General features: G+C 38.0%; 3 protein-coding genes and 1 pseudogene across 3 annotated transcripts; 3 read left to right on the forward strand and 1 right to left on the reverse strand.

Annotated features, from left to right (window-relative positions):
* The first annotated feature begins 33,623 nt into the window (after positions 1-33,623).
* Positions 33,624-42,251, forward strand: LOC143544606 (coatomer subunit beta'-1-like). The gene is made up of 25 exons (XM_077036671.1): positions 33,624-33,664; positions 33,790-33,810; positions 33,910-33,971; positions 34,065-34,119; positions 34,801-34,837; positions 34,953-35,278; positions 35,369-35,500; positions 35,585-35,733; positions 36,016-36,084; positions 36,372-36,522; positions 37,095-37,160; positions 37,370-37,558; positions 37,652-37,792; positions 37,879-37,953; positions 38,724-38,900; positions 38,994-39,085; positions 39,160-39,276; positions 39,811-39,925; positions 40,026-40,097; positions 40,325-40,521; positions 40,587-40,680; positions 40,797-40,903; positions 41,216-41,345; positions 41,434-41,637; positions 42,045-42,251. Exons 1-24 carry the CDS (start codon positions 33,662-33,664, stop codon positions 41,590-41,592), a joined length of 2,736 nt encoding a protein of 911 aa, XP_076892786.1. The 5' UTR covers positions 33,624-33,661; the 3' UTR covers positions 41,593-41,637; positions 42,045-42,251.
* Positions 42,252-43,622: 1,371 nt separating this feature from the next.
* Positions 43,623-46,552, forward strand: LOC143544558 (uncharacterized). Its single transcript, XM_077036640.1, has 4 exons — positions 43,623-44,526; positions 45,106-45,743; positions 46,044-46,100; positions 46,196-46,552. The coding sequence occupies exons 1-4, from the start codon at positions 43,623-43,625 to the stop codon at positions 46,439-46,441; spliced, it is 1,845 nt and encodes a 614-aa protein (XP_076892755.1). The 3' UTR covers positions 46,442-46,552.
* Positions 46,553-47,015: 463 nt separating this feature from the next.
* LOC143544559 (uncharacterized) lies at positions 47,016-51,228 on the forward strand. Its single transcript, XM_077036641.1, has 9 exons — positions 47,016-47,056; positions 47,289-47,462; positions 47,557-47,956; positions 48,462-48,751; positions 48,822-48,890; positions 49,356-49,412; positions 49,493-49,545; positions 49,623-49,698; positions 50,218-51,228. The coding sequence occupies exons 1-9, from the start codon at positions 47,016-47,018 to the stop codon at positions 51,140-51,142; spliced, it is 2,085 nt and encodes a 694-aa protein (XP_076892756.1). The 3' UTR covers positions 51,143-51,228.
* A 7,342-nt stretch (positions 51,229-58,570) lies between these two features.
* On the reverse strand, positions 58,571-59,635 carry LOC143544580 (F-box/kelch-repeat protein At1g80440 pseudogene; annotated as a pseudogene).
* Positions 59,636-65,413: the final 5,778 nt, after the last annotated feature.

Genomic DNA, 65,413 nt, shown 5'->3' on the forward strand with positions numbered 1-65,413 from the left:
TATTCCCTACTTAAGTATCCTACTAGTGTTTTCAGGAAAAAAAAAACATAATCGTTAAAACTCTCAAAAACTCTAAAACTTCCAAAAACTCAACACCACGCGTACCATAAGTCCCAATGTTAATGTGTATGGTAATAAGGTGGATGTTGATAATTATAGTCTCATAGCCAATTAGAAAATCAGATCCCATACTAATTCGGCATTCGTTAACCATTATCTTATGTTTTGTGGTATATTCATGGGTCTTATGTGCTTAAATTTTACTCGGTGGAAGTTTATTGCTCAAAACCTCTTAAACTCATAAAAAAGCGAATTTCTATCGAATTCTAGTTTTTTTTTATTGTCATCCTAGTAGGGATGGCAACACGAAGTTTGGGACAAATATTGATAAACTTAGTCTCAAATAATATAAAAAAACTAGTGAATTAGTAGATTACTCAATTACTCAAAGACAAAGAAAAGTTAATAGGTGCATGTTACAGGTAGTCAGGTTGGATATCTTCTAATACAATAATTACACCCAAATACCGGTCAATTAAGGTAGCGTTTGGTAAGTAGGAATGACAGGTGGAATGGAATGATTTATTGCGTGGGTTTGAATAAGGTGGTGTTTAGTTGCTCAAGGGAATTGAATCATCCATTACATATGGAATCTCATTCCATCAAAAGCATTCCTTCCTACCCCATTCTTTTTTTCATTCCATTCCTCCTTCACCCTACTTTCTTAACAACATCACCACCTAACAACAACCACCACAACACCATCAGCACCACCACTACCTTCGCCGCCGCCATCGCCACCACCAGCGATACCACTGTCACTGCCGCTGCCTGACCATCACCGCCACCATCGATGTCGTTGCATGACCACCACCACCACCATATCATACTACCATTGTCATCACTACCAATTCTACCACCGCCACCTAACCACCACCACCATCATTTTCGTTGCCGGAGCTATCACTATCGCCATTGTAGGTTTTTTTTTTTTTTTTTTTTTTTTTTTTGTAAAAAGTATTTTAAGATATAAGTGTTTTTATTATTTCTATTTCATTCTTACACGTTTTTTTTATACCAAACAACATAAAGTAATAATTTATTTTATTCTCATATGTTAACCAAACAAGACAAAGGAATGGAATGATCCATTTCATTCCATTCCTTTGTCTTTTTTGGTTAACATATGGGAATAAAATAAATTATTATGTTTGGTTGGAGGTAATTGAATGAAGGGGGAATGGAATGGAAGAAGGAATGGAATGTTAACCAAAAAAGACAAAGAAATGGAATGAAATGGATCATTCCATTCCTTTGTCTTGTTTGGTTAACATATGGGAATAAAATAAATTATTACTTTATGATGTTTGGTATAAAAAAACGTGTAAGAATGAAATAGAAATAATAAAAACACTCCTATCTTAAAATAATTTTTTTTACAAAAAAAAAATCACAATGGCGATGGTGGTGGTGTTAGCTCCGGTGACGAAAATGGTGGTGGCAATGGCGACGGTGGTGGGGGTGGCGGTGTTTGGTTGGAGGTAATTGAATAAAGGGGGAATGGAATGGAATGGAAGAAGGAATGGAATAGATTATGGAATGAAATGGATCATTCCATTCATTTGTCTTGTTTGGTAATAAAATAAATTATTACTTTATGATGTTTGGTATAAAAAAACGTGTAAGAATGAAATAGAAATAATAAAAACACTCATATCTTAAAATAATTTTTTTTACAAAAAAAAAATCGCAATGGCGCTGGTGGTGTTAGCTCCGGTGACGAAAATGGTGGTGGCAATGACGACGGTGGTGGGGGTGGCGGTGTTTGGTTGGAGGTAATTGAATGAAGGGGGAATGGAATGGAAGAAGGAATGAAATAGATTATGGAATGAAATGGATCATTCCATTCCTTTGTCTTGTTTGGTTAACATATGGGAATAAAATAAATTATTACTTTATGTTGTTTGGTATAAAAAAAACGTGTAAGAATGAAATAGAAATAATAAAAACACTCCTATCTTAAAATAATTTTTTTTACAAAAAAAAAATCGCAATGGCGATGGTGGTGGTGTTAGTTCCGGTGACGAAAATGGTGGTGGTAATGGCGACGGTGGTGGGGGTGGCGGTGGTAGCATTGGTAGTGATGGCGATGGTTGGGTGGCGGTGATGGTCAGGTGGTGGCAATGGTGACGGTGGTAGCATTGGTAGTGATGGCGATGGTAGGGTGGCGGTGATGGTCCGGCGGCGGCGGTTACAGTGTTTTCGGTGGTTACAGCGACAATGGTGGCGACGGCAGTGGCGGTGGTTGCGCTGGTGGTAAGGTGGTGGTGGTGGTGGAGGCGGTGGTGGTGGTGGCGATGGTGGCGGTAAGGTGTCGGTGATGGCGATGGTAGTGGTAGTTGTTGTTAGGTGGTGATGGTATTGTTGAGAAAGTAGGGTGAATGAGGAATAGAATGAAAAAAAAAGAAGGGGGGTAGGAAGGAATGATTTTGATGGAATGAGATTTCATGTGTAATGGATGATTCCATTCCATTGAGTAACCAAACACCACTTTTTTCATTCTTACGTAATGAATCATTCCATTCCCCCTATCATCATGCATACCAAACGCTACCTAAGGGTTTTGTTACCATCCTTAATCACTAATATATTTTATTTTGTAATTTAGTTTGAAGATTTTGTTATTCACCACAAGTTCACAAACAAAAAGAAATATTTTCATGGTAGGTATTATATGAAGACCACCCCACCCACAAAAGCAAAAGTAATTGAATGGTCATAGTATTTTTAAAGAAGTTCAAAAAATGGATATTGCTTTATTCCCCATATAATATGATACAGATTTTGATGTCTCGTGTTCAAAAATCACGGGCTATATTCAGTCCGACATTCTACGCCATCAACACAGCTACTAACTTGGTCAAATGAACTCACGAATAAAGTTTTGCTTTGAAAATTGCATAAATCTTACTTTTTGTATAACTTGACGGTAATTGGATTCCAGTTAATACAAACAACGTGAATGATGATTTGTTGAACCAAGGATTGGAATGAAAAGGTTAGGAGTCTTGATTCTGATTGATTATAAATCAGTTAGTCATAGACTGCAATGGAAAGTCAAAAGTAACAGTCAAACGGTTTTCAATTTTATGTTGTAAAGTATAAAATTTATATAACTTAAGCATTCACATGTTAATACATAGGTATAATTACTCCGCATATCACCACCACTAATAATGTTGCTTTGTATTTTAAATAGTTAAGGTTACACTTAGCTAAGCGGATGAGCATGTGTGAAGAGGTATGTACCCGCCTCAACACCGAGCAAGGCGGGTCAACCCACAAGATATAGACAAGAGGCTTGAAATCAAGACATTACGAAGGCACAAAGCCAAAACCTATGCGCATGGCGCATATCACATATGCTCACGCATATCTCATATGCTCATGCATCACATGCTCATGCATCATATGCCCAGGCACCACACATGCTCAGGCATCATATGCCCAGGCACCACAGATGCCCAGGCATCACATATGCTCACGCATCACATATGCTCACACACATCACATATGCTCACGCATATCACATATGCGCGTGGCGCATCAGCGCGCGGCGCATATCACATGCTCGTGCATATCACATCTGCGCATGAAACATCTGCGCGTGAGAATAAAGAGAAGACCTCGCGCATCCTCAGGATAGGCGCGTATCACACATGCACATAATCAACCTCGCCCTTATCCAAATCAGGATTAGGGCAACCTTGATTGTGCACGTCAGACAACCTTCCAGAAGGTATCTTTTTAAGGAATAAGAATATGCTGATGTTGACAGCTGCCAATGAAAGGTGGACAACTCAGCAAAACTTATGTGCTACCACGTGATTACAACCAATGAAAAAGCACCAGGTGTCCCAGAGGACACGTGGCGCAAAGCAATTGGAGGAGGCCAACAAGGCCCTAATTAGGTCTGGGCCCAATCATGGGAAACCCTAGCACTATAAATATCACATCAACTCCACAAGGAGAGGATCATAAAATATCACACTGAAACAGACAATAACAGAGTATTCAGCTATTAAGCAATACACTCCAAATTCCTTACTCTCACATATTATTATCTTCTCCCACAAATACTTATTCTCACACCGGAGGGTTACCCCAAAGAGGACCCCTCTGTCCCTTTCTGAGAGGTAAGTTTACGGTGCTGTTCATTTTGTAGGTGGAAGAACCCAGATCCAAGAGAAACCATCGGTGAAATAGCATAATCACACCCGAGGAAAGTAGATCGTCTACCAGTGAGTCGATCCACGTTTCTTCATTGGCTCCATCCACTGTTACAACGGCAACAAGATCTCATCAGATCTCATCAGAACTATAAAAAAAAACAATTCACCATGGTTTCTGGCGTTCGTAACGTTGATCAAGTTCTGGAGGATATTGAACGTGAGGATGTTAATGAGGGACAGCAGTTTCTAAGGGTGCCGCGTGATTCTACGCGAACCACCAGTAACCGCCCCTTCATCACAACTCCTCATGGCCAGACTGAAACTCCTCCAGACGATCTTACGTTACAAAATCTTGCCGGCGCGAAACAAAAAGGACCAATGGGTCCAGAAGATGAAACAAATGACCCTAAAGAATGGCTCATAAACGAGCAACGGCGCCTAATGGACAAGTACAATGAGCTGGTCAAACACAAAGCACAAAAGCAAGCGTTTGATAAGCAAACTGTTCATGGAACAAAAAGGGCGCGCGCGCCGGAAGAAGGACATTCTGTTCACACTGCACACACTGAGTTCAGTGATGAAGAAGTGCACAGCATGAGGAAGACGCGAGATACTCATGCAGGAGGCTCACAGCTCCGCGCGCCCGTGAACATGGCGCCTGGAGCCAGAGCCGATCTGGATCTGCAAATACCGTACAGCCCACCAGTTAGAGGGCAAGTGGACGTAACCACACCGTACAGACCATCCATCTTGGTAAAACATTCAAAGTTCACCGAGCGCATCGCGAAGGCCCCTATCCAGCACAAAACCAAGATGCCAAGTGGTTTGGGCAAAATATGACGGCACAACAGATCCAGATGATTTCTTGCAAGGTTTTTACAACACGGGAAACCTAGAGAGCTGGACGATGCCAACATGGTGTCACATGTTTGCTCGCTGCCTCACGGGCGCGGCGCGTGTCTGGTTCGAGAGCTTGCCGACTGGGCAAATCGATGGGTTCGAGGAACTATTGGAAAAGTTCCAAGCCCACTTCGTACAGCAGCGCAGACACACGCGCGACCCTGATGACATCATGCACTGCGTGCGCAGGAATGATGAAACGATTGAAGACTACATAACACGTTTCAATCAGGAGTCTCTGGCAATCGGAGGTATAACTGAGCAACTCCTGCGTGTGGCCTTTATACAAAGCGCGCGCAGTGATCAACTCCGCCGAGCTCTCGTAAGCAGAGATGGCATGCCCACCACTTGGGCCAAACTAATGGAAGCATCGCGAGTCTTCGCGAGAAATGAAAAACAAATTGCCCAAGATAGGGCAAGAGAAAGAGCGCATCAAGCTGAGTCACCGCGCAGCAACGAAAAAAGGGGCAAACAGAACTCTGTATGGTCCAGGTTGCAACCAACCAGTTTTTCTTCCGCAGAAAAGCAGGCGCAACCAAGCTCACCCCAGCCCCAAAAAGACGTTCGTAATCGCGGGGAGGGTGACAAGAGGGAAGGCGGCAGAGATCCTAACAGACCTCTGCCAAGAATATGGACTCCCCTCACTAAAACGCCTTCACAGGTGTTAAGCACTGAGAATGTCCAATTCAAAAGCCCCAAGCCACTACACTACAAGGGACCATCAGACAGTGGCAAGTACTGTGAGTTTCACAAGTCCACAGGACACAACACTGATGCATGCCACCACTTGAAGGATGCAATTGAAAAGGATGTGAAATCAGGCAAGCTGGCTCACCTGGTGAAAAACTCAAGACCAGAAAATGAACAACCAGGAGCCTCAGCCAGCAAAAAGTACAAAAGAATCTGTGTAGCCGACGGAGGAAGGCAAGGGCAAATATCAAAAAAGAGAGGCGCGCAAATCCAAGGAGATTGGCGCGAGCAACAAGTCATCTTCCCAAGAATCAGGGGAGGCCCTTCCATCAGCAGTCCTCTGGTCATCACTACACACATTGCTCATTATGAAGTGTCAAAAGTCCTGGTGGACACTGGCAGCGAATCAGACATCATGTATGAGCAATGTTTCAGGAAACTGGATCCGGCAGACCAGGCAAGGCTTGAAATTGTGAATGCCCCGATCTCGGGTGTTTCAAATGAAATCATTCATCCCCTAGGTCAAATACAATTTGAACTAACCATGGGGGATGAGAAACACAAGCGAGCCGAAGTTGTTAACTTCTTGGTCTTGCCCACCACTTCTTGCCACAATATGATCTTGGGTAGGGAAACGATTGCCCAATTCAACGCCATACCGTCGCCAGCGCACGGCGCGTTGGGGTTCCCAACACCAACAGGTGTAACTTTTGTATACCGGGATCATTTGTGTGCAGTGACAAGTACTCCGCGGGAGGGGAGAATGAAGCTTCCAATGGCAGACAACGCGCTAGAGGAATGGATTCTCAACCCAAAATTCCCGGAGCAGAAAATCACAATTGGCGCAACGATATCAGACGACACGAGGTTGAGAATGAAAAGGTTGCTCACAGCATATATGTCGGTCTTCGCGTGGCAACACTCTGATATGACTGGGGTTCCGCGAGACCTGGCACAACATTCTCTCAACACGTTCAAGTCTGTAGAGCCAATTGCTCAAATGAAGAGAGTCACGGGGGATGAGAAAGCGAGGGCCATGAATGAGCAGGTTGAGGATTTACTGCGCGCAAACATCATCCGCCCGATACGATACCAGACGTGGGTAGCCAATCCTGTGATGGTAAAGAAAAGTAACGGGTCGTGGAGGATGTGCATTGACTTCAAGGACCTCAACAAAGCGTGCCCAAAAGATTGTTACCCCCTCCCAAACATCGACGCAAAGGTGGACTCCGTGGCGCCATTCAAGCTCAAATGTTTCCTGGATGCCTACAAGGGCTATCACCAGATTCAAATGGCACCACAAGATGAGGACAAGACCGCCTTCAGAACCGACAAGGGTGTTTTTTGTTACACAAAAATGCCCTTTGGTTTGAAGAATGCGGGCGCCACCTACCTAAGACTTATGGATGCCGTTTTCAACGAGCAAATTGGAAGAAACCTAGAAGTCTATGTGGATGATTTGGTGATCAAAAGCAGGGAGGAAAAACAGATGCTCAAAGACATCGAGGAAACCCTGGGGCGCCTAAAGGAAGTTAACGTGAAGCTCAATCCGAGCAAATGCACTTTCGGCGTACAAGAGGGAAAATTTCTAGGTGTAATGGTCACCAAGGATGGTTTCAAGGTGAACCCAGAAAAGGTGGAGGCCATCCTTGACATGCCCTCGCCATCCACCATGAAAGAAGTTCAGAAGCTGAATGGTAGATTGGTATCAATCAACAGGTTCCTAGCGAACCATGCAAGCAAATCTACCCCATTTGTCAATACATTGAGAAACTGCTTAAAGAAAAGCCAGTTCAAATGGACTCCTGAGGCCGAGCAAGCTTTCAGTGAGATAAAAGAATGTTTGATAAATTTGCCCGCGCTCACAGCTCCACTTCCTGGTGAAATTTTGACATTGTACCTATCAGCAGGAGAGCGCGCCATCGGCGCAGTATTGTTGGTGGATCGCAAGGGAATCCAAACGCCAATATACTATGTGAGTCGGGTGCTGACAGATCCTGAGACGCGCTACTCCATCATGGAAAAGTTAGTTTTGTCACTAACACACGCGTCGCGCAAGCTTCATAGATATTTCAATGGTCATCTCATTGAAGTTCTGACTGGTTACAACATCCAGCAAGTCTTGCGCCGTCCCGCGCTCTCAGGAAGGCTGACAAAGTGGGCGCTGGAGTTAGGAGAGCACACGATCGCCTATAAGCCCCGTCCAGCAATAAAGGGACAAGTCTTGGCTGATTTCATTGCAGAAGTCCCAGAAGGAAAAATTGAAGAGGCCCAACGCGAGGCAGACCCTCCGCGAGCCAATGATGAAGAAAATGTTTGGAGACTGTTCACTGACGGAGCTTCAAACAACGAAGGGTCCGGCGCAGGCCTAAAACTGGTGGATCCAGAGAATCATGAATATACTTACGCCATCAGGTTGGACTTCAAAAGCACCAACAATGAGGCTGAGTATGAAGCCCTGCTGGCTGGCCTGCGCATCGCGCAAAAATTCGGAGTTAAAAATCTAGAGTCCCATGTTGATTCATACTTGGTAGCAGCACAGGTCAATGGCCTTTATGATGCCAAGGAGAACACCATGCCTCTATATCTAGAGCAGGCGAAAAAGCTCATCGAGCAATTTGACTGCTTCAGAATCATTCATATTCCGCGCAGTGAAAACAAATCTGCCGACGCGCTGAGTAAGATGGCATCAACCAGTTTCGATCACTTTGGCAAAGATGTCAGGGTAGAAGTAATGAGCAACCCTTCGGTGGGAGCGAAGTCTGTCCTTGTAACTCATACAACCCCTTCATCATGGATAACTCCAATAATGGAATTCTTGAAGGAGAGAAAAGTGCCGGACAATCGCGCACAGGCGAGGAAGATAAGACACAAGTCGCAGAACTATGAACTGCTTGATGGTACATTATATCGACGCTCTTATCTGGGACCGCTCATGAAATGCCTAGATGCTGAGGAAGCAAGCTATGTGATCAGAGAGATACACGAAGGAATCTGTGGAATTCATGCTGGCCCGCGCATGGTGGTTGCCAAGGCAATGAGCGCAGGCTACTATTGGCCAGGCATGTACTTGGACGCTTTAAAAGAGATCCAAAAATGCAAAGCATGTCAGAGCTATGCGCCAAACACCATGCGGCCAAAGAACAACTTGATTCCGGTGACCTCCGCATGGCCTTTCCACAAATGGGCAATCGATATTGTGGGTCCCCTACCGCAAGCGCCTGGGCGAGTAAAATTTTTGGTAGTGGCAGTAGACTATTTTACAAAATGGGTTGAAGCCAAGCCATTAGCAAAAATCACAGCCGAAGCGATGAAGCAGTTTATCTGGAGCCACATCATATGCCGTTTTGGCTTGCCCATGGAAATTGTGAGCGATAATGGCAAACAATTCACTGACAAGAAGATATCCAGCTGGCTCAAGAAATTGCGCATCAGCCAAATTTTCACTTCAGTATATCACCCTCAGGGGAATGGCCAAGTGGAGCGCGCGAACCAAAGCTTGCTGAATGGGCTGAAGAAAAGGTTAGAGGGAGAATCCCATTCTTGGGTCGAAGAGCTACCTAATGTCCTGTGGGCGCACAGGACATTAAGCAAAACCAGCAATGGCGAGTCCCCGTTCAGCCTAACCTATGGAACGGAGGCAATGATTCCAGCAGAAATTGGATGCCCATCCCATAGAGTGCTCATGATGAGCAAGATTGATAACGAGCGAGAAAGAAGGTTGGATCTCAACTTACTTGAAGGGCGCAGAGAGGCGGCTATCATCAGTGAAGCAAAATACAAGAAAAAACTGGAAAAATATTACAACCAGCGTGTGAAAGAATGCCACTTTAAGAAAAATGATTTTGTCCTTCGAAACAATGAAGCTAGCCGCGCGATACCCCCGGGAAAAATGTCCCCCGATTGGGAGGGACCTTATCAAGTCTCGGAAGAATTGGGAAAAGGCGCATACGCTTTAAAAGATTTGAATGGAAAGAAGATCCCGCGCGCATGGAACGCGGCACAGCTTAGAAAATGTTTCATGTAAAAATGTCAAGTTTGTAATCAAGGCTTTCTAAGCCATTATGAATAATGATACGCGCTATCTTCTCTTAATGTGGATTCTATTACCTTTTGCATACATGTTTCACACTTCCCTTTATTAATTTTGAGCAATATGACAACATTGTATTGACATCAAAACGAAATAAAAACGAAGTAAAACATACATGCGCGAGCTTCAAGTTCAAACGCGTTAACGAGTCTTAACTCTAAAACGTCAGGGCCTTAGCCCAATTCTATTACCTTTTGCATACATGTTTCACACTTCCCTTTATTAATTTTGAGCAATATGACAACATTGTATTGACATCAAAACGAAATAAAAACGAAGTAAAACATACATGCGGGAGCTTCAAGCTCAAACGCGTTAACGAGTCTTAACTCTAAAACGTCAGGGCCTTAGCCCAATTCTATTACCTTTTGCATACATGTTTCACACTTCCCTTTATTAATTTTGAGCAATATGACAACATTGTATTGACATCAAAACGAAATAAAACGAAGTAAAACATACATGCGCGAGCTTCAAGCTCAAACGCGTTAACGAGTCTTAACTCTAAAACGTCAGGGCCTTAGCCCAATAATGTGAGCCTTAGCTCAAATCACTCACAACATCCATCCTACATACTGCGCAGCCTGACCATAAAAATACCTAAACACAACTAAGGCAAAGCGAATGCCAAAACATAGTTGTTAAGGTCTCAGGTCGAGGTCGCGCATGAAATTGTAATGGATATCTGAGGAACACATATTGACACGTAAAGGCTAAAAAACTCATAATTCCATGCGCGATAACGTCGCGCAAAAGAGGAATAATGAAAACGCCAAGGCACGTGTCAACATAATCAAGATATGGCAAAATCACTTACAATATGACAAGGGTTAAGTATAATAATTTCCTTACAACCTTGTTCTTATTTCAACGTGCAAGCATATCTTATTCTCAACAAACAAACATGCGATATAAAGAGATGAATAGGGAATGCGCAAGATGCGAAGAAGGGAAAAACAAAATTTCATTCCAAAGCATTGAAATTTACAAGTTTACAAGGTGATGAAATACAAACTACAAATAAAAAAAAAACATGAAGGGCTTCTCAGGTCTCCACGTCGACTTCAGCCTCTTCATCATCCTCATCACCGCCCTCAGCATCTGGCGCAGCTCGCTCCTCGTCATCTCCAAACTGACCATAGTCAAGTTGTTCATCTTGAATGGAGTCTTCTATCACAGTAGTGTCAGGAGCGGATCCTTTGGCCACGCCAGAGCCGCTTGCAGGAGCAGTATTCCCCGCGCCATCATCGCCGCCACCAGCCCCTTCGCACTCGTCAAGTAATTTCTTTAGCGCGCCGAGGTCGGGCTGGTCAGCAAGCGCGGATATCTGCAAATCATAAGCAAAAATATGAGTACAAAAATACTTGGAAAATAAATCAAAGTAATCTCATTAAAGTTAAAGTACCTGCCCAAGGATGGGAATGGGAGTATTCAAATACTTCTCCCCCATCGCGGCCATGTCCGCGCAGGCAACGTCGCTCTGATAAGGGTATTCGGATGGGTTCTTCTTCAGCATCCCATATTCATAGCCATCCTTAAACCCTTCAGCTCGACCCACCAAGCGCGCGGCAGCGTTGCAATCCATCACAAGGGCCTGGAACTCGTCTGAGTATTTCATCGCATAAGCGCAACGAGTCATGCCCTGTGAGACTAGCCATTGGCGATCCTGCGCGAGAGAAGAAACAGTCGTCTCGAGGGCAGGAATCTGAGAGTTTAACAACTCAACAGTTTCCTTAGTCTGTTTTAGCTCCTCTTTGTCGGACGCTGCCGCCGCCAAGGCTTCTTCCTTTTCCGCCCGCGCAGAATCAAGTGCTTCCTGGCTAGACGCTGCCATCGCCAAGGCTTCATCCTTCTCGGCCTGCGCGGCCGCCAGCTCCTTCTTCAGGCGCGCAACCTCACTCTCCAGTGATGATTTTTCAGTTATAGACTGGACAAGAGCTTGGTCACGCGCCTCCGCCTCCAGCTCCAAGTCGCGCGCACTGCGCGCGTACTTGGCCGCCTCCGCCTCCGCCGCTTGTAGCTTCTCCCGCGCTGCCTGAAGCTCATGCCCGCGCTTCACGAAGGCGCTGTTGGCACTTGCTCTGTTCTCACTGAGCTCTGCTTGGAGCTTCTCAGCTCTCTCTCGAGCATCAGAAAGATGCCAAGCAGACACCTTAGCCTCTTGCTTGGCTTCCGCAAGAGCATCACGTACTTTTACGTAATCATAGCGAAGCTCTTGGGAGGCAGCAAAGAAGGCTGACCCAGCAAACATATGATCGTTGAGCAAGTCGTCGCGAGCGCGGTCCTCCTGGAACCTCCTTTCAGATGGAGGCACAGCATGAGCCCAGAATTCCGCACACACACCCATGGACTGAAATGTGCTGTCTTCAGTAATATTCCATCTCGGGCGGTAAATGTGATCGGCTTCCTGCAGAAACAAAGTAATTATCTAAGTCATCAAAACAATAAGATGGAAGTCCGCGCAGCGGAGCAAAAAAAAGAACCTATACCTGCGGGGATGAAGCAGAAAAGTCAGCGCCAGCCCCACGAGAAGGCTCCGCCGCGAAGCCTCGTGGCGCTGCAGGACTGGCGCGACCGCGGTCGGAGTCTTCAACTTCAAACTCCTCATCCTCCTCGGAAACAGGCCTTTTCTCCTGCGACCTAGAGCCAAAATCGGTCTCGCGAGGAGGGCTGTGCGCAGGAGGAGGTGAGGGAGGTCTCGACGCCGCCAGGTCGGCGCGCAAAACGGCCTCCTACTCCTTAGTAATCCCAATGAGGGGAGATTCAGCACTAGCAGGAGCAGGAGCAGAACCAGCGGCGCTGGCACCGGCGCCAGGAGTGCCGCCAGCAGCTTGTACGCCAGCAACGACCTCTATGAAAAATTCAACAAAAAGAAATGGTTCATGAATTGATCTAAAAGAAATAAGTCAGAAAATAAAAGCGCAATACATACCTTGGCGCAACTCCGTTCGCGAGGCAAACATCGCCATGAAGTCCATTCTACCCTTTTTTGAGGGTAAAACGGGGGACTTCGAAGGGACCTCCGGCGCAGCCTCGGCATCTTGTGGCGCTTGAGGTTGATCCACCAAGGTCGCCGGCTCTACACACATTTGAGTGAGCAAAGATTCGTTAGTAATTCTATCAGAATCGCGCTCATAGAACCATAAAAGATAGGCAAAGGATAAGCAAAATATACCTGTCGAAGGCGCAACACCGATTCCCTTTTCCGCCGCGCGAAGGGAGGAGGTAGCGCCACCATACCTCAGGTGGACAGGAGGTCTGCCCACTTTTTGAGGCAGGGAATACAAGGAAAACTTGGTGGTAAACACCTGGGTTTTCTCAAGTCCCTTCGCCTGAGTAGGAGGATCCTGAGCAACAGGGGCAACATCTTTTTTCTGTTTCTTACTGGCCCCTGCGCCAGTTTTCCCCTTAGCTTTACGCTTTAGTTGGGGCGCCTCCTCCTCCTCTTCCGCGAGATCTAGCTCGTAGTTTTCAAGCGCATCTACAATACATGCAACAGAAATGTTAGCCAAATTTGGTATTATAAAGGAAAATGCATAAGTACAAACGCTTACCAGGCGCATCGCTGTCAAAGACAAATCCCAGATCAACAGGGATGAACATGTCATCAAAGCGATCGGGGAAGCCAACCTCCCCAGCGCCCAGCGCGACGGAGCCACCCTCCATATGCTCATCATAGGCGGCGTGGACATACTCCTTGCTGACTGCACAAAACAAATCAAATGATATCAGCAAAAAGATAAGTATTCGCGCAGAAGTAGTGCAATGAGATCAACTTACACAAGCCGTCAACTTGGATCACGGGCTCAGTCGCGCTGTCAGCCCACCTCCTGCTCATACCCACCCACACCAGCGCCTCCTCACAAATTTTCTTGGCGGGGGATGGTTCGGCGGTCAACTTTTTAACCCAAGTGCCAGTTGGGTTCTTGAAGACACCCACATCCGCAGGCGCAGAAGAGATCGCTCGCATGGTCATGCGGATGGGGATCACACCAGCCCTGATGTAAAAAAACCTCTCAGACCAGTCATGAAGGCTCTTGAACGAAACAGTGGAGCACTTCACCTTCTGACTGCGAGGAATAAAAGAGAACCAAGAGTCTTGGATCTTGGGCTTGTAAAAAAACTGAAAGCGTCGAGGGGTGGGCTCCTCGCGCTGAGATTTGCACATGAACTCAAAATGAGTCATGCGCACAAGTCCAAACGGATGGACTTGGGATATATGAATCCCATAGAACCTAAGCAGCGCACCCACAAACCTTGTCATCGGGAGACGAAGGTTGCAGTGGGTGAAAAAATGGCAATACAAGGATATATAGCCGGTAGGCGGGTCCGCCGCCGTTTTCCCGGCCCCAGGCAACATGCAGCCAAACACAGGGAGAAAACCCTGAGAGGCGATAAGGTTGTCAAGATCAGCCTGCCTCAGTTTGCAGGGGATTTCATTCCACCTCTTCACGGCCTTGGTCCTCCCTACCTCCTCCGATGAGGCCTCAGCAGCCTTCTTCCCCTTGCCGGTCTTATTCAATGTAGACATTACTAACGATTTTCTACGGCAATGGATGGGGGAGGTTGTGTTGTCTGAGCTATCAGACATACAACTGTAAAATCGAACAGGGGAGGCTTCTAAAGAACAGAAATCTGGAAGCAGAAGACACGGAATCGGAATAGAATGAAGGAAAGAAAAGAGCTATGAATATTAAACAAGAAGATGAAGGATAAAAAAACTCTAAGGGCTGGCTTTTATAGGCCCAGGAGAGAGAAATTTTGGTGCTGAACGGACTTCACGCGCCCCCACTCGCAGGTTTAAGCCAATGCGAGCGCGACACGTGTCCCTGACACTGTGTGAGGGGACACGAAAGGAAACTATACGGCTGCTGCCAGAGTTCACGCGCCACCACTCGCAGGAACGGACCAACGCGAGCGCGACACGTGTCCCTGACAGCATGTGAGGGGACACGAAAGGCAACTGTAGCACCTCGAGCACACGAAAGGCCTGACACGTCTCCATCACTGGCCCACGTCAGCAACAACCAACCACGTACAGGGACGATTCGTTTGCAACCAAAAGGATAGAATTTCGCGCAACGATGAATAATAAGAAGAAAAAGACAAACCCCTACTAAAAGAACAAACTGTTAAGTCTAATATCTATCTTGCCTCGCTCGCGCGAGACAAGACACACATTAGACTGGGGGGGCTTGAAGAGGTATGTACCCGCCTCAACACCGAGCAAGGCGGGTCAACCCACAAGATATAGACAAGAGGCTTGAAATCAAGACATTACGAAGGCACAAAGCCAAAACCTATGCGCATGGCGCATATCACATATGCTCATGCATCACATGCTCAGGCATCATATGCCCAGGCACCACACATGCTCAGGCATCATATGCCCAGGCACCACAGATGCCCAGGCATCACATATGCTCACGCATCACATATGCTCACACATCACATATGCTCACGCATATCACATATGCGCATGGCGCATCAGCGCGCGGCGCATATCACATGCTCGTGCATATCACATTTGCGCATGAAACATCTGCGCGTGAGAATAAAGAGAAGACCTCGCGCATCCTCAGGATAGGCGCGTATCACACATGCACATAATCAACCTCGCCCTTATCCAAATCAGGATTAGGGCAACCTTGATTGTGCACGTCAGACAACCTTCCAGAATGTATCTTTTTAAGGAATAAGAATATGCTGATGTTGACAGCTGCCAATGAAAGGTGGACAACTCAGCAAAACTTATGTGCTACCACGTGATTACAACCAATGAAAAAGCACCAGGTGTCCCAGAGGACACGTGGCGCAAAGCAATTGGAGGAGGCCAACAAGGCCCTAATTAGGTCTGGGCCCAATCATGGGAAACCCTAGCACTATAAATATCACATCAACTCCACAAGGAGAGGATCATAAAATATCACACTGAAACAGACAATAACAGAGTATTCAGCTATTAAGCAATACACTCCAAATTCCTTACTCTCACATATTATTATCTTCTCCCACAAATACTTATTCTCACACCGGAGGGTTACCCCAAAGAGGACCCCTCTGTCCCTTTCTGAGGGGTAAGTTTACGGTGTTGTTCAATTTGTAGGTGGAAGAACCCAGATCCAAGAGAAACCATCGATGAAATAGCATAATCACACCCGAGGAAAGTAGATCGTCTACCAGTGAGTCGATCCACGTTTCTTCAATGTGCTTTGTACTTACATGCACTACCTGATATGAGCATGTTTTAGAGAGAGAATTAAGAGAAAGATTCACAAGAATTATCTTAGCTGATCAAGCGTTCATTATCTTCTTGTTCTTCTATATAATGAACTGTATTACAGTTGTCAAATTCCTGATCTTTCCTTTCCGATCAAAGTCAAGTCCATCTAACAATAAGCCATTCTCCTTCCACTTTAACATCTTAATTTGTAGCTATTGCAGGTCCACATAATAAGTAAAAGCCAATATTTTAACAATTTAGAGCATGTTTGGAATTGAGTTTGAAAAATACTTATTGGCTTATTGGTGTTTTCAAAAGGCCAATAGGTTAAAATGTGTTTGGCAATCACAAAATATTTTTTTATTTTAGTTTTTTAAAAGGGTTAAAAACTAGTTTTGCAAAAGACTCAAATTCTAGCTTTTCAAAATGGATTTTTGAAAAAACTAATAAGCCAATAAGCATTTTTCAAACTCAATCCCAAACATGCTCTTAGAGCATTCTCATCCAACCCTTTATATTATGTGAGGAGTGTTTTTATAATTTAGAGAGTGATTTAGGGTGTTGTGAGTGAAGAGTTTTTATATTTTAGAAAAAGTACTGATTTTTCTGTATATTTGAAAAGTTACTGTTCATCCTCTATAATTTTTTAATATATTTTGAAAGTGGTTGTGAGTGAAGGAAAGAGAAAATGTAATGATAAAATGTATAAAAAGTATTATTTAATTGAAACGGAGAGAGAAAATAAAATGAGTTTTAGTGAAATTTTTGGTTTGAAAATAGGAGATGGGATCAGAATACTCTTAACCTTGTTTTATATATGTTCATAAATTTCCTTATATAAATACTTATTATTGCGTGAAAATCATAATTATATCTAACAAGTTTTAGTTCCTATTTATATATTAACATTTTCATCTAACTTTGTGCATAAGAGGTTGTACCTTGAGCTTTAAATGCGTGTACGTTGCTGACCTCATCTCACTTATACGTTCTGTTGACATCTGTCCATGAATGCTACCTGTCAATTTGTTGTTTTGGTTTTGCAAATCACTATAATCACTCTCTCTCTCAAAGGCTCTGATGAAAACCTATTTGCGCCACCGTCTCAGAAGCTTTATCGACATCATCGTCTCCTACTGCTGTCGGGTTCGATTTCGAAACCCTAGATGGCAGTGGCGGTGGCGATGGTCTGGTAGGCTGATGGGTTGCAACGAAGGTGGGCGCCGGAACGGAATGCGACTCCACCGTCTTTGGTCAGATTTGGTGTTGATGTGTTCCATTTGGGAACCCTAGGTGCCGTTGCCGTTCTGGTGGCGGAGAGGCCAATCGTAGGTCGGCCATCGTCTATCGTTGCCGGGTTCCGATTCCGAACCCCTGGTGGCGGTGGATTGGTGGTGTGTTGCTGTCAGTCATGGTTTTGCTTCTTAAATGTTTTCCGATCTACTGTGGCCGGCGGCTATACAGCTTTCTATGGCAGTAGTAGACAATAATTGTGACTCGGTAGGGTTGGTAAATGCTTTGACGATCATGTATCTGAGCCTATTTGTGATTATGTTTCTTAATAACCTTTGATTGTTGATTGGGTTTTCTTCCATTTAGTTTAAGCACTACTGTTGGAACAGCTCAGTTACAATTTAATCTCATCTGATAAAACCAACCAAACGATTTACAATGAAGTGACAGGTAAGCGGGCAACAAGCTGCTCCGCAGCTCCCTTTTGGATAGCAAACCCAATCCTACTAAAAACAAAATCTATTTCAGTATTTGAATGTTTCAAGAACTTGCTTTAGGTGGAGACTACATATATATATAGTTAAAGTTCATCAAAAGTATCGGATGAATTAGAGTCTGGAAAATGTGATCAACTGTATGATGTGATTGTTCGGAGAGCATTTTGCCACCACGGGAAATGGGAAATGCCCTCACGGTCAAAACATAGCAGGTACTATTCACATTTGTGATTATGGTTTTTAAAATCATATTACTAATTTGATAATCACTTTTTTAGATGCTTCAGTTTATCGACGATACTGAATTGCTTTGTAGTTTTTTGAGTTTGTGACAAAATGAAATTGTTGACTATGTGATTACCTGCTGTTATTGGATTAATCATGCTGCATATGGGTAATTGTTTTGTTGAATTAAGTATAGGTCCTGCTATTTTTTATATTTATAATGTTGGTAAAATGTGGCAGAAATGTTATTATGCAAGTTTGGGCAATTTCTACTTTTAAGGTACTATTTTGTTCCACCACATTTATTTAGTATTGATATGGTTTAATGCTTATGGGTAATTGTTTTGTTTTAATCAGGTTATCAATTCAAGTAGGGTATGATCATGCAATCCTTCAAAGGTACTATTTCTATTCTACAATTTATGACTTCCTTGAGCATGGTTATAGTCTTCTGTATATTTTAATAATAATAATATAAATAGCACTTCACATATAATCTTAAGTGTATAATTTGGTTTATATATGCAAAACAGGAGTGTGTTTTGCTATTCTCAAATATTAATTAAATGATCATCTACAAGAAATATTGGTACTCAACTTTTGGAGCATTTAAGAGCCATGCTAGGTTTGTTTTCATTTAGGTATATCAAAAATAAGCAGAATTTTATTATTTTCAATTGCAATTAACTCTTTGGTTATATTATGCTCAGATGCATAGAAAGATGATAGCGTGTGGTTGGCGGCTAAGATGTTTATCGTGTCGATTCAAAACCAAGTAAGTAGCTTTTCTATGGTCTCCACTTCAGAGTGTGAACCAAATTGGCTAACTTTGATTAAATGCTTCTTTTTATCCTTTTTCTGTTTGTTGGCTAACAGCTTGGGTTACAAGGTTTGAACCAAATTTTATGCTCCTGCAAGTTGAGTGTTGTGGGTAATGAAGAACACCATCTCATGTTGCTTCATCGTTGTACATTTAAAAGTTTTGCGGGTTGACAGTTCACACTTGGAAAGCTTGACGCCCGGAGAGGTATTGAAGGTGTTAATCAAGTGGGCATATATTAACTAAAGTCTATGATCATGATCTGCACCAAAGCTCAAAGCAATTGCATTTTCTTTTTTAAGGTTTTTTTGCACCAAAGCTCAAAGCAATTGCATTTTCTTTTTTAAGGTTTTTTTGTGTCAAACTGTGTTGGTTAATTACTTTTTACTATTATGGTTTTCGTCGGTAAACACAAATCCAAAAGTTTGTCACAACATCCCCCCCCCCCTCGCAACGCGGGGGCTGAAAATACTAGTTATTTTTAAATTTATGTGATACCAGTAACATTTTAATGATTTACTTATAAGAAAAAAAAAGGAAAAATAAATGAAAGGTTTGTAACTTGAATGATAATGACGATCTTGTTTGAGTTATGGACTTATGTTGAAAACAAGGAGGCATTTTAATTTCATTTCTGTGGAGGTAGGGTCCTAAATACCCGGTACGATCTTTTACTTAATGTGCTTTATATTATATTTGTTATATTATTATTGTTTATTAACCAATGCCCAATGGGCTGGGGGGTTGTGGAGGTAACCCCTAACCGGGCCTGGCCTAATACGGTTAGGGTTTCATGATGGTTGCCATGGAGTTCCTATATAAGGGGTCGTCATCCTTCATTTACGGGATCCTCTTCTTGGACACTTGGCCTCCACATACATTTTTGTGTCTGTAAATAAGGGGAAACTCTTAACAGTCACCTCCACACCCCCCATATTTCCATGGCAGATCTTGAGCTACTGGAGACGAAGATGAAGTCGTGGTTAGTTCATCTCGAACACCGAGGAACATCGTCTTGGATCAGGTCAGATTCATTTGATGTTTCTTCATTGGCGTCATCCATGGGACCGGCAACGAGTTACTCTTCGATTTTCGTCTCGGTTCTCAGATCTTTTCATCAAAACTTCTAGATATATGATTTTTTCCTCTAAGAAAAATCCAGATCTGGAAGTTTGCAAAAAAAATGCTTCAAGATTTGCTCTATTAAAGCTCAAAAAGATCCATAGATCTAAAAGATGCTTCCAGATTTGGGTCAAAACGATCCATAGATCTAAAAGATGCTTCCAGATCTGTGCCAAAATGAAGTCGAAAATGATTTGTAAATCCAGAAATCCTTCAGATTTCTAAGAAGTTATTCCAGATCTGTTGCAATCAGCTCGTCATAAGGAGCAAAAAGCGAAGATGGTTTGTATTTTTGGGGCCATCATCCAGAAATCAGTCTCTTACAGCTTGAATACCAAAAAAAGGGGGGGCGGTACAACTTGAACAACGTATAGTACAACCCAGTTATGCTTGGTACCCATTGAGGAGACATTTTCTGAATATGGCAGGTTCTCTCTCGTCCAAAAGAAATGTCACCCAATGTTATATTTTTGTCATTTAGTATGGAAAAGGAGCCGGCTACACCGGCATCATAACATAAACCGTCGCGTGGGATCGACTTCATGAATACCGCGGGTCACTTATCGCGGGTCTCTTACGAACGCCGTGGAACTCATGAATACCGCGGGTCACCCATGAAAGCCGCGCCTCACTCACATACGCATGCTCTGGTTCCAACACCAGTAAACCGTGGGTCTTCACGGTGGGTCATCACCCGTTGGTTCAGCTTCCGCATGCTACATCCATGCTCTGACTGGTAAACACTAGTAACCGCGGTTCATCACTGCGCGTTGGCGGATCAACACCGTTCTCCGCAACCGGCGTTATAAGCTACGGATAAGCCTCAGTTACCGCGGACTGCGTGACAAGCATGCTCCTGCATGCGCTTCGACACGCCAACTCCGGTCACTGTAGGTTCTTTATAAACACCGCGGGTCACCTGGGAACATCCGCGGGTCAATCATGCAAGTCAGTGGATAAAAACGAAGCGAGCCGCATGAAAGCTCCGACATATGTGGCCACGTGAAACATCTGGCGTGCCAAAAATCGATAATGGCGGATTCAAGTCGGCCACCGCCTACGTAAAACATCGCCATGATGGGTGGCAGAAGGTCGCGGGTATGCAAAGGTGGGTCAACGCCGGCACGGGGCAGCGTGTATGCAACACTACGCCGCCATGCATTCGTGCCCGCGGATCACAACTCCGCCACCATGCATGTGCGCGCCGCGGATCATCAACCCGCCACGGATCATCAACCCGCCGCCATGCTTGTGTGCATCCAAAGATTAACAACCGACCATGCATGCGCACCGCGGATCAACACCCCATGCGGGTCAAAAATAGTACGGTATGAGTTCGGAAGACGGCTCCATACCCTTGGTTCCACGCGGAAACCCCATGCGGGTCAAAATTAGTACGGTATGAGTTCGGAAGACGACTCCATACCCTTGGTTCAATGCGAAAACCACCATGCGGGTCGGAAGACGACTCCATGCCTTTGGTTTTGCGCAGAAGACTCCGCCGCCATGCATGCGCGACCGCGGGTCACCATTCCGCCGCCATGTATGCGCGCCGCGCATCATCACTCCGCCGCCGCATGCGCGCTGCCAAGGATCAAGACTCCATCGCCACGCATGCGGGCCACCAGAAATTAAGTCTATTTTGGAGGGTAACACACATACTCTCGCACGAGTGTTCCTGCGTGCTAACCAAGCTGCCTCGCCCACATGTTCGTTCCGACATACCAATAGGGGGCACCGCGGGCCTCATACACGTTTTTGGAGGGATGGTCACTAAAGACCACATATGCCCTCCGTGGTTTCAAGCAAAGTTATCTCGGCCACCGCAAGTTACAAACGCATTCCAGCGGGGAGTGTGAATAAAGTGTTCAAATCCGCGAAAAGAAATCTCCGGCGTCCACTGGTAATGCTCCGTAACCCGTGAGCAAACTCCGCGTTCCCCGGTAATGCTATGCAACCCGCAAACAAACTTCGCGCTCGTCTATAGTGCTCCGCCACCCGCAAACAAACTTCGTGTTTTCCGGGAAGCTTCCTGTCCGCCGTAAAACATTGGCTGACAAGCCTCGCGGACCAAGCCGCGGCCTTCCCTCCGCTTCGCGTCGACAAACAACCTTAGCGGATAATCTTCATGTCCGCGTGTGACTATATTTGCTCCGCCAGTATCAGTAAAGAGCCATACACCTTCTCTGGCATGTGCCGATCCGCGGGCCATGAGCGAATCCCTGCGAAAACAGATCACTCCGCGATATTACATAGTCCGACGGAGGCCTCTGTCAACTACAAAACAGTCATCTGAATATACGCATATATATGCATCTTAACATATACATATATATGGATGTTAAAGGGACAGTGAAAGGAAAGCATGGAGATAAAGTGGAATTGATTTCCAAATTTCAACCCCCCCCTCATGTTTTGTATAATGTTAGTTGATTAACAAATAACAAAGTGAAGGTTTGAATTGTTGACATTTCACCCCTCTCGGGTTACTACAAGTATGACAAGGAAACCTTCCTCGATTTGAAAGAAGTCTCGCATCAGAGGCGCGGAACACTCGCGTCAGAGGCGTGCAATTCTCATGGCAAAGCGAAAAGAATTCTCGCGTCAGAGGCACGGAACACTCGTGTCGGAGGCGTGAAATCCTCGCGGCCAAATCCCGGAACACTAACAGTAGCACAAGTTTTGTTACAAGTTCCTCAAGTAAGTGAATTACTTCACAAGTTTTTACAAAAACCTCAAACTTTTCGCCTATATTGATTTTGGTTTGCATAGCAAACAAAAATAAAACAAAACGAAAAGTATGAGTATATAAGATTTGCATGAAATAGCACAAGTTTTGTTACAAGTTCCTCAAGTAAGTGAAGTACTTCACAAGTTTTTACAAAAACCTCAACTTTTCGCCTACGGCTATACGCCGAATACATAGGTTTGAGAATCCTTATAAACCCATACGGCTACGCGCCAAATACATAGGTTTGGGAATCCTTATAAACCCATATGGCTATGCGCCAAATAGTAGGTTGGGTACACCTCATAATTCGCCTAAGGATGGAAGACATCCGAATATATAGGTTGGGAATCCTTATAAACCCGCACGGCTACACGCCAAATATAAAGGTTGGGAATCCTTATAAACCCATACGGCTTCGCGCCGAATACAAGACCGGACGCGCTCCGTTCCGCTCAATACGCCATCATGATTAAAACCTCTTACAACCCGAAGCAAAGTAGACATACAAAAAAGTACATTCGGGAAGCACCGGGTCACAAAAACCGTACAAGCACTCCTAATAAGTCCAGAACTCCACCTAACCACTTGCACGCCCAGGAGCAGCACTGGACTGGGGGGACTTGTGGAGGTAGGGTCTTAAATACCCGGTACGACCTTTTACTTATTGTGCTTTATATTATATTTGTTATATTAGTATTGTTTACTAACCAATGCCTAATGGGCTGGGGGGTTGTGGAGGTAACCCCTAACCGGGCCTGGTCAATACGGTTTGGGTTTCATGATGGTTGCCATGGAGTTCCTATATAAGGGGTCTTCATCCTTCATTTAGGGGATCCTCTTATTGGACACTTGGCCTCCACATACATTTTTGTGTCTATAAACAAGGGAAAACTCTTAGCAGTCACCTCCACACCTCCCATATTTTCATGGCGGATCTTGAGCTACAGGAGACGAAGACGAAGTCGTGGTTCGTTCATCTCGAACACCGAGGAACATCGTCTTGGATCAGGTCAGATTCATTTCATGTTTCTTCAATTTCCTTTCGGGTAACGATCAATTTGAGCTAACATTAGCTAGCCAATTGTAATCGTGATGGTTGAGAGATGTTTTTCGGCATTAAAGATCGTAAATACAAATTTGCATTGAACAAAGAAACAAATTTTCCTTATACGTTTTACCAATTTTTTGTACCACCATTGAAAAGTGGTAATGAACATTTACGATTACAAATCTCAACTTTTTAGCAATTGACCATAACCTCCTATACTATTTATCACATAACACTACCGGACACATATTGTTAAGTAGTCATATACATCATTTGCTAATAATAACATTAATTAACCGGATCACTTGACTTTCTATTCATACACTACCTTTTGTGTTGATGTACTATGTTAGACCTGTTGTTATTTTTTAAATTATGAATGTCAGTCATAACTTTACTATATAAAAAAGGGTAATTATGAAAGACAGGTAAATATTAAGTTATATCAACGGGCATTCCCATCAAATGAGAGATTGAGAAAAAAATTAAAAAAATCATAAAGGTCTCGAGAGCATAAATAATAGACATTTCCTATGGATTCAACGATTGATTCAATCATGCTCCGTCTTATTTCAATACTCATATTAAACACTTACCAAATTTTATTTCTATCAAGATTAAAATCTTCCAATGTGACTGAGCTATTTGATTCATCAAATGCCATATATCAAATATTTGAGGTTGATGAAACGTGAGAATGAGATGGCACACGTTGTCAGCATTTTGCAATGTACCTCAACACATGTAACACTTAGTGCTATTTATGTGGTACCTTTGCTCATGATTTGGTGATTCCATGTTTCCTTTATACTTCTTCATATGCATATTCTAATGTCGATTAGGTTGTCTCTCCTTGCTATAATAGATATATCGCCTTGGTAGTTGGTAGTAATCTCATTATTTGGAGCTATAGGAAGTAGCATATATAGTGTTGTTCGTTCAAACATATATGCAAAGTGTTTTATTTTGACACGCATTCAGTAACTTACCTTGATAATGGTTGATATCTATTATTCATGAATTTCTTTTACCTATTGAGTGCTCACCTACTTTATGGTGCAACAATTTAGAGTTACTTATCGTGCCACTAACTCTTGATTTCATTAATGAACATAACACAAATTAAGATACATTTTACATGTGACATGATCATGGTTCATACACTATCTACTGGCTATATTTTGAACGCTCACCAACCTCGTGATATATCTTATTAAAGGACATCTAGCCATCCATTTTCAACAATTTTGCCATGTTTTATGCCCCTCTTTAGAGGAATTGAGACTATACATTCATCAAATCTAAATCTATATGATCTTTAATGTGTTACTTGCTTATTATGAATTAGTTTTTTCATAAATTAGTTAATCATTTAAAACGTTTTTGTTAGAACTAGCAAAACTTATGTTGTACGATCGTTCAACCTTGAGCACGGCATATTTAACAGACGACTACATGATACACCACATTTAACACACTCAAATGAACCAATTCAGTAACACAAATAACACGACACATTCAACACAACAAACTATATGCATTTAAATATCACGATTACTAGTGCTACACTTTTATCAGGGTTGATAAATATTAATATAAAAAGTTAAAATCTATAAAATTCATAGAATCTATGTTGTGTTGATAAATGAGTCTTGAATGTGTTGTAAATGTGAAAAGTTCTTTTTAAAAAAAATGAGAAATAAATTTAGAAAATAGTATTATTATTTTTTTGTTAAATTAAATGAAGAATTAAGTAATTTTTTATCCATGTGGTCAATTGTCACACCCCGACAAAAAGCGACTGAACATGTCGGGACGAGATGTTTGATTGGACATGAACACAATTACACTATTATGCGACAATAACTAATTAATTCATTTCAATCAATATCTCAAATACAATTTGTGAAAACAACAAAGTACAATCATGATTGTACTTTGTTGTTTACACAAGCCTCATCACTTAGCTTGTACTTTGTACAATCAAAAGTTCGGTTTCAATTTGGTCCATGATTTATTATGAGACCGAGGTTGGTTGCCACATATCCAAAACATAATAACTAATAATAAACAAAATTAAAACAGAAACTTAAAGGAAATATGAGAATCGGTGGCTTGAGACACAACTAGTGTGTTTAAGCGAGTGAATTCGGTTTAGTGCAGTTTGTTTGTTTTGGTTGGCCCAAGACTTGGTTTGCGACCAAGTTGGTTCCAAAAGTTTCATGTTATAAAAGTTTCATGTTATAATAATAAGTGCAAAATATTAAAAATTCAGATTTGAAACCGAACCAGAAATTTAAAAACAAGTAAAATCCCAAAATGGACCAAAACAGCCTTAATATGCAAAGGTTTGCCTTAGGATGACATAAACACCTTAATTAACCAAGGCTGAAGAAGGGAAACAAGAGAACAAAGTAACATATCATAAATAAACAGAAAAACATAAGTTTTAAATCACCTAAATCGGATTAAAAGCAAGTTAAGCTTCTATTTGACTTTAAAAGTCAAGTTATCAAGAACAACAGGAAGAAGTCTTGGAAATCCGAAATTAGAGAGAGTAGAAGAGATAAGCAGCTGGAAAAGGGTGAAGGAGGGCTGTATTTATAGGCCAAACATGTAGAGATAAGTCTTAGAGAGTCACAAGACTTGACCAATAGAATCTCATACACAAAGGCTTATTGGTTGTTTTTGAATTTAATTTAAGTTTTATAATTAAAATTAATATATTTTGAGATAAAAAAATAGTTTAGAGGCATGATAATATAATTATGGGTTAGGTTTTGATTGATTTGGATAGAGAAAACACGAGTTCGGGTGGTTAAACGATTAAAAGCGAACAAAAAACAAAAATCTGCTAACCTACAGTTTGGTAGAGCATCACGCTCAACATGGGGGAATGCCTATTGCGCTACACTGTGGGTGTGCTCCATCAAACTTTTGTTTTTTTTTTTGACGGTTTCAGCCTCTAGACTTTCCAAAATGCGATTTCGAGCAAGATTTAAACGAGATAAAGCACGGTTTGGATATTATAACATCAAAGCAGGATAATAAGTTAAAACAAAATATGATTCCATTATTTTTTTAATAACATGGACGCGATTACAAAACAAAAGTTTAAAACGGGTCGAGTTTGAAAAATGATGGATATCACACAAACAACCAAATGCACTTTGCAACCCTCATTTCAAATTTAAGCCACATGCACCCCCAACGTCTGCAAACTGATACACTTTGAGTTCCTCGATTAAATTTAAACGCTAATTGCAAGGGTATTTCAGTGAATTTACCACCATTTTATTGTTTGTTAGTAATTTAACAAACGGAGAAGTGAAGTGATAATTTAACAAACTGAGGGACTCAAAGTGTATCAGTTTGCAGGCGTCGAAAGTGCTGGTGACTTGAATTTGAAATGGTTATTTCAAAGTTAATTTTGTTATTGGTCGTAAGGATGCAAAATGTATTAACTATTAATTGAATAAAGTTGATGGATGAAGCGCTAACCAACCAATGTTTTTTGAATCTTACTAAGAGCATTCTTAGTACGCGTCTTATAATTATTTGAGTGGGTTTTGTAAATTATATGGTATGATTATGAGTATTATTTAATTTAACATAAGAAAGGGAAAATAAAGAATAATTAAGACAAAAGAATATTATAGAAAATGTAGCAATTTTGGAGTAATTATATGATACCGTCAACTATAAACAAAACACAGTTAGTTAAGAATGCATTTCTCATTTAAAAGTTTGAGAATACAAATAGATTTATCGTCAAATTTGTTACTGTTTCAAAGTGTTGACTTGAAAATGTCAAACAGAATTTTAAACATGATTCGGGCTTCAAATTTATTTTCAAGTGAACACTTCCGACGTGTCACCCTCAAGCCTATCAATGCTTCTAACTTTTATCAAGTTTAAAACATTTGTGTCATCATTAACTTTTACTTAAATGATGATCAGAATGTTATACGGGAAGCAGTCATACAAAACTATGCTCAAATAAAGCAAAATATTTACAAAATTGAACGGGTTATCATGTTATTTTTATGTTGTCATTATGACAAAGTCGAGAAGCCCCCTCAAATTTATCAAAATATTTTTCATGGTGTAGCTCAAAAAAACATAATTCTTGAAGAGCATCCGTCGTTACATCCGTCGTTATAATTTAATGTTCTCATTTCCTTCTATGGGTTGTAAATTGATAAACACATCAGTAAATGAGTTGAGTGTTCAGAACTACTATTGTTGAGAAGTCTTCTTCCCGAAATTGATTCATAACCAAAATTATTTCAATTAAACATATATGATATTGAGAATGAAGTTTACAATAAAAGGAGCATTCTCATATATGTTTTGCAAACGGATTTTATTGTTTTTGTTTTTTTATTAAGTTCATTTAAAAAAATCATTTTGTGATATAAATAAAATCAAGAGTTAATGGCCATTTTTGTCCCTGTGGTTTGCTACTTTCGCCACTTCAGTCCAATGTTTGAAATTTTGTTAATTTAGTCCTTATATTTTTAATTTTTAGCCTATTATATCCTCCCGTCTAACGGCATCCAGTATTCCGTTAGTTCTTTATCAGGTCAGGTCAAACATGTCTTTTTAGATATTACTTGAGGAACATATTCATTATTTACCATTCTTAAACCCTAACCCCAATTTCATTCAAAACCAACATATTCAAGATCAAACGAAATCAAGAACAAGATATTGAAGAACAACAGGCGAATTAGTGAAGAACAACATGGAGATGTGGGATATAAGAACTCGTGATGCTGATTTTGACCCAAATGTTCGCTACGGTATGTTAATCCCTATACCCTTACCCTAATTATTATGCATTAATCAAAGATATGAATTTAAGTTATTTCTGTACAATTTGGTTTCAGCGGATTACCCTGACCACTTTACAATTGAGTTCCACCATGGGGGAGCGTTTAGGAAATCACCAGAAACTACATACGATGGGGGTATGATTAATTTTGTTGATAGAGTAAATTCAGACCTATTTTCAGTTATTATTATCAATGATATGGTACAAGAATTAGGTTATGCTAAAGAGGAAGTTGTTAAAGACCATAAATTTTATTTTAGGATTCCGGGAGAGGACTTGGATTCTGGTTTAAGACCCTTGTTCAATGACACTGATATTCTTAACCTCATAGGATATATTAGTGTGCACAAGGTAATTGAGGTGTATGTTGAACATTTACACCTTTTATCAAAAGTTGAAGAGGTAAAAGAGGCTGCAATGGTAAGTTGTTTTAATGTGGAAGGAGATAGTGAATTAGAAAGTGGGGCTACACCTTCTTTTAACAGTTTAGAATCTGATGAACCTAAAGAGGATGATGTAGTTGAATTAGATGACATAGATTTACATAATGTTAGGGTGTCTGCATCTGATGAAGAGGTAGAGGGATTTGATGGCGAGGCAAAGGGTTCTAAAGATGATTCAGACTTCCTAGTGGATGAAGACAGTATTGAGGAGCCAAATGTTGATATTGAGTTATTAGAGCAGCTGTGGATGATATATCTGATGAAGGTGAAGATGTTGAAGATGAAGGAGATGAGTTAGATGATTTAGACCTACATGATATTGATAGTTTTAGTGATTATGATAATGAAACTGTATTGCAAAGAGCTATTAGGATAAATAAGAAAAAAAAAGAAGAGAAAATCACGGTCAAAGGAAACTGATGAAGATTATTGTCCTTTTTACTGCAGATTTTTAGTAGTAAAGATGAAATAAAGCAAATGGTGAAGACTCATGCAATTCATTCAAGGAGACAACTTCATGTTGTGAAGAATGACAAGATTAGATATCGTGTAGTGTGTTTGGAGAGAAACTTAAATATGGGTGGTTGTGAAAGTAATGAGAATAAGACAAATGAGGTGGATGAGATTCTCATTCCAAGGAGGAAAAGAAAATGTAAAAAAGATTGTGGGACCCAAGAGGGTAGTTCCAACCATAAATCCAAACCTAAAAGTAATAAGATTCTTCCTCCTACTTGCCCATGGGTCCTGCATGTGTCTTTTGATGGGGTTGAAAAAACATGGTGTGTGACAACATTAGATACTGAGCATCAGTGTTTACAAACTAGAACTATTGGGTTATGCACAATTGGGTGGTTGGCAAAGGAGCTAGAGGAAGAACTTGAAGACAACCCAAATGAAAGTATGAGGAAATTGCAAAAAAAATATTCAAAGGAAGTTGCAAGTTCAAGTCACCCCGAACCAGATCTACAAGGCTAAAAAAGTTGCTAAAAAGAATGTTGTGCATGATTTTAGTGGTCAGTATACTATTCTTAGAGAATATTGTGAAGAGGTGGTAGAGAATATTGTGAAGAGGTGGTTAGATGCAATCCAGGTATGTATGCTGTTTTGCTAAAACTGTTGACTTATTGTTAAAACTTTTGACTTTTATATGTTTAAGAAAATAGTAAGTTTAAGATAGATGTTTAAATTCATGCAGGTACAACTATCAAGATAGATGTTGAAATGGAATGTAATCCTAGCAGCCCAACTAGACAGTTTAAGAGGATTTATGTATGTTTAGCTCCATTGAGGCAAGGTTTTAAATTATGTGGGAGAGAATTATTGGGGCTAGATGGTTGTTTTATGAAGGGGATATACCCAGGCCAGATCTTGACTGCTGTTGGAGTTGATTGCAACAATGGGATATACCCTGTAGCATATGCAATAGTTGAATCAGAAAATAGCAGTTCATGGACATGGTTTTTGGAGATTTTAGGAGATGATCTGGATTTGACATCTAACTCTACTTTCACTTTTCTAAGTGACAAGCATAAGGTAATTATTTAATACTTGATTATGTATGTTTTTTATCAGATTAGTTACAAATATTGTTGTTTTAAAATTAGGGCTTGATACCTGCAATACAACAAGTTTTCCCAAATGTTGAACATAGATATTGTGTGAGACATATTCAAGAGAATATGAAACAAAAGTGGAAGGGTCAATCTGCAAAGAATCTGTTATGGAAGTGTGCATATGCAACTACTCCTCAGAAATTTAATAAAGCAATGAAGGAGGTGTTTACAGAAAATAAATAAGGAGCTATATGATTGGTTGAAGGAAATTCCACCAAGGCATTGGTCACTATCACATTTTACTAGTAATGTTTTGTTGTTAATTACATTCTTGTTCTTGTTAATTACATCCTTGTTATTGTTAATTACTTATGTGAGGTGTTCAATAATAAATATTCTAGGTAGGGCACGTTGTGATTTACAAGTAAACAACATGTGTGAGGTGTTCAATAGACAGTTGAGAGAGGGAAGGGACCTGCCTATCATTAGTTGCCTAGATTACATTAGGGAATACCAAATGAAAAGAATTGTGAAGGTGTACAAGAAAATTGCAAAATGTAAAGGGCCATTAACACCCAATGTTACAGTTTCATTTAAAAAAATCAAGAAGGATGCCTCTAAGTGTAATGTAATTTGGAATAGGGCTACAAAGTATCAAGTTAGTGGTCCAAATCAAGAGCAATATGTTGTGACAGTTGACCAAAGGTCTTGCTCATGCAGAATGTGGGACTTGACTCGGATTCCTTGCAAGCATGCAGTGGCATGCATTTTTGATATCGGTGAACATAGATTGGATGATGGTGTGCCAGAGAAATGGGTTGACCAAGTTTACTGGTTAGAGACATGGAAGAATGGGAACCATCCCCATGGCCCGCTACATTGACTGCTCCTAAGCATCATGTGCAGATTGGTAGACCAAAAAAGAATAGAAAGAAATATGTTGTGGAAATTGAGGAACTGAGTCAAAGGGTTGGTAAAGCCAATAAATTGCCAAGGAAGGGTGGCATAGTTACATGTGATATTTGCAAGCAGCAAGGACACAACAAGAGATCTTGCAAGAAAAGGAAAACAGGAGAAGCAGGAGGTTCACAAGCTGATGCAGCAGGAAGCTCAGGAACACAAGCTGATGCAGCAGTTTAGAGGGTGTTAAATTGTTGGATTATGTAATATTGTAGTTTGTCTGTTGGTACTATGTTCCTTTAAGTTAGGGTATTTTTATTTTGGATGTTAAACTTGTAATCTTTTGGTGTTTGATATGCAATATTCTAGTTATGGTTAATTGACAAGGGCATTTTGGTCTATTGTCAGATTGTGCAAATTACCTAATTAAATTTTAATCATTTTATTATATTTTTACTTTGATGTATATTGTATGCACACTTATTTTTTTACCATATTGTCAGTTGTGCAAATTAACTTGGATGCACACTTAATTTTGTGCAAATAAAGGGCATTTTGGTAATCTGCATATTTGCATATTTATAAAGGGCATTTTGGTAATATGCAAATTACCTTGGATGCACACTCACCTTGGATCTGAACATGCAGGCTGATAAAGGGCAATTTGGTAATCTTCACAAAAGTCAACTGCAGTTTGTAATCTGCACATTTGCTATTTTGACTTTATAAAAGTCAACTGCAGCATGTATAATCTGCACATTTGGCCATCTTGATTTCACAAAATTAAATTGCAGTTTGGTTTATATGAAAGTGGCATTTTGGTCTATTTTGGTTTATATGAACAAGGTTATTTTGGTATATTTTGGTTTATATGTTGCTATTTTGATTTAGTTTATATGAAAGTGTCATTTTGGTCTATATTGGTATGTATGAAAAGGCCATTTGGTCTATTTTGGTATGTATGTAACAACCATTTTGATATGTTTATTTGGGCAATTTTGACTTTATGAAAGTCAAGTGCAGTGACTAGGCTAGTACTAATTTGAGTTAACCTTGTCAAACACTTGTCAAGCAGTTTACACGACACTTAACTAAACACTAATAGGTTAATCAAGAGTATTTTATCAAGTGATATCTTCAAACAAAGATCATACGTTTTTATTTCGTAGAAATAGTATTACAAAGGATCATACATTTTCATTTCTTAAAATTAGTACTACAAAAGACAATACAATGGTACCATGACCATACAACAAACAGATCTTAGCTAGCATTTAGTGGAAACATACACAAAGGGAAAAACAACTAAAACAAAAACCAATGCAAACTTCATTCTTTTGGTCTTCAATTCCAATTTAGCACATGTTTGACATCTTGGAGGATCCACCTAAACAACAAAGCCACAACTCCTTGGCTGCAATTAACATAAATTAGGGTAAAAAAAACCCAATTTCAAAATAAAATGAATAGTATAAATCACCTGTTTGCTGTAGCAATAGAACCTTCTCCCTGGGTTATTCTCCGTATATGAAGTGCGAATCACTGTAGGCCAACCACATGAGCAGAAAACCATGGTCGATGATATAAGGGTTTGAACAATGTTGAAGGTTTGAACAAACTAGGGCTTGGTGTTCTGCTTTAAGGGTTATAGACAAAAATACTGAATAAAATTAAATATGATCTAAAACTAAAAAAGAGAAAGAATTAACAGAATACTTGGATGTCGTTATAATAGGCTAAAAATTAAAACTATAAAGACTAAATTAACAAAATTTCAAACCTTGGACTGAAGTGGCAAAAGTAAACCACATGAACAAAAATGGACATTAGCTCTAAAATCAATTTATGTACGTTATAGGCAGAACAACAATTTTTAGTGTAATTTTAATGAAGTAAACACAATTAGTTAATAAGTCATTTCTCATTTGTCAACCGCACCTCTTTTGGAGTGTTACGCGATTCGATCTCCATATCACTCTCTCTCTCGATAACTCTAACACTTCGCTCAATTCGGACGGAGATTCAGTGCACCTTGCTCTCTGTTCGGATTCTCTGATCGGATCCAATCCAATCCAATCCAATCCAATCTTAGGGTTTAGTCTCTAACAATAACAATGGTGAGCTCACAATACTACTTGATTCTAGGTTTTCCGTTTAATTCAATCACATTGTTATCCAACTATTGGATCTGTTGTGCTAATTATACTTCATTTCTGTTGCTTTGTGTTTCAATTGGAGCCAGCCTCTCAGACTCGAGATCAAGGTACTGTTATTCAAATTGAATTCACTCATTGTTGTTAAGGTTATTAGGTGTAGATGTTAATTCACTAGTGATGCTGCTAACTATGAGTATTTTTAACAGAGGAAACTCTCTCAAAGATCAGAAAGAGTAAAATCTGTGGATCTGCACCCCACAGAGCCATGGTACATATCCTCTTACTGTAACTAAATTCATATTGGTTATTGGTGTGTTTTTGATATATGCATTAATTGCAATTGTTCTTTTGTTCTCTACAGGATCCTAGCGAGTTTGTATTCAGGGACGGTCTGCGTCTGGGATTACCAGACCCAGGTATGGCAATAGTTTAGCCAATTCGATTTGACAGATAATTCATTTATGGGACACAGTTGACATATTAAAAGTAAACATATATGCTTGTCTTCTTGGTGCATAATTCTTCTTAATGGAGCATCAATGATGTCAGGGGCTTAAAATTAGGTTATTTTTCCTTGTAGAATGCTAGTTTAATCATGTGACGGAGTTGTTTCCGTTGTGCTGCATAGGGAATGAGGTTACCGCTAGTTGCTTTTATAGGCATTGCAGTCAAATTGTTGGCGATAAAAAAGTAACTGCACAAAACATATTAATTTTGACGTGTTTATACTTTGTCGTGTGTTTTTAGACTGACGCATTGGTAATATGTGGGAGGAAGTAGCTAATTTGATCAGCTATATATGAAGTATAAGATAATTTAGTTTTAAGTTGAGTAGTTTTTTAAGAAGGAAATAAACATTATATAAAGGGTAAGACGTTGTGCTTTTTACCTCCTCATTGGTTGATAAATTCAGCTTCTTTGTTACTATCAAAATCTTGGTTTTAAAAAACACACCTCAGACGTGTCTAGGCTCGTGGCTCACTAAGCACACCTACATAAATTAAAATTCTCTTTTTAACGTTTTCAGGTAACCTGCATGTTATTATGATAGAATTTCAAACAATAATTAACATATGCCTTGTAATTTTTTATTGCAGGTTATGGTAAAATCCTTTGAGGTTACTGAGCTACCAGGTATGTTATCAGAGTTTAAATTTTTCTTACGTATTTTTAAATTTATCATGCATGGTTTTATAGCCTGATGAGAAAAAAACATTTTGTTTCTGATGCTTACACAATTTCTTTGCAGTCAGATCTGCAAAGTTCATAGCACGCAAGCAGTGGGTTGTTACTGGAGCAGATGATATGTTTATCCGAGTATACAACTATAATACAATGGACAAAGTCAAAGTATACGAGGCACATACTGATTACATCCGGTGTGTTGCGGTCCATCCTACACTGCCATATATATTGTCATCATCTGATGACATGCTTATAAAGCTTTGGGACTGGGAGAAAAGCTGGTATTGCACTCAGGTTTTTGAGGGCCATTCTCATTATGTCATGCAAGTGACATTTAATCCTAAAGACACCAACACTTTTGCAAGTGCATCACTTGATCGCACTGTAAAGGTAATATTACAATTCTGAATCACTTACCGTGCGTTTGATTCACTGAAATTCTACAAGATTGGTTTATGCATCACTATCTTTCATATATAGATATGGAATCTTGGTTCACCTGATCCTAACTTCACACTGGATGCCCATCTCAAAGGAGTGAATTGCGTAGAATACTTTACAGGAGGCGATAAACCTTATCTTATTACTGGATCTGATGATCACACTGCTAAGGTTTGTGGCCTTTCACTTTTTCCACCTGTTATATTTGTAGATTTCTTTTAACATGTATTTTATGTTATAAACAAATTAAAACAGGTATGGGATTATCAAACTAAAGCTTGTGTCCAGACTTTAGAAGGTCATACACATAATGTTTCTGCTGCATGCTTCCATCCCGATCTTCCAATAATACTTACAGGGTCTGAGGACGGTACTGTACGTATATGGCATTCAACCACTTACAGGTACATCATGTGTATGACATTGAATTAAAAAAACTGAAGTTTTATTTATATTGCTTCATAAAGTATTGTGATTATTTTCATTCAGTTTGAGGATGATGGTTTAGTTCTAGTTTGTATTGCATCCAAAAGGTAGAACATATTATTAACTCTGTAATTCGTGATTGCTTATTACTCAAAGCCATTAAAAAGCCATAGTTTCAAAAGAATTGCGAGCTTTTAATCTTTTTCTAGTTTATGCACTTTTCCTTTTCAAGTTTCCTCAGTCTGTTCCATTTTTTGCAGACTTGAGAACACCTTGAACTATGGGCTTGAAAGAGTTTGGTCTGTTGCGTATATGAAAGGTTCACGTCGGTAAGTTTGTTTTGTGGTTATACAACTCAAGTTTTAGCACACTTTTTTTTTTGCATTTGGTACAGCTAGACTTGTCATCGTATGTTTCAAGATTGTTCTAGGTTCCTTCAATGTTCATATGATATTATTGACTTCTGTTAAATGAAATGCTTGGAGCAAGAGGTTTCTTGGAGATCTAAGTATATTACAACATTGCTGATGTTGCTTTACGTTATCCTCAGAATATTCTTGATGCCTTTTCATTTATCAGGTTCAATACTTATGCAGTTCATTATTTCTTCTTACAGGATTGCTGTTGGATATGATGAGGGGCTGATAATGGTAAAAATTGGACGAGAAGAGCCTGTAGCTAGCATGGACAATAGTGGGAAAATTATATGGGCTAAACATAATGAAATTCAGACCGTGAACATTAAGAGTGTGGGAGCTGATTATGAGGTTTGGGCTCATATGCCTTTTGTCCTGTTGAAGATGAAGTAAAATAAAGGAATAATGCATATATACTCCCAATACTCGTACATTTTCACTAAGGTCAACTGGCCACCCATATACTAAAACCATTTAGAGGCCACCCAAGTATTATCTTGGTTTCAAATGTGCTGATCCGGCAAAAAACTTGCCATAAGGTTGTAAAATGAGGAAATGCCCCTAAATTTGAAATTGTCACTTCTAGAGTTGTAAAATGACAAAAAACCGTTCACTCTACACAAATATGTTCTAAAAATCATATGGGGTTGACTTTTGAATAGATTCAGAGGCATTTTTGTCATTTATACTTCTCTAGATTTTGGATGTGATAGATACTTAAAAATGAAGGGTGTTTTGTCATTTTACAGTTATTCGACAAGTTTTTTGCGGGGTGACCTAAATAGCTGATGGCTTTGATAAAAACTTTTGAATACTTGGGTGGCCTGTGAATACATTATTCCTAAAACATACAGTTCTTTTTATTCTTTCCCCTGTTTCTGCCTGGTGGACATTGTACATTTTTCTAATTTTCTTTTTTTAAGGTTTCTGATGGAGAGAGACTACCTTTAGCAGTTAAAGAGCTGGGAACATGTGATCTTTACCCTCAAGTGAGTTGTGCTTGTTTCGTTTTCTACTTTAAAAAGCTGAAAATATAATGGACTCTAAAAGGCCACATATGAGGGTGATTAATTTTCAAATTTTTGGAAACCTTAAAACCACTAAAAGTTGGCACTTACATTTGGACATGTGAACTGGGTTTGACTAGTTTTTAACCGTTCGTCTTTCTTATTTGTGTGTGTGTGTGTGTGTTTTGCAGAGCTTGAGGCACAACCCAAATGGGAGGTTTGTGGTTGTGTGTGGTGATGGTGAATACATCATATATACAGCTTTGGCATGGAGAAATAGATCCTTTGGCTCTGCATTGGAGATTGTTTGGTCATTTGATGGTGAATATGCTGCTAGGGAAAGTACGTCCAAGATTAAGATTTTCAACAAATCTTTTCAGGTTTGTACATTTTCCGTATTTCATGGTTAGATCATTAATTGTGTTTTGCTAATCTGGATTAAGATTTATGTCTTGAATTCATTTGTTAATCAGGAAAAGAAGAGTATCCGGCCAACATTCTCAGCAGAACGGATATTTGGAGGAACTTTACTGGCTATGTGCTCAAATGATTTTATATGTTTCTATGACTGGGCTGAGTGTAGATTGATTCAACGGATTGATGTTGATGTTAAAGTAAGCAATACCTATCTGTCTTCATTTTTCATGTTATGTCAGCTTCAGTTAATGATCCACGCCTTGATTTTCATCCATTTGTTCAGAATCTTTACTGGGCTGATAGTGGTGATCTGGTGGCAATTGCTAGTGATTCATCATTCTACATACTAAAGTACAATGTAAGATTCTTATCTACATTCATTCTTCTAACTTTTGCCACATCAGCATATTTTGTATTGGGGGTATTATAGTGGTGTAAAAATTGGTCCCAAACCCTAAACCAGTTCTGGTTTGAACCGGTTCGGTTTGATAAAAAGGTTACCGTCGGTTTGAGTAAACCGGTTTTGAGTAGTTTTGGTCGGTTTTTGCCCACTTTTCGCCTGGTTCGGCTGAGTTTAACCAGTTTAGAACCAGCTTCAATGGAGAGGATCATAAACCGGTTCTGAACCTATGGTTCCTATCTGCTCCAAACCGGTTTCAAAAAGTACCGGTTCAAACCAGTTCGGTTTCTGAGCTTTTGTTGGTGCACCCGGTAATGAATACATTGGCCACTCAAAATTTCAGAATTTTCACTAAGACCACTCAAAACAATTTAACTTTAGTGGCCACCCAAGTAGCAATTTGGTTTTGTTTATGCCAAATTTCAACAAAAACTGACAGGAGAGTTGTAAAATAACAAAGTACCCCCAACTTTGAAGCTTGCCACTTATAAAGTTGTAAAAAGGTAAAGATGCCCATAAATCTATTCAAAAGAATCAGCTATAGATGAATTTTCAGTACATTCTTGAGTAGATTCAATGGTGTTTTGACATTGTACAGTGTACACACTCTAGATGTGACAAAAGCTGTAATTCAATGCTTGGTGGCCTATGTATACCATTATCCTTCTTTCATACGCATTTCCACATGAAAAATTGTGATTAATGTAATAAATTTAATTGTTTTGCAGCGTGATGTAGTGTCTGCCCATCTAGATAGTGGAAAAACTGTAGACGAGGAAGGTGTTGACGATTCGTTTGAGCTTCTTTATGAAGTTAGCGAAAGAGTTAGAACTGGATTATGGGTTGGGGACTGTTTTATTTACAATAATTCTTCATGGAGGCTTAACTATTGTGTGGGTGGCGAGGTAGGGCCGATCATTATTACCCATCACAGAAATATTATTTACTCATGTTTGCTTAATATTATGAATCATTACATGGCTTTTTATATTATTCAGGTAACCACTATGTTTCATTTGGATCGGCCAATGTATCTTCTAGGATATTTAGCTAATCAGAGCAGAGTTTATCTCATTGATAAAGAATTTAAGTGAGTGTTATCTTTGCCGATACAACAAACTAAGCATCATTATTGTCCTTATTTTGTAATCATTTACATTTTAGTGTCATTGGATACACGTTGCTTCTCACCTTGATTGAGTATAAGACACTTGTAATGCGTGGAGAACTTGAACGAGCCAGTGGACTTTTGCCATCAATTCCAAAGGAGCATTATAACAGGTAAGAGTTTAAATATGTTGTTCTGTATTTTAGGGATGGCAGAGTGTGTATAACCCACCTGACTGGTTCGTTAATTGCGTTGAAAAGTGAAAACTCTAACCTGGACACCTTTGTCTAGTTCACTGCCCGTTTTTTATGAATAGTGTCATTGATATAAAAAAACTATAAAAAATGATCAAAACATAAAAGTGGCTAACGTTATTACGTAAGATAGAAAAGACAGGAAATAGTATAAGATGAAAACAGGCGCTTCTAGCGTCATATGTCTTAATTTTTTATTTTTAATTGTAATTTTGAACGGGCTTGTGGGTTGAAAACGGATTGGTCAGCTCAACCGAAACCTGGCCTGTACAAACTGAATCTGTCTAGCCCCAACTCTAACTTGTTTATAACACACCCACACACATATATATATTTTATATTTGTACATGCTATTTTTTAGGTTGTAAACTCTGAAGTCTGAACATAGGAGGATCTATGTTCTTTTATAGCAAAATTCTTGGATTTTAATAAGATTCATGGCTCTTTTTACAGTGTTGCTCATTTTCTGGAATCACGAGGGATGATTGAAGAGGCCTTGGAAGTTTCTACAGATCCTGACTACAGATTTGAGCTAGCCATTCAGCTTGGTAAACTAGATGTTGCAAAGGTGATTGCTCCCAACTCTTTCAAGCACCAGATTACTATTACATATAGACTGCTTTAAAATAGAATTTCTATAACTTGCACTTTTGTTATATCGAATGCAGGATATTGCACTAGTAGCTCAAAGTGAGTCAAAATGGAAGCAGCTGGGTGAACTGGCCATGTCTACTGGATTGGTATTTATTTAGATTTATCATTAAATGTAAATTAAGTTTATCAATAGATATTGGAGAGTTTTTAAACAATTTTACACACAAAACAGTGTAAAAAGTATAAGACCACATAAATTTGTTCATTATGATAAAAACATTTAAGTGGTTTCTCTAATGCTGCTTTTAAAATTTGTCACAACCTTTATATTTATCTTATCTGATTTTAATGACTATGTTTTTGCATATTGCAGTTGGACATGGCTGAGGATTGTTTGAAGCATGCAAATGATTTGAGTGGTTTATTGCTACTTTATTCTTCTTTAGGAGATGCTGAAGAAATTGGTAAACTCGCATCACTTGCAAAAGAGAATGGAAAGAATAATGTTGCATTTGCTTGTCTTTTTATGTTGGGCAGATTGGAAGACTGCATACAGTTATTGGTTGACAGGTTAGTCCTTACATTTCATATAAATTTGGCTATGATGGCATTTCTGAAATGACTGTCTTTTACAGCAATAGGATTCCCGAGGCTGCTTTGATGGCACGTTCATACCTTCCTAGTAAGGTTTCAGAAATAGTCACCCTTTGGAGAAAAGACCTAAGCAAGGTTAAGGAATTTCCTACTGTGTTAATATCTTTTTTATGCTTAATTATATTTGCAAATTTTTCATTATATGAAAATATATAATCATGGACCATTTGCATGATATGATTTAACCGCAGGTTAACCAAAAGGCCGCAGAATCTTTAGCAGATCCTGAAGAGTACTCAAATATGTTTGAAGACTGGCAACTAGCACTAGAAGTAGAAGCAAGAGCCGCAGAAACAAGGTTACAATGTACATCTTTGTTTCTATTGAAAGTGGCAAATTTCAACCCATTTCCATTTGACTAAGTCGATATGGGTCTTATCTCAATCGGGTCAAATAAAAAACATATCTAAAATGGAGAAAATGTTTCCAACTTCTAGTTTTAATGCATGCTCTCTCTTAAACAATCTTCATTCAAAAATTTGTTTTTGAGAACATAGTTACCATTTATCATTTACATACTTTTTTAAGAATGGACAAAAGAGTGTTAAATGAATCCCTGAAATTGATTGTGTGACACTAATAAATAAATTTCATCAAATTTTTTTCACAGAGGTCATTTCCCTCCAGCAGAAGAATATGTGAACCATGTTGATAGATCACATGTTACACTAGTAGAAGCTTTCAAATTCATGCAATTAGATGTTGAGGAACCACATGAAAATGGAGAATTGGATGATGAGGTACATCTAAAGGAAAATCAGAATTTGAATAGAGGTTAAATTCATTCAAATTTTCATTTTATGTTACTGTTTATGAGTTATGACACAGGATATAGAAGAACAAAATGAAAAGGAAGAGGAATTTGTTGATGATCAAGAAGAAGTCAAAGAGGTAGATGCAGTTAAGGATAGTGATTCTTCAGATGGTGCTGTACTTGTCAATGGCCACGAGGATGATGAAGAGCGGCGCGCCGATAGTGCAACCTAAAATCAGTTGCTTCGGGCCATATGAAAGTTTTAACTCTGATTGCTGGTAATTAGTTCCCTGTTTACTTAATTCCTTTTTTTTGATTTTGTAATTCAACCGTGGCCATGTACTTGTGAACTGATCTATTTGGGTTGTGCTTATTTCAATTGGATAAAGTCAAAAAGGAATGGGCCAAGTGGGTTGAAAGTCTACTTTTTAATGCATATTACCTTCTAAATCTTTTTTACTCCTTGATTTTGATCATTATCCTAATAATATTTATTTTCTAATCATAATCTACATATTACTTGCTTGCAAAATAAATTGGACAAAATTGCTTGTGGATCAACCCAAGCTTCGCCCATTTTGACTCGAACTAAAATGGCCCATTTCAATATGTGACCAATTCGATTCATCCTTTTTGCTGTTAAATCTAATAATTAAATAAATAAATATTCCACCTCTTTTGTTAGGCGCCTCTGAACAGCAAATGGAGGGCCGAATACGGAGTTTCAGGGTGGTGTAATTTTGTAGCTTTGGAGATATTAAATATAAATTTGAGCTTCAATTTCATCGTGAGCTTTTATTTATTTTGCAGGGGGTTGTTTTACCAATAGTATTTTGACTTTATATTATTCTTCCTTTCTTATTGTGGCTGTAGAAATATCTTAACAATAGATCATGCAGCATTAACATAATGTTGCATAAATTTAGCTCTCTATAAAAATAATAAAATGTATGAAGATTGATCTATATCGAGATAAGGACGCCACAAGGCTATTTAACAACTCCTTACATTATATTCATAAAATGGTTAAAAATATATAACACTTGATTCAACAAATAACTTAATTAAAAAGAGTTGAATTAAATAAATTAAACATTGCATTATTGGTATATTTGACTTTGTTTTCTAAATAACAATATAATACAAGTTGTGTTTGTTAGAAGTTCCACTTCAAGATGCAACTGTCACAGTACCAACTGTAAGATTCTTTTGTGGCATTCATCTTTTATTCCTTTAAAGGTCCTGCTATTATCATCAATACTCACTATTGGCCCCTAACTTCTTGATTAAGGTTTACACACGTATACTGAATTAACAAGTAAAACAGAGTTCACCTTTCGCTCACCTTGGTTCATTTTTATTGCACATATATGCTAATTGGCTCACATGTAATGCAATAAAACAGGTTATTTTGACAAAAATAGTGAATCGTATTGTGTATTAATAGAGTTATCCTGTAACATCTACCCCAACTGAGCATGTTTAACTGTGGAGCTCTCCTCCCGTCCACTATTATTAAGCCCAAAATGCGTTGGTAATTTAAGAGGTGGGACGCTTACTTATAAACCAAGAATATCTCCTGTCCACGGTTGATTTAGGATTTGCCTAGGGTGTTACATGCCTAATACCGTCACTCTTTATGGTTTGAAACCTCATAGTCTACTAGAGTAGTTAAAAAAATTGGAAAACATGTGACACTTGAATTGAAAAGTTTTAGTTTCGTACTATGGAAACTTATCATTTAAGCAAAAAAAACTTATTCAAACATCATGAAAGCAAAGTTTATAACTAATAATAATAATATGCCATCAACGTCAAGAAGCAACCTCCACTAAGATGACTGAGTGGTTGAGTGTGACACACTGAAACGGAATTGATCTTGAGAGAAAAATTTATTTAACTTTTAACTATATAAAAATTTTGGATGACTTACATACTTCGAAGACAAAAAACTATATAATAAAAATTTAGTTAGTTTTCTTTGTTTTATTATGCACTATTTCAAACCAATTTTGAGAATTAGTATTTCAAGTTCTTTGTTCAGAAAGAAGGCTAGTAATTGTGGTTTCTCATATATATATATACATAAGTAAAGGGCTTGTAGACATTAATTTAAACTAAAGGGGGTTTGAATGCATATGATCTTTCTAATTTCAGTTTCAGGCGCAAGTTGTTCAACTACTTTTCTTTCATTTCACTCAGGGCGCCAACAAACACATACACATACAAAGGATTAAACATTTAAACAGTATTCTAAGTACTGATGTCATCCTGCACGGCCTCAAAGTCGAAAGCATCTGGTAAACTATCACCTAGAGGCTCTCCTTCATTTAGAAGATTAAATTCTAGTCCTGTATTTGCAAATGAAAGCCGATTCAATACTAATTGTTTCAGAAGCAATAGAATAGTATTGTGGTTGCTTTTGATCACTCTTTGGGCTTATGCTGGATTTCGTATTCAGTCAAGGTGGGATCATGATGATAACAATGATGATGTTTTTTGGGGACATGATGAAATTGAAAAGAGTTTTGAGTTGAGTGTGTGTAATGTTGTGGTTGCAGATGATGTTAAGGTTGATATCAATCAGTATGGTGTGAAGAAGATGGATATTGGCGTTGAAACGAATGGCAGTCGTGGTGTGTTGCATAATATTGTATCTGTGAAGAAAGGGAGCAAAAGATCTAGGCGCGGTTCTAGTTCTCGTGCAAAACGTGGCAATAAGAAAAAGGTTTTGGAGATTAAAAACAGTAATGAAGTTGGAGCTCAAGAATATGAAATGCCTCAAACGAATGCCACTTACAGGATGCTAGTCGGCCCGTTTGGTTCACTTGAAGACCGAGTTATGGATTGGAGTCCTGAGAAGCGATCAGGAACGTGTGACAGAAAGAGTCAATTTGCTCGGCTCGTTCGGTCAAGAAAGTTTGTTTTGATATTTCATGAGCTTTCAATGACCGGAGCGCCACTTTCAATGATGGAGTTGGCTTCAGAGATTTTGAGCTGTGGAGGCACAGTTTCTGTTGTGGCTCTTAGCAGAAAGGGTGGATTGCTTCCGGAACTTTCTAGAAAGAAGATCAAAGTTATTGAGGATAAAGATAAGCTCAGTTTTAAGGCTGCAATGAAGGCAGATCTTGTTATTGCAGGTTCAGCTGTCTGTGCATCATGGATTGGTGAGACCTTTTACTCATATTCTGTTTTTAGTCTCTCAGTGTATTATTATATCATAAAGTTATGCAAATAGTTAAAGAATTTGTTTTCTTTGAGTGTTTTCTCATAAAAAAATCTTTAAATCCCTACAAAGGAAAATTCTTAATTGAAAATGAGAAGAGTTAATTACACAGATAGTAACCGTGGTTTGCCCATATTGTATAGTCTCCATTTCTAAAGTTACACATATAGTCCCCTAGTGTTCACTAGCGTGTAACACGGATGATCACTATAGTGAATGTCTGTTAACTTTTTAGTTATTGACCAAAATACCCGTACGTAAAAATATATGTTGAATGCAAATGAGACCCACTCAAGTTAGTCAACCTTCACCCCCAACACATTTTTTGACGACCATCATCCGTTTGACTGAACGGTAGGGACTGCCAATGTTAATTTAGAAAAGTGGGGACTAATCTGCAATATGGCAAACCACAGGGACCATCCGTGTAATCAACTCAAGTGAAAAAGTTTTTTTTTTTTTTTTTTTTGGGTATGAACTTTTGTTATCTTTTTTATGACAGTTTGTTAGTTGATTACAGAACAATATCTTGATCACTTGGTGGCGGGAACGCACCACCTTGTTTGGTGGATAATGGAAAACCGGAGGGAGTATTTTGATCGATCTAAGCTCGTTCTAAACCGTGTAAAAACATTACTATTTCTTTCTGAATCACAATCTAAACAATGGATGTCTTGGTGTGAAGAAGAAAATATTAAATTCAAAACCGCACCCTCTATAGTTCCACTCTCAGTCAACGATGAACTAGCTTTTGTAGCGGGCATTTCATGTTCCCTAAATACCCCTGCATTCACCACTGAGAAAATGCTGGAAAAAAGACTTTCGTTAAGAAAATTAGTTAGAGAAGAAATGGGAGTAAAAGATAATGATATGCTTGTTATGGCATTAAGTAGTATAAACCCTGGTAAGGGTCATTTGTTGCTTCTTGAATCGATACACCTGGCGACTAGTATAAAACCAGGTGGAATGATTAATAATGATATTAAGCTTCTAATTGGTTCAGTTGGATCCAAGAGTAATAAGGTTATTTATGTCAAATCACTCTTCGATTTCTTATCAAATCATTCAGATTTGCAAAGTTCGGTTATATGGACTCCTGCAACGACACAGGTTGCCTCACTTTATTCTGCAGCAGATGTCTATGTTATAAATTCCCAGGTATCAATTCTCAAACGGGTTAAATAAAAAAATATTAATTGAAGCGGGATCGGGTCAAATGGGTTGAAAATTTCCTAAAATCTATTTAATGACACATGCTTCTTTAATCAGTTTTTTTCAAAGATTTAGATTTTTTCTGTGATATTATTGATTTATAGCCATATAAAAGTAACAATTATTTATACAAAACTTCTAAAAGATGGGAAAACTGTGTTAATTGTTTACCAGATTTTAATAAAACACGATAAGCAGATAAGCTGTTTAAATTTGCAAAAAATTCGACTTATTAAATGAGCACAGGGAATTGGAGAAACATTTGGAAGAGTGACAATCGAAGCAATGGTGTATGGTATTCCGGTACAATAAATCGACATGCTTTCTTACTTTTTATTCAGTTAATAAAAACGTATATATTTCATATTCCCATTGTACCCTTGTGTGTTGTGGATTAGGTGCTAGGAACAGACGCAGGGGGTACAAAGGAGATTGTTGTACATAATGTGAGTGGTCTTCTACATCCCACCGGGCATTCAGGAACCGCTGTTCTTTCTAAAAACCTTCAATATTTGCTTAAAAACCCGTCAGAACGACAACGTTTGGGACTTGAAGGGAGGGAAAAGGTGAAGAAAATGTACTTGAAAACGCACATGTACAAAATATTTTCGCAGGTTCTTTATGACACCATGAAAGCAAAGTAAATATGTTGTAAAAGTTTTCATTCAAATCCTGCCCTGTTAAAAGTGTAAATTATTTTGAAAGTGATTATTACGATTGAAAAAAGACGGAAAATGTAACACCTAAATCTCACATCGACCGTAAATACAAGAGATGATACGCTTATAAGAAACGCGCGATCTAACTATTGTCAATCATGTGTTTCAACTTTCAAGCGTGTTCCACACTTAAACGTGCTTAGATGAGGAATGCAAGGTTAGAACCGAAGACCTATAAGTTAAAATAAAAGATGCAAGATATATTGAAGGTCAAGTTATACTATGTTTAGAATAGAGCCTTTTGATGAATAAGAATAATTTTGATGACGAGTTTAATATTAATAATATTATATTCGTGCATAAAGATGCATGGTTCCTAGATTTGATGGTTGTTCCGCATTTATCGTCCATATACCCATCCTTCTTCATCTCCAATCCCTCTCTAGAATCAAAATTTTCTGGTTTCCCACTTAAACAATATCGCATGCATGCATGCTATGATATGATTTTATCCCATAGCGCCCAAACAAAGAAAGACTCATAATTGATTTGATCGATCATGCAGCGACTCGTTGACAACTTCCTCGCTGTCACAAAAGAGTTAGTAATTAATTGCAAAAGATTCATATCATCATCATCATCCTATCATCGTCCATATATGCATATGAATGGCCATGAATATATATGTATGATTTTATGAAAAAAATAGCTAGGGTTTTGTGTTTGATTCCGATTAATTGTTGGTTTAGATGCATGCATGCATGAGGTATAATTAGGGTTTTGTGTTTGATTCAGATGTTTTCTTTTAATTGTTTTAATTTGTATGAATTAGGTCCGTGAAGACGATCACGTACGAAACATTAAGCAACATAGTGAGGCTGATAAATGGGATATCTGCATTATTATTGTCCATATTACCTGGCAAATCCAACATTCTTGAAGGAATTCAAGGCTGGGAGCTCCGACCCAAAGTTCGCGGACCCCGCTTTCCTAGATGGATGGAAGAGTAAGTATTATTGATTAACATGCATGCATGTTCTGTTCTTCAACACCTTTTTGATCAAGATCATATGATGACATGATTTTAATGTTGTTGGTAGTGGGGTGTCATCCTTTAATTCGTTCGTTCATGAACTGTCGGTGGATTTAGATACAATATCATCACGTATTGAGCATCCATCAGAAGCTGATATGGAAGATGATGATGATGCTTACGTTCCTTCAACTCCATTAACACCCAACATAATACTTTCACGAGCAACTAGCTTCGCCAAGCGCGAAAGGAAGAGGAGGCATTGGATGGTGTCTGTTATCATGTTCCTTTTGATTCCTGCAAGACTTATGTTTGGGATACCCTTTTATTTCTGTAAAAGGATCTTTAATAAAGGTGCAAGGTCGCATACTGTTAATCATAGAGCAGTGTCGTCTGCGAATGCTACCAAGAAAGCTTTGGATCATGTTGTTCAACGGGCTACCGATAGAAGACGTGGGATTATAGAGGTTTGTTTATTATGTTCAGATTTGAGTGAAGTTTTTAGTTTATGGATGAACATAATTTTGGAGTCATGTGAATCAGCTTCATATCTATGATCCTAATTTAAGAGACATTATCCGGACAAAATTGGATACGAATAATCCAAGTTATAAATAGTTGACCGATAATAATCTATACTAACAATTTAACCAACGACACTCTCAATTTTCAATTCTGTTGTCAAGGGCAATCACGCTATAAAGTGAAGTCCCCCCGTTAGCCACTAACTTTCATGTATATGTTGTTATAAAACAATTTCCAACATTCTGATTGTGATAACAATCAACCAAGTGGTAAACAGTGGCGGATGAAGTTACTTCTCCCTTAGAGTTGGATTGCCCTCGGCAATGCAAGTGAAAGCTTGGACTGACATTAAATTAAATTGTCCGTATAGATTATTATCTTTAGTTAAAAATTCTAAAATCCAATTTGTTTCATTCTTCATCTTGATGTTAACTTGTATATTGACAGGATCTTCATATGGGAATTGAGATAGTTATAGAAACCATATTTGATGTTATTCACCATGTAACCCATTGTCTTCTTTCACCATTGGAATCTTTAAGGAAGTTATTAAGGTGGTCTTATTCTTCATCTTCTTCAAATGGTACTAGAAAGACTGATGATGACAATCCAGATGCCATTGTTCCAACCACCACTCTTGCTAAATCTGATCCTACACCAACCCAAAAGAAAACCACCTTAAGCGGCGCCCTAAACACAGATGCTAGAACATGTCGAGATGTCATTACTGAGCTCGGGTAAGGCCTCAATCGGTCCTTAGTAATTTACTATTGTATCTGTTAAAGTTTCTTAACATGCAACTTACAGGTACCCTTATGAAGCTATCGATGTTGTAACAAAAGATGGATATGTTCTTCTTCTGGAAAGAATTCCAAGGTTGAACACTAGAATTGTTTCTTTTGGGGGTAAATTACAAAAATGACTATATTGACCAATGAGTTTGTATAAAATAGACTTAAAATATCATTTGACTACTCTTTATTTTAAGAAAAATGTTTTAGCCAACCAAAAGTCACGCCATGCGTTATGGCGCAACAGATTCAACCGGGCAAGTCAGATCTTTTAAAAGATCATGATTTGGCTTAAGACTGCAACTTGGTGGTTGGTGATGCTCTGCCACATTAGCATGGATCTCCGTTGTTTAAAAAGGTGGTGAAAAATCTTGCACAACATTTGATGCAAGAGAGAGTGGATTTGTGCCATGATTGAAATATGTTGCGCGCTAAGGGACGCGTGTAAAACACTGGTTGATTGAGTTAAAGCTATTTTATCAAACTTATCTGTTAAGAGTGTCATTTTGATGATTTCATTTGATTAACAATGCCCTAATTTTTGTTGTAGAAGCGATTCGAAAAAGGCTGTTTATCTACAACATGGTGTTTTTGATTCATCTATGAGGTAAGTTGATCAAACAATTTGAGCTTTTAAATTGTTTCGTTTCAATCAAGGGTTAATCATGGTCTTGGTGTTTTCTCTAGTTGGGTGTCTAATGGCATTGTTGGCTCTCCAGCTTTTGCTGCTTATGATCACGGTCTGTTCTCTTTGTCATCCACAAATTTACCTCATATGATTACCCAAATGTTAAATTTTTGTCTTCTTTTTGATCAGGATACGATGTTTACCTAGGCAACTTTCGTGGTCGAGTTTCTAAAAAACACATCAACAAGAAACTATCTTCACGACAGTAAGTTGTTTGCAAAAGTTCATGATCACGGATCATGAGCTTAAACTTGTGACTTCATTATTCTGTTTGAAATCGACTAAAACCAAACTGAGTTACAATTTTGGTTTCCAGTTTCACAAAATAAACTAAATAACCTAAATAAACAAACAAGAAATAATGGTTATTTACGTTTTGTCAGTTATCTCATACCATTACAATTTAGCACAACAGTCTTATTTAACCCAACTAATTTTTATTTTTATTAAAAATACATTGATAAAAAGAATATAAAACGTAATAATAAAAGTTATTCGGTTTATTCATTCAAAATTGAAAACCGAACCAAATTCATATTTAGTTCGGTCTAAACTAGCTTCCTATGTTTAGTTTGGTTTGGTTTGGTTTCGCCTACGGCCAAATAAAATTTTAAGCTGAAAACCAACCCGATAATACAAAGAATTAATAATATAGAAACTGCTTTCTTTTCACTAAACTCGTTTCAACACGAAAAATGTGTGTGATCATATTCTCACGTGCCAGGTATTGGCGTTACTCAATCAACGAACACGGAACCCAAGATTTACCAGCATTAATCGAAAAGATTAACGAAGTCAAAACCTTAGAACTCAAATCACTGTCCCAAACCGAAGAATCAAACCCGGACCAACAACCTTACAAGCTCTGTGTGATATGCCACAGTTTAGGAGGAGCCGCACTCCTCATGTACATAATAACCCGTCGCGTGGAAAACAAGCCCCACCGCTTATCACGAACCATAATGTTATCTCCCGCAGGGTTCCATCATGACTCCCCGTTCTTCTTCACCGTCATCGAATACTCCTGCCTTTGGTTATCCCCGGTTTTGTCCCCAATTTGCCCGGGTTTATACGTACCCACTAGGTTTTTCCGCATGCTGATCAACAAACTGGCTCGTGATCTTCAAAACTACCCCGCGGTTGGCGGGCTAGTCCAAACTATAATGGGTTACCTTGTTGGTGGTGATTGTTCAAATTGGGTGGGAGTCATGGGTTTGCCTCATTACAACATGAATGATATGCCCGGTGTTTCATTCGGGGTGGCTCGGCATTTGGCTCAGATTAAACATGCAAAGAGGTTTGTGATGTTTGATTATGGGAGTCCGGAAGCGAACATGAAGGCTTATGGATCAGCCGAGCCGATGGATTTGGGAGAGCGGTATAACTTGATCGATATACCGATTGATCTTGTTGCGGGGATGAAAGATAAGGTGATTCTACCGTCTATGATCATACACCATTATAGGTTGATGAAAGATGCGGGTGTGAGTGCTTCTTATAAGCAGTTTGAGTATGCTCATTTGGATTTCACGTTTTCGCATCGCGAAGAGCTTTTGGAGTATGTGATGTCGAGGTTGTTGTTGGTGGAGTCGAAGCATAGGTCGTCGTTGAAGTTGAAGAGGAAAGATGAGATCTTGTCGGTAAATTAAATGAATTAATGTCTTGTGTTTATGTTGTTAACATGGTGTGTGATTTTGCATATATAGTAGTTAGCAAAGTCTTGTGAAACTAGATGGTTTTGTGTATTATCTTATTCACTTCTCCATCTATGAGGATGGAGATGTTTGTTTGGTTAGTGATGTGTATATACTATCGAATGATGAACTTGTTATGTAATTACCAAATCTAACTAAATCATAGTTGATTATGATAAAAGTAAGTATATATAGTTAATCTTGCCTTTATAAAAATCTTGCATTCAGGAACACCTTCAATATTTGCTTAAAGGTCCATCTTAAAATTACGTATGTAAGGGAGCGAAAAAAAGAATTAAGAAAACGCACTTCACTTTTAAAGGATTTTTTTTGACATATTCTTTATGGCACCATGAAAGTAAAGTACAATATGTGATAAAAGTTTTTATTCAAAAATAAAATAAAATTTTACACTTCAATTTGGATCACTAATGGAACCGTGGGATGCTATGCTGGCATGTCCCCATAAGAAAGCTGGTACATCAGTCCACCCTATAAGTCCTGACCCAGAAACCACCTCATAAAGAAACCCGTCATTGGTGAGAATCATTGGTGAGAAATTCTCTAACCCAACCCGGAATCCTTACCTTGTCAGAAGTAGGATTTGAACCCAAGACATCCTCATTTTTATCAAAGTCTTTGGATATCTTACCCTAACCACTTGTGGTAAGTATCATTCACAAAAAAGTTTGTAAGAATAAATATATGGATATATATATATTTATGTGTGGCCATCATTATCATTTATATAATAATAGATCAAAATTAATTAAATCATACCTTATTAATAATTAGCTAGGTAATTGTTGATGGACCATATTACCATTACTTGCTAATTAAGGGTTTCCCCTTGGATGTATATAAATATATGGAAGAGATTAATTAACATCATCATAAGAAAAATCTAACTGTCACATTAAGTAATTAGTGACCCCTATATCTCTCCATAATTCGGTTTCCTCAAGAATCCTAATCCCCATCACTAACATACATCCTAAAGGGGAACTCGACCAAGCTGACTATTATGTCGTCTACATCCTTCTCCGGGCGGTTACTACTTCCCCTACAGTGACAGGTATGTTTTACTTAAGGGTTTATCATAACATTCATGTTTTCTATTACATACGTGAAGAACTGATCAACATGTGGTATCAGAGCCAGGTTGATTAATCAGTTCTTTATGTTTTCCCTAAATATGGATCTAAACTGGAAGACATGAACTAAAATCTGATAAACCCTAATGCTATTTTCTTATTTTATTATCATTAAATTCTTATGAACTTATTGAAATTTGGTTATATATAAACTGTTTAAAAACAATGTTATAACCAATTTCACATTAAAAACCTATTAAAAACTTTATGGTTTTTCGGTGGTGTTCTTCGTGTTCATCATGAGTTTTTCGAAAAATATTACATATTTTGGTTAAGATTCGGATTATGATTTTGTTTTTCCTAAAATAATTGAATAAACAAATCTTCAATGATTTTAAATTTTGAATAATTATGGAATCTATAAATTTCAAAATTAAAACAAATCTTGGAGATAAAATTAATCCCTAAAGAATTTAAACCAAAATATTATTACCCTAAATAATTTGGATTTGAGTGTTCAACGAAATCTTGGTTAAAACTGAAGATCTCATTATAACCGAAATCTTGGTTAAAACCGAGATCTCATTAAAACCAAAATCTTGGTTAAAACCGAGATCTCATTAATAAAACCGAGATCTCATTAAAAACCAAGATCTCATAATTTTCGAGATCTCATAAAACCGAAAACTCAAGGGATAACCGAGAACTCATAATTTCTGATATCTCATTAAAACCGAAAACTCATGTGTTAACAGAGAACTCATAATTTCCGAGATCTCATAAAACCGAAAACACAATAAAAACTGAAAACTCAAGTGTTAACAGAGAACTCATAATTTCTGAGATCTCATAAACCGAAAACACGAAAAATGTTTTGTAAGACACTTAAAATATAAAAATATATTGATTAATTTTACAAAACATAGAAAGGCTTAAACTTGAATAAATTGTTGATGTAAACTTCTGCCCAAAGGTGATGCATTGCATCGAACATATCATTCAAGTCTTAATACAAGCCGTGTTAGTTTCGCTTAACATGATTTAAATGTATCACTTCCGCCAAAAGGTGATGAGTTACATTTAAATAAAGCAAAACTAACTCGTGCATAATTAAAATGGTTGTCTCACTTCTGCCCAAAGGTGATGTGTTACAATTGTTTTGCACATATACTTAAATAAATTTTAATTCTGCCCAAAGGTGATTTATTTTTTATTTAAGTAGAATTTTAATTTAAGTTGTCTATTAGTTTGATGTTAATAATAGACATATCACATCTTCAATAAAATATAATGATTCTCACAATTAATGATCCTTCGTTAATCTAATGATCATCTAAATTAATCTATCTTACTTTAATATCTCATTACATTACTCACTATAATTTTCTTCCTAGAAATTACTTTCATTCAAATCATCCACTCTAATTTCAAACCCAATATGTTTGCTTCATAAAGAGTTTCATTAACTTTTAGTTCTTCTCTTTTTTTATTATTCCTCAAGACATGACCATCCAATTGCTCCTTCTTATAATAGTAATAAAGAAGAAACCTAGAGCATGATAAATGAGATGAGTCAAACATAATGTCTCTTCTGATAATTAATAAACTCATAGAGTTATTCTAGATTTAGTTTTCCCTAAAACTAATCTAATATCTAGAAAATAATCAAAATAACTCCTAAGATGTATGCATTTCTTCTAAATTCTAACTATAAGGTTAAATGGCATTATTGAATACATCATAATGTACAATATCATGACATGACCCATAAAATTAAGGGCTTACACATGAAAATAAGTATAATTTTTCCAGTACATTATACACTAAATTTTTCAATAGTATAATTTGATGCCTTAAGAATCAACTATAACACTCAAAAGTACCAAAGGAAAATGAGTGTGTTGATCAGCAACATATGTACAAGAAAAGAAATATCTAGTACTGGAAAATAAGATGTTATTCCACTCACTACCACTAAAACCTAAAAGAGGACAATTCTAAGGTTCATAGACAAATACAAGTATAACTTTTAGTTTTAAGTTCTTTAAAGAGAAGGCTCACTGCAAGTATATGTCATTATACTAGACATAAGCAACGTGATTTTCCAAGTAGTCACATATTCATAATATTTAAGTCTACTAATTCTATATTCCAATTAACACATAATAGGTTGATTCTAGTTCTTTATATGTTTTCTTACCAAAAATCAACAAATAACTAGCATGAGTGTTGGTGAAAAAAATTAAATGTTCAAGTTATCATAAACCATAATAAACTGTTCTAGTTATGCTTTAGGATACCTTATAAATTCTGGTGTTTAATCAGAATTTAGTATCAATACTTAAGCTGCGTTATGACAGTTGTGAGGTTTGCATAGTCAACATAAAGTCACTCTTACATTAAATTCTCATCTTACTTGTTATCAATATCTGGATATAAACATTTATAAGATAGAACTAGATGATACTATATACTTTCACAACTCTTGTTATCAATTTTTTTAACAAAAGACAAATGAGACCTATAAATGTCATCCATTAAAACCAAAACTTCATGAGAAACCATGACATGGTTGATGAGGATGATTTTCATATAATCTCATTCTAAGTGATTTTAAAATCATGTGTTGGATGCCATAAACATCACTAGGCTTAAGGAATAAGTATGGGTCCACCCAAAGTTATATTTCACTGACATTCGTGGAACTTATTTCAAATGGAATATTCAGACATAAGTTATCATTTTACGACTATTTACTTGTATCTAATCTGACTTCTATGGTCCACGGTCTTAAAGAGATCCATTCATATATAACTAACATGTTTTCTTCTAAATATGTCTCTAAGTTTCTTATGACATATGGACGTTAAGGAAATCAAACCAAGTCTAGTATATGAATGAAATGTTCCTACGTCACGTACATCATTGAAACTTCTCATGTAGCTTTCAAAGAGATTCGAAGATCAGTGGGAGCATTAAGTATCTTAATCATAACTTGTAAGATTTTCAAGAGGTGGGGGTGAAAACTTGATATTAACTCAATTACACCTCTTGTACAAGACATTGCTCCAACACAAAATTGTTTCATCATAACTTATCTCCTTAGAATTCAACAATACTCTTACAAAAGTTTCATTGGTACTTAAATATGGGCATAATCAGATTTCTTATCATAACTAAAGTAATCCTCAAAATAAGAGAAACTACAACGACTAGTTTCTCCATTAGAATCTACTGGCATTTAAATATTGACCCTAAGCATGCCAATTTCCTAAAGGTTTCTAAGGTCAGTGGGAGCAGTAAAAGTCCTTAAAATGACTTATCATAAGTACAAGAGGCGGGGGAAAAGAGTTATTTAATTTTACTCCAAATTTAACTCCGATTACACTTCTTGTACACTATACTGCACCAACTCTTATACACTTAGAATCCTGAAAATGATAGCAACCTAAACAAGAGCTAATCCATAAAAAACCGAAACTTCTAATAAACCCAATAATTAACTCAGGAGGTCATCTAGGTTTTAAAAACCTACTAACTTTGATGATTATATAACCTCCTTAACTAAAGTTGAAATGGATGATGAAAAGTTTACTGATCCATCATCTTCTAATTAAACCATTAATATCAATCAATCTTCTGAATGGAATAAAGCTATCATTAGCAATCTAAATTAAATTCTATAAGTCAAAATAACGTTTGGGTTTTGGTTGAATCACCTAAGAGTGTTCATAACTAAACTAAATCATAATATAAACGTTAAGACACTAAGAATCACGATTGATTATTAAATGTTATATTCAAGAGGGAATAAATCATCAAGGAATCTTTCCCATATTACAAAAGATTTCTTTGAGGATCATCATTGTTGTTCAAGTAGCTTATAATATTTAAGAGCTACATTACATGAACATTTAAACAACTTTTCCTAACAACTGGCTTGCATATTTATATGTTCATAAAGCAACTTGAAGTTCTAAACTGAAGGTCAAAGAACATTTAGTCTGTAAGTCAATATAATCCATTGATGGGTTAATGCAAACATCAAAATGTGATGAAACCTTTATACAATATTTTTATCAACAGTTAAGTGGATCAATGTACCTACCTCAAGATGAGTGGGAGCAACTAAAAACAAACTTGTCCTTATATAGATGATATTCTTTTGACAAGCATATGTTACATAAGTCTAAGTATTGTTTATACGTACTTTGATCTCAAGAGATATCTCTTACGTGATAGATATCATAACATACTAAGATAGACCCGAAGGGACATTATTTTTGTTCTATAAGTATTAACTTAAAAGGGTCCTTGTGCATGTAACACACAATAACGCTCTCCTTTAGAGGATAATAGGATCACTGAGATTATTTCCTTATGCTTCATTAAGTAGAAGCCTTATATAGGTACAAGTCTATACTCGTTCAGATATTACTCGAATTGCAACACACTAGATATGTCTAGATTAACGCGAAGCATCTAAAAGAGTATTGAAATATCTTTAAAGGAAACGAGGGGCTATAATTTAAAAGAATAAGTGAGAATTCAAACCGGTTGATTACTCTAAACTTCGTCATATTCAAAAATAAGAAAATGTAATTTTCGGGATATATTCTTATGTCAGAAGATAATCTATCTCATGGAGAAGTCATAATGAACTGATAACAACAATTTAAATTTTAACTACATAATATGTTGATTAAATCTCAATGCAATTGTCAATAAATGTTGTTGAAAATTTATCATTGGACTCATAATTTAATTAACTCCATATATATTATATATATTGAAGACTTATTGTGATAAAGTCAGCTACCATGTTTTCTCAAACAGTAACAGTTCAAGAGGTGCTGCATTAAATTTTGATATGAAATAAATTATTCGTTTATGAACGAATTGAGGAAACTAAATTCTCATATCGAATACATTCATGATATGCTTAAGGATCCTATAACTAAAGGTCTATTACCCATAAGTCTTATGAAAGCGTTTATAATAAAGACGGGATTATTTATGACCATGTATAATAGTATATCGTTATATGAATGGCCAACTATTATTGACTAATTATTAATTTTCCTCATTGGTTTTGATTTTGTATGTCTCTTAATATGTTCTGCATGCGTAATGACATATAGACAAATTAATATACAAATCAAATATCTGAAGGGCTTACTTATAAAATTTTGATCATAACCACTTAGGTTTTAAACAAGGACTGCAGTATGATTAATGGGGGTCTAGAGCTGATGTTCAATTCAATGACTGTATTTCTCTGCTCCAGTTTGAGTTTAAAGCTAAAATGAGTGTTAAAATCTGCAGACTAATCTAATACTCATAATAAATGATTATTCGGCCAAGTGGGAGAATGTAAGAATAAATATATGGATATATATATTTATGTGTGGCCATCATTATCATTTATATAATAATAGATCAAAATTAATTAAATCATACCTTATTAATAATTAGCTAGGTAATTGTTGATGGACCATATTACCTTTACTTGCTAATTAAGGGTTTCCCCTTAGATGTATATAAATATACGGAAGAGATTAATTAACATCATCATAAGAAAAACCTAGCTCTCATATTAAGTAATTAGTGACCCCTATATCTCTCCATAATTCGGTTTCCTCAAGAACCCTAATCCCCATCACTAACATACATCCTAAAGGGGAACTCGACCAAGCTGACTATCATGTCGTCTACATCCTTCTCCGGGCGGTTACTACTTCCCCTACAGTAACAGGTATGTTTTACTTAAGGGTTTATCATAACATTTATGTTTTCTATTACATACGTGAAGAACTGATTAACAAAGTTTTGTTAAGGAATAATTTATTTATGAAAAAAAAACACACACACAATAAATAGTAGGTGCCTAAATCTCACATTGGGGGCTCACAAGAAATGTCCAATCTCAAATGTCAACAACGTGTTTTATGTCCATTACTTGTGTTTCAAATAAGAGTAAAAAGCAACAAAGAGAACATGAACTCCCGTGCATATAAAACCTACAACATTAACTATTTTAAGGATTCGAAGTAATTATCAATTATAAGATAGGTCGCAAGCTATACGATCTTCTTAATTTGACATTATTATAGTTAGATAATCATTAAAAAAAACTATTGTAATTTGTAAGTGTGAGAACTGAGAAGTAAATAAACCAAGGGATCTCACATTTTATATCTCACATTGATATAAAATCTTCTTAGGTCTTAAAATTGTTATGAAATTTTCCTTCCAAAGAAAAGTTACATGGTTGATTTTAAAATCATAGTCATATCTCCAAACAGCAACCGGATTGTATATGACCGGAATATTCCTCCGGCACATCTGCCTTTATCCACGTGGAGCTCCCCATATCTAGCCGGTACAACCCAAGGCTTCCACGCGATCCATCAGATCCGGCCACCAGCAACCGACCTCCACATTCGATCATACAAGAGACCCAGTTCACATCGTTTGGTATCCTTGTCATAAAGTTATAATTCAGCGTTACCACTGCCCCATCATGATACATGTATATCGCCCCATCCCCACTGTCCACACACGTTTGTGGACACATGTCAGCTCTCAAAAAGTCATCAACTATCGGGTCCCACTGCCACGAACACGGGTCAAACGTCTCTGCGCTTTTCCCAAATTGCCCTTGCATTAATGTTTCATAACCACCAATGACATAAAACTTGCCACGGTGGAACACAACTTTACATTCGTCCCGCTCAGTCGCCATGTCAGCAACTAACGTCCATTTATCTTCCGCCACGTCATACATCATTCCCGACCGGAGTGCATTCTTCTCGGTATCATGTCCGCCGGCGACAAACACCCACCTCTCATTATCCGACGCACACCCAAAAAACAACCTCGTACACCCCGGCATATCGCGCCTACGCCACCACGTGGCGGACGCAAAATTATACACGTATACATTACTAGACGCCTCCCAATTATCCGGGTTTAACCCGCCCATAACCACAAGATTAAACCCGACCGGAGCAATCCGGCAAAAAAGCGGCAACCCGTTTGAAAACCCGGGAATCTCCGGCAAGCCGGTCCAATTACCCGTTTCCGGGTCGTAAACCGTGAGACGGTAAACCGGTTTAATCGAATATTTACTCGACCCTGACTTTGACTTCCGGTTGGAGTCAGTTTGAGATTGCACCATGACGATGACATGGCGGCTGAGACCGGCGGCATTCCGGCGGTTGCGAAACGACGGGAAGTGAATCTCCGACTGCCAGCTCCTGCAGACGGTGACGGCGGATGGGAGGTGGCTGTAAGGGAGTCGAATCAAGCACTCTAAGCTGACGTCATTGGGTAGACCTGGTATAAGCTCCATGGGTAATGATTATTGTTATTATTTATAATGGTGATGAGAGATATTAAAGTTAAGAGATGACTCATGAGGGAATCGGCGAAAGAGTGACGATGTTGCATTGGAGTTGGAGGTTAAATATAAATAGCGAGGGAAAGTGTATGTATGTATTAAATGAAATAGGAGATAAAGGAGTGGGGTTCTTTGGTAGCCTATTGATTGATAGTTGATACTAAATTTAAAAGCCTATTTTTTAATGTCTTATGATCTTTTAATAGTTAAGAGGTAACCATTCAAACTTAAGATTATCTTTTAATCATTAAGAAGTTACCAAACAGTCCTTAAGTTAGAGCATTTCCAATCAATTCTTCATTTTCATTTCTAAAATTACATTAAAATCACTATATTTTTTCACTTTTTTCAATTAAATAATACTTTTTTATACATTTATCATTACATTTTATTTTTTCTTCACTCACAAGCACTTTAAAAAAATATTAAAAAGATTTAGAGTGTGAAAAATGTTTCTTCAAATTTAACCATGAATAGTAAATTTTCTCTATCATCTACTCATAACCATACTCTAAAAAATGGAGAATACACTCACATAAATATGGAGAACCTATTGGGAATGCTCGTCTGGTGAGGTGGACTTTTATCTCGTGTTCCGTCATTTGAAATGACAGAAGTGATAAAGTTATATTCTGTCTAGTCATTTCAAATGACGGATCCCACCACCCTATAATCCGCCACTTTGACTGGCAAATCTCGTATTTCAAAGTAGCCTACCTCTATAATTTGAAAGACATCTGCCCTTTGAAATCACAAGTACGGATAAGACATCCGTTATTTCAAATGATAAACGTGAATAGTAATTTTTCTGACCGATTTGACGGCTGATGCATGTCCTTTTTGATCCCTACTATTCACATTTGTCATTTATGTTTATAACTTTATACAAATATTTTTTAGGTTAAATATTACTAATATTAATTCAATAGAAAACGTAGCAATATTAACTTTTGGTGGGTTTTCGTCTAAGAGGTGTCACACCCCGACCCAAATGTTAACTCTAGGTTGGTTGTTGTCACACCCCGACCAAAGGCGGCGGAACATGCCGAGGTGTAACGATTGTCCATAAGCACATGACACTAATTAAAGTGACAGTATTTAATAAACTCATTTCATTTCGCAACATCGAAAATGTCACATAACAATTATCCATAAAATAATCATAAACAAGATATCACAAAATATGGCAAATTTGGTATTGTTCATTTTTACTAATATCCAAAGGTCTTTGATGTCGTTTTCTTCACAATCATAAATCAACAAAGATGCAAACCTGCAACATTTCATAAAATAAAGTTTGTCAACACAAAGGTTGGTGAGCAATTCATAAGTTTAATCATATTAGTATATAATAAAGATAGCCACAAAACTTGCATATGAAATGATAAATAAAAGTGTTAATTTTGGATAAATAGATATCACTAAACACATTAGCGACACCTAGCTATAAAGGGATGACAAATAGTCTAGGATTTTATAGTTATCGTTAATTGCATTACGTTAACGACACCTTGCTATAAGGGGATGCCAAATAGTCTAAGATTTTATAGTTCCACCAACCAAAAGCGATAAACACATAGGCATATAAGCATAGAACACCAAATCGAACAATTATTTAGGTAAAGTATACAACTACGTTTGTGGTTTAACATTCAAATATAAAGCATTTTGTTGAATAAGTATGAAATGTCACCCCCAAAATAAAAGATGGAAAATGGGGTATGAAGTACTCACCTTCAAGTATTAAACTTGAAAGATGATAAATTGGAGATTTGTCGGAACGACGAGTTTAACGCACAATGCCTAAAAAGAAAAGAAGTCTTGAATTTAGAAAGTTTGTCTTGAAGGTCTTTAAACAAAATAAATGTTGAGAAATGTAAATAATTAAAGTTCAAGGTTTTAAAATATAACTATTTAAGAATTTATAATAATAACCCTTTAAAATTGTAAGTTTGCTCGAAACCGGGTTAAAATATCTAACCTTAATATTTACTCAACCTATGTTAAGTAATAAGGTGGGTAAAATGCAAGAATGCAAATCCCTTTGGAATAAAGATACTAAAACGGTTTTTTTTTATCGAGTGTTCGGGTTGTCGGTTCGGGTCTTGATAATTAGTCAAACCCAAAGTCAACTTTCCAAAATAATGAATGTTATGAGATAACTCAATAAAATTTAATAAGACTCAAGTATGTAGTTCCATAGTTTTAGAACTAACAACGCACGTTAAGCGAGTGTTCGATTTTGTCGGTCCAAACTTTGTTATGAGATCAAGTTTGATCCAACATTTCCAAGTACTTAAGAAAATATTTAAAAATCAATTTGTAACTATTTTTAAAGAAATATACAAGTCTTGATGGCTAAAAAAACACACTTGTGTGTCTTAAGCGAGTAAGACTCGGTTTGGTTCGGTTTCCATCTCACAACAAGTTCATAGATGGTTTCCACATGTCCAAGCACTAAAGAACTTGTATAATAATGTACAAATAAAAATACTTAAAGTTTTACAACCAAAAGTTAACAATAAAGTCTTTAAACAAAAGTTCGGTTTTCGGTTCGGATCGTGTTTCGGGTTAAGACCGAGGTAAAATTCTACAAACCCATAACCATAGAATTTGTAAAAATGATTTTAGAAACTTAGATCTAACAATAAGTATGTTTAAACAATTATTTAACAAAACTAGTACCAAAGTTCGGTTTACGGTTTAGAGCTATTTACGGTTAAACCGAAGCATAGACTCTTAAAAACCCATAACCATGGAACTTGTAAGCATGACCAACAAACTAAAATAAGCAAGATTAATATGTATGAACAAGTTATATAGATGTATATATATCAAGGATACGAAGTCCTCCATGAAGCCTTGCCTTATGAGGTCCGAAACCTCACCGACCGGAATCGGAGAAGTAACCACCAAAGGTAAACAAGGGGTGTATATTATATATATATGTTGCACAACCATAAACAAGTATTAATAAGGCTACATAAACTAATTAAGATGAAAGACTAAAAACTTTCAAGAACACTTAAGAAGATAACCTTGAATCTTTGATGTTTGAGAGAGTTTTTTTTTTTTTGGAGTTGTAGCAAGGGAAAATGAAAAGGAAAGGTGGTGTTTACATAGGGTCATGTTGGTGGTCAAATATGGGTGTGAGACACAAGAGTTTTCATGCAAAATGGATCAAGACAAAAACACAAAACAAAAAATAAATAAATAAATAAATAAATAAAAATAAAAATAGGATGTTTTCAAGACCCAACAAGTGTGAAACAATATTGTAACATAAATCCATCATTTTTTATTATAACATAAGCTTCGGTTTACAAATCGGGTCGGTTTACATAATAAACAAATACAAAAACGAATACAAACAAGACCCGAAAGTGACGAATGTCACAGTATCCCCTACTTTAGGAAATTTGTCCCGAAATTAAGACGAAGACGATGCTGCGAACAATTGTGGATACTTCTCTTTCATTTTGTTTTCTCGTTCCCAAGTGAATTTCGCGCCGCGCCGTGATTCCCATCGAACTTTGACTAACCAAATACGGCTACGCTTGGTTCTCTTCTTGTTGCGATCCATGATCTCAACGGGTCGTTCAACCAAGTCCATCGACTCATCGACATGTACTTCTTCGAGAGGTGTATGGAGATTACCATCGGCTAAGCACTTTTTAAGATTTGTAACATGAAATGTCGGATGAACACCGGTAAGTTCTTCCTGTAGTTCGAGTCGATAAGCTACTTTTCCAACACGCTAAAGGATTTTAAAAGGACCAACGAAACGAGGAGCTAGTTTACCCTTCTTTCCGAAACGGGCTATCCCCTTCCAAGGAGATACTTTTAGAATGACAAGATCGCCAACATTAAATTCAATCGGTTTTTGCCGTTTCTCGGCGTAACTCTTTTGACGACTTCTAGCGGCTAGGAGGTTCTTACGGATTCGATCAATAACGTCGGTGGCTTCTTGAACCATTTCGAGTCCCGTGATTTGAGCTTCACCTACTTCGTTCCAACTAATCGGAGAACGACATTTACAACCGTAAAGAGCTTCGAAAGGAGTCATCTCAATGCTCGAATGGTAGCTATTGTTATAAGAAAACTCAATGAACAGAATGTGAGAATCCCAATTCCCACCTAAATCAAGAACACATGCTCGTAGCATATCCTCGAGAGTTTGTATTGTACGTTCGGATTGACCGTCCGTTTGAGGATGATAAGCGGTGCTAAGATCGAGACGTGTTCCCAAAGCTTCTTGAAGTGAATGCCAAAAATGAGAGGTATAACAAGCATCACGGTCAGAGATAATAGTCAATGGTAAACCGTGTCGGCACACGATTTCTCGAACATAGATTTGAGCAAGCTGCTCGACAGAATACTTATCGCGGATCAGAATGAAATGAGCAGATTTGGTCAAACGATCGATGATCACCCAAATGCTATCGTTGCCCTTTTTGGATGTTGGGTAATTTAGTGATAAAGTCCATAGCAATGTCTTCCCATTTTCAAACAGGAATCGGTGGTTGCTCGAGTAGACCAAAAGGTTTTTGATGTTCGGCTTTAACTTTTGAGCAAGTAAGACATTTAGATACGAATAACGCTACGTCCTTTTTCATACCCAGCCACCAAAAGGTAGCACGAAGATCAAAATACATCTTATCCGCACCGGGATGAACAGAATACCGCGAATTGTGAGCTTCGTCGAGTATACAAGTACGAAGGTCATCGCGATTTGGAACCCATAAACAATTGAGAAAGTACAAAAGACCATCAGGTTTGGTTTCGAGTTGAAGTTCGGCTCCACATGACATTTCGTCGTACATGTTACCTTCTTTAACGGAGGTACGTTGAGCTTGGAAGATTCAAATTTGAAGGTCGGTTTGAACGACAACGCTTAGAAGCAGAACGGATTTAACATTAACCTTTCGACTTAAGGCGTTGGCGACAACATTCGCTTTACCGGGATGGTAACGAATTTCGCAACCGTAATCACTAAGTAATTCGGCCCATCGTCATTGTCTCATATTGAGATCTTTTTGGTCAAAAATGTGTTGAAGGCTTTTATGATCAGTAAAAACCACACATTTCGTACCATAAAGGTAATGTCTCCAGATTTTGAGAGCGAAAACAACGGCACCAAGTTCGAGATCATGAGTCATGTAGTTCTTCTCGTTGACCTTAAGTTGCCTGATGCGTAAGCGATGACTTGACCTCGTTGCATGAGGACACAACCAAGACCTTGATGAGAGGCATCGCAAAATACCACGAAATCGTCGTTTCCATCGGGAACGGTTAAAATGGGAGCATTGCAAAGCATGTCCTTGAGAGTACAAAAGGTTTTTTCTTGCTTCGAACCCCAATCAAATGGTTTTCCGTTATGAGTGAGGGAGGTAAGAGGCAAAGAGATCTTGGAAAAGTTTCGAATGAAACGTCGATAATATCCTGCTAAACCGAGGAATGATCGAATTTCCGTGGGAGTCGTTGGAGTTTTCCAATCCTTAACGACCTCAATTTTAGCAGGATCAACATGAATACCTTTGTTGTTTACGATATGTCCCAAAAATTGAACATGCTCGAGCCAAAATTCGCATTTGGAGAACTTGGCATAAAGTCGTTCGTTTCTAAGTTCGAGAATGGAGCGCAAATGATGCTCATGTTCGGCTTTGGATTTGGAAAAGATGAGAATGTCATCAATAAAGACAATAACGAATTTATCGAGGAATGTTTTGC

The sequence above is a fragment of the Bidens hawaiensis genome, unplaced genomic scaffold, assembly GCF_021521415.1.
Source record: "Bidens hawaiensis isolate Kalapana, Puna unplaced genomic scaffold, B.hawaiensis_p1.1 tig00013629_1, whole genome shotgun sequence".
Taxonomy (NCBI): Eukaryota; Viridiplantae; Streptophyta; class Magnoliopsida; order Asterales; family Asteraceae; genus Bidens; species Bidens hawaiensis.

Excerpts from the sequence above, each read along its gene's own strand:
- LOC143544606 (XM_077036671.1), top strand. Across the intron at positions 37,954-38,723 it reads TCTACATACTAAAGTACAAT|CGTGATGTAGTGTCTGCCCA; the intron begins GTAAGATTCTTA and ends ATTGTTTTGCAG. Across the intron at positions 40,098-40,324 it reads TGGCCATGTCTACTGGATTG|TTGGACATGGCTGAGGATTG; the intron begins GTATTTATTTAG and ends TGCATATTGCAG.
- LOC143544558 (XM_077036640.1), top strand. The coding sequence starts at position 43,623 with ATGTCATCCTGCACGGCCTCAAAGTCGAAAGCATCTGGTAAACTATCA. Across the intron at positions 45,744-46,043 it reads TCTATGTTATAAATTCCCAG|GGAATTGGAGAAACATTTGG; the intron begins GTATCAATTCTC and ends AAATGAGCACAG. Across the intron at positions 46,101-46,195 it reads CAATGGTGTATGGTATTCCG|GTGCTAGGAACAGACGCAGG; the intron begins GTACAATAAATC and ends GTTGTGGATTAG.
- LOC143544559 (XM_077036641.1), top strand. The coding sequence starts at position 47,016 with ATGCAGCGACTCGTTGACAACTTCCTCGCTGTCACAAAAGA. Across the intron at positions 48,752-48,821 it reads GATGTCATTACTGAGCTCGG|GTACCCTTATGAAGCTATCG; the intron begins GTAAGGCCTCAA and ends TGCAACTTACAG. Across the intron at positions 49,699-50,217 it reads AAGAAACTATCTTCACGACA|GTATTGGCGTTACTCAATCA; the intron begins GTAAGTTGTTTG and ends CTCACGTGCCAG.